General features: G+C 30.9%; 3 protein-coding genes across 5 annotated transcripts; 2 read left to right on the top strand and 1 right to left on the bottom strand.

Annotated features, from left to right (window-relative positions):
• The first annotated feature begins 42,933 nt into the window (after nt 1-42,933).
• LOC135124401 (cyclin-H) lies at nt 42,934-44,306 on the top strand. Its single transcript, XM_064049448.1, has 6 exons — nt 42,934-43,131; nt 43,189-43,385; nt 43,438-43,639; nt 43,690-43,921; nt 43,971-44,085; nt 44,137-44,306. The coding sequence occupies exons 1-6, from the start codon at nt 43,015-43,017 to the stop codon at nt 44,264-44,266; spliced, it is 993 nt and encodes a 330-aa protein (XP_063905518.1). The 5' UTR covers nt 42,934-43,014; the 3' UTR covers nt 44,267-44,306.
• Nucleotides 44,307-44,309: 3 nt separating this feature from the next.
• Nucleotides 44,310-69,570, bottom strand: LOC135124403 (homeobox protein HMX3-like). Of its 2 annotated transcripts, none has more exons than XM_064049450.1 (3): nt 69,242-69,570; nt 53,562-53,862; nt 44,310-44,617 (listed from the first exon to the last, which is right to left on the bottom strand). In XM_064049450.1, the coding sequence occupies exons 1-3, from the start codon at nt 69,504-69,506 to the stop codon at nt 44,407-44,409; spliced, it is 777 nt and encodes a 258-aa protein (XP_063905520.1). In that variant the 5' UTR covers nt 69,507-69,570; the 3' UTR covers nt 44,310-44,406. The 2 variants fall into 2 exon arrangements, with proteins under 2 accessions (XP_063905520.1, XP_063905521.1); XM_064049451.1 differs by having other exon boundaries at nt 53,568-53,862.
• Nucleotides 69,571-69,927: 357 nt separating this feature from the next.
• LOC135124073 (CD151 antigen-like) lies at nt 69,928-71,142 on the top strand. Of its 2 annotated transcripts, XM_064048933.1 has the most exons (6): nt 69,928-69,975; nt 70,130-70,280; nt 70,325-70,513; nt 70,557-70,730; nt 70,777-70,974; nt 71,027-71,142. In XM_064048933.1, the coding sequence occupies exons 2-6, from the start codon at nt 70,224-70,226 to the stop codon at nt 71,084-71,086; spliced, it is 678 nt and encodes a 225-aa protein (XP_063905003.1). In that variant the 5' UTR covers nt 69,928-69,975; nt 70,130-70,223; the 3' UTR covers nt 71,087-71,142. The 2 variants fall into 2 exon arrangements, with proteins under 2 accessions (XP_063905003.1, XP_063905002.1); XM_064048932.1 differs by lacking the exon at nt 69,928-69,975 and having other exon boundaries at nt 70,100-70,280.
• Nucleotides 71,143-72,089: the final 947 nt, after the last annotated feature.

Below are 72,089 nucleotides of genomic sequence, written 5' to 3'. Positions count from 1 at the left end.
TACGACAATTCCCTCTCTTTCTCACCCCTTTCGACGACCGAAGAGCAACAGACACAGAGCGAAGACACCGACGTGGCGACCGATTTCAGGAAAACACGATTTGGGCACTATGGCCGCCAGAATGCGAACGTTATTTATTGTTATTCGAGTGTAAATTTTTATGTTATTTGGGTCTTAATTATGGGCACGAAATATTAAATAACTATATACAGCCGGTTCGAAAAGAATGGCGTCTTGACTTTCTCGGATCTTCGAACATTTTCTTTTCGAGTGTACGTTTGTGATAAATATTCTCTGAAATGAAGAAATCTTTGCGCCATCGTAATTTACAAAAACGAGCATAATGACGTCATTAATTCTCAAATCGTGTTGCAGCGAACATAATTTATATCGCATCTGCAGTTCATGTTTTGTGTGTGAAATATTACCGAAATTCCTATTAATTACGGACGGGTAGAGTTTCTAATTATTTTTTTCCTCATCGAATTCGTGAAATTTATTGCTGTGGGTATAAAGTGAATCTAAGTCAAGTGTTAAAAATATAGACAATTATGAGCTGTTTAATTACATCTCTCACGATGCTATCCACCTATGATTAAAACTTACGGCAGTTGTAAAAGCCGGTAAGGTGTAAATTATTTATGTGGACGGGCACTAGCTTTTTCGAATTAATAATGAACGGGAAAACCTGCGGAATGGCGTTCATGGAGTTATTTAATGATGTAATGTAGTCTAGCTGGACAAAAAGTCGATGAAAGTTTGCAGAGTTATGTGATGGGAAAAAAGGGATAAGAAAAAGTTGCCCGGAAGTGTGTAAACAGTGAAGGAATGTTTATCCTCAATAGGAGTTTGATATTATGTCTAAATATCAGTGGTATTTCAAATTCCGCGCAAAAAAAATTATTATTAATATTTAAACTGGTGTTACCCAACACACTATGTTTAAACTAAATAAATTACAACAAATTGCTAATCAAAATTTTGTACATAAGCGTAGAGTTTGTTGATTTAGGACTAATTTCTCAAACTCGAATTACAAATGAAAAGTTTGATAGAATATAATCTCTGACGAAAATTAATCATGTCCTCTAATAGATGATAAGATAAGATACGATGATAAGAATGATAACATGTTTCAGCACCATTTTGTTTTATGATTATGATTAGTGCCAATTTTGGAAGTATTAACATGCTGTAATTTATTTTTAGATGAATTTTACACAGATTTTAGATATTTACAGTGGAATCAGTCTGGTTAGATCAAATCAGGTCAGTCAAGTCAGGTCAGGTTACGTCAGGTCGGCTCAGGTCAAGTCAGGTCAGGTCTACACATATAAAATCAATTTGAGCCAGGTTAGGCCAAGTTAGGAATGTTTTATAAAATAAACTTTATTTAAATAAAATTTTACCAACTTCAAAAATTTGGAACTTTATACGTAATATCAAAATTATTAAAACCATTTCTAAAATAAACTCTCAAATTAAATTTCACATTGCCAGATATAAAGTAATAATATTGTAATATTCCTAGATTTTTAACCGAACAGAAATGGGTATAGTTACAGGAAAAAAATATCATTTTCAGAGAGGACAAAAAAATGTTTATAATGTTCAAATCTTAGATATGTGTCCAACAATCTAGTTAAAATAAACACTAGATGATCTTTTGACAAACAGACACTGACATTTGAAAACTTAGTAAAAATTGCTCTTTTTAAACTAATAATAATTATTGTTACAATGATCTGTTATAAGGCAATTGGCAAATCCTTATTTCAAATATTTTTGGGAAATATTGAATCAATTCTCAAAAACGGCCAGTCCAGCAAAAACAGTTGGTACTATACCGGGTGTCTGGGAAAATAGTAAGTAAAATAATTCCTTGATGAGTGTTTTATTATTTATGAATTTGGAAGTTTTCAGTTGCACAGTTGTATTTTTAAATCGGGAGACTGTTGTGGACCCATGGTGCATTATTTTGGAAACCCATGAAGATGTTTTTTGGAAAGTGTTTAAAACAATTTTGGGGGACTTTGGTATTCTGTTTTTGGAAAATTCTGACCTGACTTGTTTTTGAGTCAATTTTGGGACCCCGTTTTCTTTTTGAAAAATTTAAAATAATCTTGAGGTTCCAAGTATTCCTGTTTAAAAAGAATTTGAAAGTGTTTTGTAGCCTCTAATGTGTTTTCTTATAATAATTTAATTAAATTTCTTAGAGGATACGTCATTTGCTAAAATTAGTCTTATCTTAGCAGAGGTACTAGCCCCACCCACCCGCCCTCTCTTTTCTTAGATAGTATTTCATTTGCCAAAATCAGTTTTATCTTAGCAGGTACTAGCTCGTCCGCCCGCCCTCTCTTTTCATAGAGGGTATCTCATTTGCTAAAATCAGTTTTATCCGCTCTAAGAAAAGAGAGGGTGGGAGAGCAGGGCTAGTATCTGATAAGATAAGATAGATTTTGGCTAATGAGATATCTTCAAAGGAAATAGAGGAGGGGGGAGGCGGGGCTAACACCTGCTAAGATAAGACTGATTTTGGCAAATGAGATGCCTCTAAGAAAATAGAGGGCGGGTGGGGGGGTTAGTACCTTCTAAAATAAGATCGATTTTGACAAATGACATACTTTGTAAGAAAAGACAGGGTGGGTGGGCGGGGCTACGATAACTGATTTTGGCAAATGACATATTTTTGAAGAAAAGAACGGGTGGGTGGGCGGGGCTAGTAGTTGCTAAGATAAAACTGATTTTAGCAGGTGCTAGCCCTGCCCACCGGTCCTCTATTTTCTTAGAGGGTATGTCATATGTCAAAATCAGTTTTATCTTAGCAGCTACTAGTCCCGTCCACCCACCATCTCTTTTCTCAGAGGGTATGTCATTTGCCAAAATCAGTCTTATCTTGGCAGCTACCAGCCCCGCCCACCCACCCTCTCTTTTCTTAGAGGGCATGTCATTTGCCAAAATTAGTTTTATCTTAGCAAGTACTGATGACTAAATTTTACAAAAAATGATCAAAATTTGGAAACATTACGAGCTTACTTATATGCACAAGCCAGGAATTTTGAACATCTTCTCTAGTGTTTAGTTTGTTATACTTTGATAGATTTTTGTTTTGTTGGTTTTGTTTTTGTTTGTAATTAAGAATTTGTTTATTATTTTTTTGGGACTCCCGAAACTCCCATACTTAACGTACCGAAGAGTTAATCCACAATTTTCCAAACACTCGGTATAGTTTATCATATTGTAACTGGCAAGTGAGTTATCTACGCATGTTTCTGCAAAAAACAAATTTTTTAGGAATAAATAAAACAAATAATGTGCGTAATGGAAGACAATTCTGTAAAGGTGAAAAAAAAAGTTCAGCACCAGGCGACATTCGAACTTGTGATTCGCCATCGTCGGTCCTATTAATTTTCGGCTACGGTGGATTGGTTTATAGATTTTCGTTGTCATAATCATGTACGGTCAAAAACCATATACCTAATCTAAAACAAGTTTATTTATATATCCTATATTTTTCTTCTTCTAAGTGAAATTTATATTATTTTTTTTTATTTATTTTTTTATTATTTTTTATATATTTACTTAGATAATTGAGTACTGCAATAATTTAGATCACGTCTACATACCTATTATAGTTTTTCTAATTATACGTGATACATACATACATCAAAAGTAGCGATCTATCATGCAACCTGAATTATTGGTTGCCTACCCGTCAGTAGCAAATCCCCTGAAAAGGCGTAAGGAGGTTAGGTTATGATTAACATTTTTGTGGCAGGCAGCAACAAGTAGTCATCAAGCCCAACTCAACAGGAAAATGTCCAAAAATAATTTTTGAAGGATGTTCGAAAAACGGTTAAAAAATTCATTCATACTGAAGAATTGAGAATTTTGAAAAAGTTGTTTCAAAATACAGAAAACATTCTGGGAAATACAAGAACCCGAAAATAACTTCTACAAGTGTAAGTCTACCGGAAAATGTCTTTAGGTAATTCTCGAAGGGTGCTCGAAATATTGTCACAAAAACTCATTGAACAATTAAGATTTTTGAAAAATTGTAACACATTTCGATGAGCTGATTCGAAAAAACATAAGGGAAGTTCCGGAACTACAGTTTCGAAAATGTTTTTTATAATCTTCAAATATTTAAAACAAGGTCAAAATTTATACGGAGCTAAAACTTTTGATTTTTGGAAACATGGCTAACAATTCTCGCCAGATTCAGAGAAATTCAATTCGACGGGCTGAGTTGGAAAAAACAGGGAGTTGATGGCCCCAGAACAAGATTTTCGAAAATTTCGGAAAATTCGGTTTGAAATTGAAATTAAATATCACGAAAATTGTCACTTTCATTTTATTGTTATGGAAAAATTAATTAAATTTTCAGAGAAATGAAGCCGAAAATAACTTCTGCAAGTCAAAATCTGCAAAATAATATCCTTAATAATTTTCTATGGGTGCTGAAAAAAACGCCAAAAAACTTCATTCATCTTGAAAATTTTTTGAAAAGTTGCTTCAAATTTCTCAAAAATTCAGGGAAATCATTTCGACAAACTGATTTGAAAATTAAAAGATGTTGATGGTCTCGAACCAAGATTGTCGAAAAATTTGTTTGGAAAATGATTTTTTTTAGTATCTTGAAAATTGTCATTTTTATTTTTATCGATTTTGGACAAATTGATAGAATTTTCAAAGAAATGAAACTGCAAATAACTTTTAGAAATCGAAATCAACAAGAAAATGTCTAAAGATAATTTTCGAAAGGTGCTCGAAAAACTGTCATTGAATAATTAAGATTTTTTAAAGATGCGTGAAACTCCTCAAAAAATTCTAACAAACACATTTCCATGAACTGATTCGAAAAACATAAAGTCTTGATGGTCTGGGAACAAGATTTTCTAAAACATTGGTTTGAAAATAATGGTTTTAATAATCTCCAAAAATTTGAAAGACGGTCAAAAATTTATAAGGAGATAAAAATTTAGATTTTTGAACATATGGCTAACAATTCTCGAAAAATTCAGAGAAATACAATTCGACGAGTTGATCCGGAAAACATAAGGTGTTGATGGCCCCAAAACAAGATTTTCGAAAATTTCGGTAAAATTAAAATTAAATATCGCAAAAATTGTCATTTTCATTTCATCAAATGGTGGCATTTTCAAAGGAATGAAGCCAAAAATGACACATTTCCATGAACTGATTCGAAAAACATAAAGTCTTGATGGTCTGGGAACAAGACTTTCTAAAACATTGGTTTGAAAATAATGTTTTTAATAATCTCCAAAAATTTGAAACACGGTCAAAAATTTATACGGAGCTAAAAATTCTAGAAAAATTTAGAGAAATACAATTCGACGAGTTGATCCGGAAAACATAAGGTGTTGATGGCCCCAAAACCAGATTTTCGAAAATTTCGGTACAATTAAAATTAAATATCGCGAAAATTGTCATTTTTATTTTATCAAATGGTGGAATTTTCAAAGAAATGAAGCCAAAAATGACTTCTACAAGTCTAAATCTGTCGACGGGTGCGGTCAAAAATGTGTAATGAAAATTTAAGAAGTTTGGAAAGTTGCTTAAAAATTCTCAAAAATTCGGAGAACTGCGTTTCGACGAGCTGATTTGTATTATTATCGTAAAATTTCTTGTACTACAAAGTCAGGTCTGGTTTTTTACGTAACATTGGTTGCATACTTCCAATCAATTAACGCGTTTTTTTTTGTTTTTTTTTTTTTTTTCATTGAAATAGGGTCTTTATGGTGTATGTTCAGAGTAAAAAAAATCTTCCGATATATTCAGACCATAATAGTATAATTAATTACACGAGTTTTATACGAAACATACGGCGCTTTCTCTACTTTGTATCGTTTTAAAGAAAAAAATGAACTTCTAAATCTAGCGAATTTTGCGGCAGTTGGCAACATTTTCGGAATGTAAGAATGACGGTTATAAAAAATATATTATTTGCAAAAATTTTTAGATTTTTTTGTCAGGTTGGCAACATATTCATAATTTTATTATGCCACAACTGACTACAAATTCAAATTTTGGGCACCAATTCACTAGCAACTACCTCATTCTTTTTGGTTTTCAGACGCGCTCTTGTCAAAATTGACAACTTTGAACTGGCATACGAAAATTGCTGTTGATAATTCAGAATTGCCAACCCAAAGAATTTGCTTCAATCATTAATAGTCACCCGGTATAAATATAATGAGCGTTTTACTCCTCCGAAAATCACGAAAAATATTTGAAAAAAAAATCGAGTTTGAACGTTGGCGGCTCACTTTTGTCAACCTTATTAGAAAAATAAATTACCTTATTAATTTTGGATAGAATTGTTAGAATTAGAGATATATTTTGTATCAGTTTGAAAAATAAGTACATATTAAATTTCTAAAACAGTGTCGCAACTCCTACTTTCGATTAATTCTTGTTATTAAAGACATTTAAAACCATATTTTATTTTGGAAATTTCAATATGTACCTGTGTCTTTCAAAAAATTAAAAAATTGCGCAAAATATCTAAAGAAAAAGCATTAAAAACATGGAATGTTATAATGTTCACCTTTATTATTATTACTAGAAAGATGATAGAGATATTACAAATAAGGTTATTGCATTTTTATGACTCTTTTTAATGTTAAAAAATTTACATAACTTGGCAACGCTGTATCAGGGTTTTAAAAATAAACTACAGTTATAAAACATAAGAAAAAAGCTATTATTAAATTAAACTGAGTCATATATTCCGTCCCAATTTTTTAATAATCACTTTCCAGAAGATTATCACGTCAGGGGGCAATTCTGAATCAAACCTGCTGTTAAAATTTAAAAGTGGTTAAAAAATAACCACCCAATCAGATTTACCTCGTTACCATGGAAATTTGCAATTTAACACCCTTTAAACTGAACAAGTTTAATTCAGAATTGCTCCTTATTTATTGCTAATCGATCCAGTCCAGAGACAAAATTTTAGATTAAATTGGTAGGTGCAGGTGTTGCGACAAAAACTTGAACTTACAGTTAATAAACGGTAATATTACTCCGATAAAATTAATTTATGACACCCTTTCTGGTTGTTAAATTTTTTACAATACCAAATTTAGTCAATGAACTTCATTCAAGCACAACAGAAATGACACGTGTCATTAGTTTCATAAAAAGGATTTGTTACGCACTAGTAAAATTGAAAGAGTTCAAATTCAATAAGGAAACAGTGATCTAGGTATCATATAGAGTCCTTAAAAAATAAAAGATTTTTACAATAAAATGACAATAGAAAATTTTTAATTTTTGAATACACAAATAATTTATTAAATAAATAAAAAACTTAATAATGTGGTTGTCAGTAGAAACAGGTTGTAAGTCGTTCCTGAAAAGTTTGTCTCCTGTGATTTTTAAGCAACAAATGCATAGTTTAAATATTACTTCACTGTTTGGTTTGTTTTCTTATCTATTGATAACACTGTTTGACCAATATAAATCAGCAAAGTTGAGCGATAACAGTTATCACACTTGTACGTGATTAAACAATATATGTGCCTGTTTATTCTTTTATCACTGTTACTAAATAAGGAGTATATATTTTTAATAAGTTATTGACAGCAAATAAATCATGTCGTTGTCGAACTGGTTTCAACAATTGAAAGTTGCTTTTAACTGTATAAAATTTTCTCTAATTTATTGGAGTGTCAAACTTTGAAAGTAAAATTGCAAAACTTAACTGACTTATTATTATTCACTGAAAACACAAATAATAGTGCAGTTTTTGATAAAAAAATTATAATTTTTTGACTCATTTTGTAGTAAAACAGAAACTCACTCCAGCTATACAAAAATAAATTTTGAAGGCTTCAATTATCCATAATTTTTGCCCGTTCTCAGACGTTCTGACATCCAGTGATTAGAAAAATGTCTCCTTGTTCTTGACATTAAATCTGTAATAGTCGCATTTCGTCAGACAACTTTCCAAAGCCTGCAAATGTCACGTGATGTTAAAATTACAATCCCAAAAATAAAATTTCGACATGTCAAAGAAACAAACATAAATCATCGCACCTCATTTAGTCTAGCGTAATTGATTTTACCCGTGGCCTTCTAAAATCAATTTATCTCTAGTTAAATATTTATAAATAGACTCGTTTTAACACCTTTCGTACTCACAAATAGAAGTAATTTAAAACTAAATCATATAATTAGCCGTAAATGACACAAAATAACATTAATTTATTCATGAGTAGGAAACAAACAGTTCGTTATTTTAGTTAATAACATTTTTATAAATTTTTAAGGAGACGTCGATCCCCGTTCGGAAATCGGTCTGGTTGTGAATGGCTGCGCCATCTCTCGGCGCTTCGTCGAATCACACTCCACTGTAATTTTCAGCTCAAATAAATAATAAACGGCAAATAATTGCGGTAATAAATTTTAAAACGATGGAAATATTCGCGGCACAAATATAATAAATATTGCACGAGAAAAACGAGCAGCTTTCCTCGTTTTCATTTTTATCACAAAATAATGCGCTTTTAAATAACTTATTATTTAAATTTTATTATATAATAGCAGCGTTCACATGCTAGTTTTTTATTACGAGTTTTTATAAAAATAAGCGGCGAGTTGTAGTTGGAGCTTTTGCCGTCGGAAAGCTTATCACACCTGAACGCCCACACGAAATTACGGACATCGGTTACGGTGATTTTGATCAGTTTTGCATAAACAATTAGATATCCGTTTCAGCTTTGGAAAAAACTCCCCGTTTTCCCCCTAAAAAAGGCGTAAATATTTAATTCGTCGTCGTAACGCGCCGTTCGAGGCAGAACCGTTGAGTAAACGCGGACATTTTTCAGTGGCATTATTATTTCATAAACTAAGTACAAATTGCTATACTTATCGTTGATAACAGGACCCAAGCATATTATTTTCCACATATTTGCAACCTTTTTCTTTTGTCATGTTGTTTTTTCGTCGTTTTTTCCGAACGTCCAGGTATTCGGTAAGTTCGGACAGACAATAAATTTTGTTAATATATTTCCACCACACCCACATTTTATTACAAACAGCCAACGATTTTATCGAGCAGAATCAATGTTTTTTCGACGACCACTCCCCTGGCCCGGCGTAGATTTCATATCACATTTATGAATAAGGTATGAGGAATTTTCTGAGTAAGATTTATTGAGCCTGCGTCAAAATCTAACTAATTTATAAAGGAAAAACAGGAACATTTTTTATTAATTCCACAGTGGTACCTCCCCCTCAAATATTTCCAACCCTTTTGTACTTGCCGAAAATGATTTTTTCGCGCTTTTTACGCCATGTGGATGCATAATCAAATCCTAACGTTGGAATATTTTTGCATTTATAAACTCACCCCGAGGCGGGACTGCCGTGCGGTTTTTGTTTTTCTTTGCGAATACAGACCGTGGAAGACATGCGGTGTCTAATTTAATTTTACCTAGTCTACAATAAATCATTTGATTCCATTTTGGATTATTAGTATCACGTTTCTGTTGAAATGGATTTCACATAAAGCTTAAGATCGGATTTCCACGGCGGGTCATGAATATGAGCTCTGACAGCGATAGTTTGAATGAGTTGTGGTCTAGTGTGTTTCAGAGAATAACAAATTCTAAGTTTCCTGAGATATAGATAGAAATCTACAACATATATGTTTCTCGTGCATAATTGTAAAAAGAATATTACATTTTATCACATTTGACTGTAACTTACTCATACAGAGTGTCGTCTTTCTTATAAGCTGTTGTGTATTTATGCGATTTTGTGAAATCGCATGTTAGTAATAATTGTAGAATAATTAAAACTCGATACGTGCACGTTTCTCATGAACTATGTATGTATTTTAAATCTATATAATAAAAAACAAATGAGAATGCAAATTTAATTAAGTATTGCGGCAAAGTGTGAAGTGCAGATTTTCTATAAAAAGTCAACAGTCAATTAAATTTACATCTAATTGGTTGCTAATTAATCAATGTTATCGTGAAGGAAATAAAACAAGTAACCAATTTTATATAAATTATATCTGCGTGTGTATTTGTTGATAAACTTGACCCCACCATGTTAAATGTTATTTCTTATTGATTTGGTTAAAAACTTTTAATAAGCCAACCTAACTATGTGTTTATTATAACTTTTGAATTTTATTAAAATACAACTGTTCTTTATTACGCTAAATAAATGTAAAATAATTTTTGGTTGACCTATGTATCTAAATAAACGAATTCGAAGACAAAGTTTTGAAAGATATTTTAAGTGATATCCAATTGGCGAAAATGTATTATCAGTAGATGCGTAACTTCAGTTGTTTATGTTCATGCATCGAAAGAATACCTGATTTAAATGATTTTGTCTCTTGAAATACTGAAGGCGACTACAATTAATTTTAACTAAACTAAAACAGAGCAAAACTATCCGAGTATAGTCCTTATAATTCTTATTTTTATTATTATTAAATATAGGCGGGCACAACGTTATTGTATTCTCAACATTCACGTTGGTAATTCAACATTTTTACTTCCCGAGCGTAAATTAAGGAAGTAAAATTTTTGTAAAAAAAATAAAAACATTTTACAAGATTATCGGAAACATGGTGAATCGTTAATCAAATTTATCATTTTATAATCCCCTAAAAACTCTTAACGTCATCACAAAATTTTTTCCAAGTAAATCCTATCTAAAATGTGGAAAACATGATGAGTATAGTCTTGTTATTTACCATTCCTTTCGTATTTTTTAAAATTGCTTGTACAGGGTAATTTAAATTGATAAATGTACATGTCCTTGTAAAATGTTGATCACAAAATTTTGTAAAGGAAAAATTAATTTACTTTAATATTAAGTACATACAACATATCTTCATTTTAACTACTTATAACGCAAAATCAAATTGTATAATTTGTCGAAAAAGCTGGTTATTTTTTATTGTACAGCAGGGGAGAGGGAAGTTCTGTCGAAATAAGCTTCGGTCAACTTTTATTTGGAAACCACGCACTTCTCCATGCAGGGGTACTCTTATAGTGCGATTTTTTGCGAAAATCTGGATGCCTGGGGTAAAATATCTAGGCGGATTCATAAACCACAACTGTAGGAGTGTATTAGTTTATACAATTTAATGGCGTTTATTAATAAAAATTGAAGGGACGTTATTAAATTGTTGATGGAGATGATTAGCCAAATTTTGGGTAGTATTTTACCATCCACACGATTTTACTAAAAAATACACAAAATTTGATAACAATCGATCTGGTAATTTCAGAGAATGTCTGTTTTTAATGATAAATAATTGAACCAGACGGTGGATAGAAGGCAATCCAATTTTGAGATTTTTCAAAGTTTTCATTTTATCCATTTTCGTTTTCTCATTTTTTGTTTTTCAATTTTACAATTTTGCAATTTTTCCATTTTTTTTTTATTCGAAAAATTGAAAAATTGAGAAACTGATAAATCGAAAGATGAAATATCCAAAAACTAAAGCTCGGAAAAAATAGAAAAATCAAAAAATGAAATTGCAAAATCGAAAAAATGCAAATCGAGAAGAACTGAAAAAACGAAAAATTGGAAAGAAGAAAAAATGAAAAGTAGAAGAATGAAAATTCGGATATCGAAAAATTGCAAATTTGAAAAATGAAATTCGTGAAATTAAAAGATCGATAAATAAAAAATTTGGATTAACGAAAATCAAAAAATCAAGGATTCAAAAAATCGAAAAATAAAAAAATTGAAAAATATGATAACCAAAGAATTGAAACCCTGAAAATTTCAAAAAGAGGAAAGGAAAAAAACTGGGTATTTGGTTAACGAAAATCGAAAAATAGAAAACCAAAAAATCGGAGATTTAAAAAATCGAGAAATAATCACACTGAAAATTTGGCTATGGAAAAATCGAAAACCCGAGAAATTCAAAATTCGAAAACTAAAAAAAGTCTTAAAACTGAGGAATGGAAAAAATGAAAAATCGAAAATTAACAAATTGAAAATAGATAAAACGAAAATTTGAGAAATCAAAAAATCGAAAAGTAAAAAATTGAAAATTCTATGATGAAATATTAAAAATAACTAAAATTCGAAAAATCGATATTTGAAAAATCGAGAAATCGGAAAATCGAAAATGGAAAAGTAGCAAAATTGAAAAGCCGAATATTCGAAAATGAAAAGTCGAAAATCGAAAAATCGAGAAATCAAAAATTAGAGAAATCAAAAATTCGAAAAATCGCAAAATGGAAACATTGCAAATCGAAAAATTAAAAATTTGAAAATCTGAAATATCGAAAAATCAAAAATTCGTTGAATCAAATACTCGAAAAATCAAAAATCTAAAAATCCTTTCTATACCCTCCGGTTGGAAAATTGGAAAGAAGAAAAAACGAATCGAATCGAAAAAGTGCAAAACCCAATATTGTAAAATCGAAAAATTATAGAATCATCAAAACTGTAAAGTTGAAAAACTACAACACTAAAAGATCGAAACATTGAAAAATTAAATATGTATCTAGAAATTAAAAATTCAAAGACCGGAAAATTAAAAATTGATAAATCAAATAAATGAAAAAGTTTTAAATTCCAATCAATAAAAAATGGAAAATTTTAAAAATTATAATTATTATTACATATTTAAAACGAAAACTAGAAAAACTAGACGTAAGAAATTAAAGAAACGAAAAATGGAAAACTTTAGAAACTGAAAAATCGAAAAAAATTAATCAATCGGAAAATCTGAAAGAAGTAAAAACGAAAAGTAAAAGAATGAAAATTCGGATATCGGAAAATTACAATAAAATTCGGGAAATTAAAAACTCGATAAATAAAAAAATTGGAAAATCGAAAACCGAAGAATGGAAAAACTGCAAAATCCAAAAAGCGAAAAGAAAAAAAACTGGCTATTCGCTTAACGAAAATCGAAAAATAGAACCCGAAAAATCGTGGATTCAAAAAATCGAAACATAAAAAGACTGAAAATTTGGCTATGGAAAAAATCGAAAACCCGAGAAATCAAAAATTCGAAAAGTAAAAAAGATCTCAAAAGCGAGGAATGGACAAATTGAAAAATCTAAAATGAAAAAATTTAATAATCGATAAATCGAAACTTGTAGAAATCGAAAAGAAAAAAAGAAAAATTCGAATATTGAATCATCGAAAAATTGAAAATCGATAAAACGAAAATTCGAGAAGTCAAAAAATTGAAAAGTAAAAAATCCAAAATTCTATGACCCAAATATTGAAAATAACGAAAATTCGAACAATCAAAAATCAAAAAATTGAATAACAGGAAAACTAAAAAAAATTGAAAGTAAAAAACTTAAAAATCAAAAAATCAAAAATTCGAAAAATAAAAAAAATGGAAAATCGACAAACTGAAGAGTGGAAAATCTGAAAAATCCAGTAAAAGTAAAAATTAGAATACTGAAACATCGAAAAATTGAAAATCGCTAAAACGAAAATTCGAGAAATCGGAAAATCGAAATTTGAAAAATAGAAAACCTGAAAATTTGGCTATCGAAAAATCGAAAACTCGAGAAATCAAAAAATTGGACAATCGAAAAACCAAAGAGTGAAAAAACTGAAAAATCCAGTAAAATTGAAAATTCGAATATCGAAAAATCAAAAATTGTAAAAATCGAAGAGAAAAAAATTAAAAATTCGAATATTGAAACATCGAAAAATTGAAATTTTCAAAAACGAAAATTCGAGAAATCGAAAAATCGAAAAATAAAAAATCGAAAATTCCACAAATCAAATATTGAAAGTAACGAAAAGTCAAATAACTGAAAATTAAAAAATTGAATAATTGGAAAATCAAAAAATCAAAAATTCGAAATTTGAAAATTCAAGAAATCGGAAAATCAAAAATCAAAAATTCGTTGAATCAAATATACGAAAAATCGAAAATCAATATTGTAAAATCGAAACATTAAATATTAAATATCTAGAAACTGAAAAATTGAAAATTGAAAAATTAAAAATTGAAAAATCGAATAAGTGAATAAGTTTTAAAATCCAATCATTAAAAAAATGGAAAAATTTTAAGAATTATAATTATTATTACATATTCAAGACGAAAACTAGAAAAATTGCAAGTAGGAAATTAAAGCAACGAAAAATTCAAAAATTGACAAACTGAAAAATCTAAAACAAAAAAAACGAAAAATTAAAAAAATCTCAAGGTAGAAAAATTGAAAAATCCTAAAACTGTAAAATTTCACACTGAAAAAAGAAAAGTTATAAAATGAAAACACTGAAAAACCGAAAAATTAAAAAAAATAAAGAAAATAAAATTCATGAAATTGCAAATTAAATTTAAAATAGAAAAACGGAAAAATCGAATTTTTTTTTTAATTTAATAACTGAAAAATGGAAAAATTCTAAAGTAGCCATTCGTCAGATGAATCCTATAACATAACTTTTTTAGCTTATGCTCGGGAAGAGAAAATCGTTTTTAATATTATGATAATTTGTTTCTTTGTCACGTTCAAGTATTTGAATTTTACAAAAAAAATGCAAATAAGTTTAGATTTTATTCCAAAAACCAATTTCATTTCATGGAAGACTCTAAGAATATATGTAAAATGCACTGTAGTTTTTTTTTTTTTAGTATTATGCTTATATACTTTTTAGAAGTGAAATCTTTACGATCAGTGATATACTGTTCACTGTACACATCATACAAAATTAATATACTTATTTGTCCCCTTGTTGTGTACTCAAAAAAAGAATGTTCACAAATAATATAAACACTATATACTTAATTACTCGTATGAGCCCGAAAAAAGAACTCGGAACTGGTTCATATTAATCAGTTTCATATTTGTGGTTAAATAACTGCGAAATACTTAAAAAAAATTTCATAGCTTGCTAGATGATATTTTTGAATCAACCACAGAATACAGAATATACAAATTTATATTCATTCATTACGAATTCTTATCTGCATTTTATTCTAAAAAATATAATTTTTTTAAAACGGCTACTTTCATGTATTCTTGACGTTTCATGGCCTTTAGAGTATGAAGTATGAGAAGAGTATGAGATCTCTCGTTTCCGTCTGTCTGTCGTTTGTCGATTTTATTGGACAGATAATCTCCGAAACTACTAGACTTTAGAAACGAGGAATTCCATACCTACTTTATAACCTGTGGACAACTTAAGTCAAATTGTTGATATTTCTTTTACTAGTATCGCACAATCAGTGTAATTTTGAACACTTAATAAGTATGTATACATATTTTTTTTTAAGTTTTTCCATTTTTCTTGAAATTTTTAACATCTCTGTTGCAATATTTTATGGATAAATTAATAAAGATAAGTACTGTAAATGAATCTTAGGATACAGTGTGTTTATTAAAATTTCTAAAGCATTATAATTTTCACATAGGTTTTTTCAAATTTAAAACTAGACTTATTGGTAATTACTAATTTGTGCCATTTCTCGTCTTAGGCTTTCACGAAATCCATAAAACTAAAACATACATTGTTAAAATTAACAACTGAAGCGGATAAACTCGAATAATTTTCTAATCGTCATTATTGATTTGTAATTTTTGTTGAAGAATGTACAATGAATTTGAATTATCTCCGTATTATGCTTAATGTATTCAGTATGATATAAACTCCACTCTTTTTCTACATTTTGTACACTATCATAGGTATTCCTTTCGACACGTTCCACACAATGAACATAAATATCTCGTCAGTTTTCTAATACCAGTAAGTTAAAAAATCAATTTATTCGACTAGAAGTGCATTGCGCCCGAGGAAGCCCAAACTTGTCCCCTTCAGATATAAATTTCATCCAGAAAATCGCGTTACACCCTGCACGCTCCTGCGGCAGGAAAAGGAACTAGAGGAGTCATGGTTTCCGGTGTAGCAAACCCCCAAGGATTAAGTAAGCCCGAACACGACATCCAGCCATCACCGGGTGTTGGACTCGCTCAAAAACGAAATTCGTCGGCGGAAAAGCAGGAACATTTCCAAGACGACGCGAACATCTGTCGGGGATGATGGACATGCGAGAGATGGTCGCCTCTAAAACAATGAAATTTCAGTCACATTTAGAAAAACCGAATGCCCATCGTTTCCGGCATAAAAAATATATAATAATATATGTACGTCTGTAGACGTCGGAACACAAGTAATAATTATACGTCTGTTGAGTTGGCTCGCCTGCCTTCGGGCCAGGGGCTACGAGCCGCCATACAGTTGCGCTCTATCATTTTAGGCCCAAATTTGTGTTTTGTACAAACGATCACGGCGCCGCTGAGGCCTTTTGATTTTTTACTCGTGGTGGTTTGTTTTCGGGGGTTCGGACGAGGGGGGTTGTACGGTTTTATGCGCAATTATTTTTGGGGGCAGGGTATAATCGGTAATCGGGATTTAGTAGGTTGAAATATGCTGGAAAAACTGGACGATGAGTGGTTTGAATCTACAAGAAATTGTAAATTCTTTCGAGACTTTTCTTATTCCGTTATACTTACTTCGAAAAAATAGAGTTAATTATGTTACTTAAGTCTTAAATTAACTGTTTAAAACTTTATACTTGATAAAGTTAAAAAATTCATATTTTTGACTGGGTAATTTGATTTTCTCAGTGGTAGGAAAAGTAAGTAAGGAGTATTTAAAATGTACCACTGCCTACTTACAAAATTCACTATTGACACTATTTACACAAGAAAATATTTCTAATATTTTTTAAGAAAAAGACTTTAGTGAAAATAAATACATTAATTTTGGTACGTACCGAGAGAACAACAAAAAACACGATCAAAAACAGCCACATATTTTTAAAAGTTTGTATTTGATTGTTGCATTTCCAACTCAAACTTTCAAATTGATGGAACTCTTGACAAGACGAAAATTCTGAAAGTTCTATCAAAGACAAATTTTCAAAAATTCATAGCTGTGTTTGATCATGTTTTTTATTAGTGAAGTGATTAATTTTGTCTAGATGATATTTTATTATTCAAAATAATTTTGGAGGTGTTATGTCCTCTATCCATTGTTTTCTTCATTTAATAATATCACAAAAAAAAACTAAAAATTGTTCAGATAATTTTCACATTTTTTGATCTAATCTAAGTCGATATTTTGTTTTAATTTGTACTGAACATCAAATTGACGTAAGGAATTTTTAACGTTTTTTTTTTGGAGTTGTGAGCTTCATATTTTTGGAGCCTCCTGTATATTTACTGTAACTAAGAATTTAATTATTAACTTGTTTTCATCGTATTGACGCACAAATGTATGAACATTCGGACATCTGGAACAATTTGCACTCTAATTTTTAACTTATTAATTTTATCAGTGAAAAATTTTCGTAGAATGAATATACAGGGTGGTGACTTGCTATTTGGGACTATTAAAACCTCGTAAGTGGCAATTTGTGACAATGAATATTGCGAAAAATTTGGGAAATGTGTTTAGTTGTTACAGAGGTGCCTTATGAAAAAAAAAAACAACTAATAAGTATTTTTTTTTTTAACTTTTAAATACCCCCTGTATATTTAAGCGGTCTATAACTAATAATTGAACCTCGACTTCGATTTTACTGTTCTTATAACGCTGCATTGTATTGTTTTAATTTTTCAAAACAAAAATATAAATTATACATATATTATACAGGGTGAGTCAATAAGCTCGCGCTTCGATGTGTCGTTAACAATTAATCAGCATGCAAGGTTCTATAGTTTTATCAGTTGTCTACTCAAAACTATTTTTAATAGTGTTTAATATATTTTTTAACGGAACACTTTGTATGATTTTAAATTTTCTAATTATTGTCTTAGACGTTGTGAGTATTTTTTATTTTTGAAATTCTAATGCGGTGCTATTCCAATTTGACATTTTTTAACAAATGCATGAAAATTAATGCAAAAATTGAATGCAAATTTTCACAAAAAATCGCAATAGGATTGTTTTCAATATCTGTGTTGTAATATATTATTTTTATTTATTTATTTATTGGTAGTAGAAAATTGAGTGTTGGTATGCAGAGCGCTCCAGAAATTTTCACTTTTTTGTAAAATATTAGGAGTATATTATATCTAAAGTTTATGATTTCTGAATCAAAATATATGTATTAAAAATTTAAATTTTTTCGTAATCATTTTAGGCAGAGTGTTATTTATTTATCTATACAATACTGTAACATAATCTTCAAGAAAACTGAAAAACCTGGCAACGTCGCATTAGAATTTCAAAAATAAAATATGGGATAAATCTCCGAAACTACTGGATCGATTGTTGTCAAATTTTGTCTGCATTTTAGAAATATCGTGTAGGTGATGATAAAACGCCTGTGGTTATGAATCCGTTTTGAATTTTTATTCTAAACATTTAGATTTTCGCAAAAATTCAAAATTTTGTAAAATAAATAAAGAAGGGACACTGACAAGCGGTGGAATTTTCACTTTTTTTTGTTAAATATTATATATCTAAATTTTATAGTTTCTGAGTTAAAATATTGTAGCAAAAAAGAGGAAAATGCATCAATAGAGTGTTGTGTTGGAAAAACTGAAAATGAATATTGAAAAATCACATTTTAAATTTTTGTAAACACTTTAGGCAGAGTGTTTATAAAATTACGACTAAATTTTATTGATTCGACAACGGGGTGTTATTTATTTATCTGTAAAATATTGTAGCATTGATTTCAAGAAAACTGAAATAACTTGGCAACGTCGGATTAAAATTTCAAAAATAAAATATGCAGATAAATCTCTGAAACTACTGGATCGATTGTTGTCAAATTTTGTCTGCACTTTAGAAATGTCGTGTAGGTGGTAAAACGCTTGTAGTTAAGAACCCGTTTTGATTTTTCACTCTAGACATCCAAATTTTCGCAAAAATTCAAAATTTTATAAATATAAATAAAGAAGGGACACTAACAAACGGCGACATTTTCACTTTTTTGTTAAATATTATATATCTAAATTTTATAGTTTCTGAGTTAAAATATTGTAGCAAAAAAGAGGAAAATGCATCAATAGAGTGTTGTGTTGGAAAAACTGAAAATGAATATTTGACAAATCACATTTAAAATTTTTGTAAACACTTTAGGCAGAGTGTTTATAAAATTACGACTAAATTTTATTGATTCGACAACGGAGTTTTATTTATTTATCTGTAAAATATTGTAACACAGATTTCAAGGAAACTACTGGATCGATTGTTGTCAAATTTTGCCTGCATTCTAAAAATATCATGTAATTAGTAAAATGCTTCTAGTTTATGTATCGTCCTAATTTTTGACCCTAAACATCCAGATTTTCGTAAAAATTCAAAATTTTAAAAATATAAAATATGACCCAAAAAATCTCGGATTCGATCTCCTCATGAGTACCTTTTTATACAGTGGCTAATATATTTTTTTTTCTAAACGACTGGATTGATTTGAGTGTATTTCAAGACCGGGAGAAATTTTGTTTGAATAAACTATTGCTAGCATGTGTTCACTGATAAAATTATTTTATTTACTTATTATAAAATAAGTGCGACTCTATCAGAAAAAAATAATTCTATGATTTTTATGTTATTTTCTAATCAGAAACATAATTCTTAAAATTAGTCACGTTTCTAGATATTTTTTAAGAAAAATAATAGGTATCGACTTAAAAATAAAAAGTGTGGAATGCAATATAGCATACTTATTTATAACAAAACCGTATACCTACTAATATTATTATAAATGTTATTTTTTAAGTAAAATATTTTCAAGAGAGTTTTTGCTTGTAGTTGAATTCGCTATCAGACATTAATATAAGTGACATACAGAAAAAATATTTATAGCAAAAAGCTTTCCCTTGTACCCTTCGTTTTGTTATCAATTTATCATTATCAGTTGCAATTATTGCTTAAACGACGGCTACAATAAAAATTTTGTGCGTTGTGTTTAACCAATAGTAATTTCAAGTAAATTCAAGTGATAGATACAAACGTAATATCGCTTCATTTGGATTTTTTTTTAACTGAATCGAAACAAAAATCTACCTAAATATTTTCCGAAAAATTAGTCATGTCAGACATTTTCCAATAAATTAAAGTATTAGTTATTTTTGTATTTTTTAAAGATTTCAGCAGTGCTAAAGAAAAACATAGGAAAACAAAAATTGCAAATATTAAAAAATATCAAAGTCATAGAAACATTTAAACAAAACGAAACTTGATCATCTTTTCCTTTTTTTTTCCTTGTAGACTTGAATTTTATTTTTCAGTTTTGGCTTATATATTTTTGTACAACCCACCCATGATTTCCCCGCTGTTTACAAGCTCCCAATTTGTAAACCTTCCACCATAACCCATCCACTTTCCGTCGCTTAACCAACACGAAACTTTCATTATTTTCCGTCAATACCGTGGAACGAACACCGATTAAACCGTCAGCATATTAACTACAAAATTACATTCATTCATTGTTAAACCCACAAAAAATTGTTTAATTAGAAGAAAGTGTTCTACCCGTAAAAACTTAATTTGGCTTATATTCAAATGTAAATCCAACTTCTAAATATTAATTTAGTTTGATACTTCTCTGGCAAGCGGCGAGTTCATGGTGCGAAATTTTTAATACACCATGTAATTATGGGTGTGATTTTTCGCCGTATTAGAATTTAGCAGAAAAAACTCTCCTAACAATGGAATTTTCAGGGTCCGTGAACTTGCTTTTTTCGTACACATTTTTAATTTATTTATTAAACGGAGCAGTGAAGAAGTTGAATGAGATTGGCTATCATTCGAGTTAAAGAAAGTTGTGATTTTTGCTGTAACTGTACTTTGGATATGAAATGTTTTATGGAGCAAGGAGTGGAATATTTATTATTTCCTCTAATTTTACAAGTACCGTTGTATTCAAATTTCCGCTGCTGATTATTTTTTAGTACTATAATGGAACTACCAATCGTCGGTTCGTAATTGCTTTTTTTGTTGTTTTGCATTTATGTCGGTTTTATTATTTTTATGTAACTTCTGTTTATTTTCAGATTCTTTTTTTTCCAAGCGGGTTTGCAAAGTAAATCATTAAATTGCGTGATAAGCTCCTATAAATAATATCTGTACGTGGTGCATCATCACCATATTAAAAATTGTTTGCTGCTTTTAACAGATCGCCATTGATTACACCCATAATTAAATACATACAATTACAAGTGGACTTTAAATCTACGTGAAAGCTCGTCAACTAGTTGTTAGATATTTATCTTCCTATTAACATTAACAATAAAGTGCACAAAACAAACACAATATCCACGTCATACGTCCTCCATCGCAAAAACAAAACCCGTTTAATTCCCATAGCAAACCAACTCACAAGTAAAAATAATTATTGTAAGGAGAGCATCCTGTCTGAAGTGCACAACCATCACATCCACGACTCCACTAATTACGTACTACCTGTATCACCGAGAAAAAGTCGTACCCGCTCATTATCCACAAGGCCTTAGATTTGTCCGTGAAATTTATGACAATATTTTTAATTGGTGTTTGAGAAAACGGTGAAAACAATAATTTCCGTTAAGCCCACCGCTCCCTTGTTATTAAACATCGTGCCTCTCACCCCCGAAATTAAAACCTCCGTTTCCCGAAATCTATCAAAGGGAATATTAATTAGGTCCGGTGATCTTTTGACAGGACGCAATTAGAACAGAAGGAAAAAAGCGCTCCCGGAAAGGTGGTAATTAAAAATTAGCCGGGCGGGAGATACAGGGTGAGGCAAAAACGGTGTGAGCCGGAGTATCACACGTCATTCCACGTTATAAAGTGAGTCACTTACTTAATAATGTAAATAAGAAATGAAAAATATTTCCAACGCTAACCCTAAATATAAAAGTTTTGATCACCACAGGGGTCGGTGTTGGAACCCCAGTTATTTTTGATATTCCTAAATGACTTAATAATAATTAAGTAACAAGAGATTTATAAGTCGTGTTGTTTGCTAAATAACTTAATCCTAAATCCAGAAGTGTCGGCGATCCTTCACGTCCTCACCCTGTATTTGGCAGCGACATCCCGGACCATCAGTAGCTTAGCAGATAGCCGGTAATTAAACACTGCGTTTAACATTTAAGCTAATCATTAGTTCACTGTGCACACCACCAGAGGGCCGCTCCGGTAACCGCTCCACCGCTGTTTCTTTGTTTTGTTTTTGGCGCCATCTTGCTGCGGGCGCATTCAGTAACCGACAATTATAGTCTCGGTGCTTAGATATATTACTACTTCTTAACTTTATGGTTTTAGAGGGCACGGTTGGCGGGTTTTCGCTCTCCGCACAAAGAATTATTAAAAGCGAATTAAGAGGTTCGCACTGACGTCGATTGACAGATGACTAATGTCTAGGTTAGGTTTTTTCCGGCACTGTTTTCACCCGTGAGCGGTCGCGAAAAGCGCGGTTTTTGCGAGGCGCGATTTCCTTGGTCCTAAGGCAAAATTTGGATTTTGTGTTGAGGACATTGTTGTCGCCACAGCCGCCACGATCGAACTAAAGTAGGCTGCTAAACATGCTCCCAGAGTAATTTGTGACGAAATAAGGGGAAAATTATAAAATTACATTGCTCGCTTAAACTACACTCTTTATTTGTGGCTGTGTGCTAACTCTCGGTTCTCTAGCGGCGCGAGGCGATCGATCGGGTGCACGGAAGATATGGATTGTACAAACGTGGTTCATTTTATTTATAGATGTCGTTATTGGTTCCAAAATAACTAAAGCAAAAATTTAAATATTGCAATTTTGAATAACTGTATTTTTAAATAACCTTTTGAAATAATTTATGAAAGCACATTTTTTTATATCTACAATTTATATTATTATTTCCATTTTATATTTCCAATTGTAGACTTTTAATTTTCTCTTTATCATCTATTTTTTTTATTGTATAAAGTATAAAATTACATATAGGTATGTATGTAATCGATTAATAAAAGATCACCGAATAACAAACCAAAATTTTTTAAAAATTTAATAGAATTGAAGATTTTGGAAAAATGATGGGTGCTATAGACGAAATGAGTCCTAAACTGACTTCTGGAGGTCTAATCTGTAAGAAAATCCCTTTAGTTAGATTTCGAAAAATGTCGAAAATTAGCTGAAATTTTCAACTGGAAAATTTTATTTTTGAAAAAGTTGCCAAAAATTTCCCAAAAAAGTGTGGGATTGAGATGTCGTCGTGCTGATTCCAAAAACATAGCATGTTTATGCTCCCGGTGCCAAATTTAAAAATATTCGGTTTGAAAATATATTTTTGTTTAAATCCAAAAAAATTGCAAAATTTCGCAAAACTCATTCTAGAAAAATTATAGGAACTGAAAGAAATGAGCCGAAACTAACTTCTTGAGGTCGAAATCTATAAGAAAATATCCTAAAATTTCGAAAATTGTAAAAATTCGCCAAAATTTTCATAATGAAAAATTTTGCTTTTGAAAATGTTGCCAAAAAATTCCAAAAAAACATCTGAGACATAGATTTCGTCGTGCCAATTCCAAAAGTGAAAAATTACACTATTTCAGTACGCAATTCTGGAAAATGGTAGCAGCTATCGAAGAAATGAGTCCGAAATTAACTTCTGGAGGTGGAAATGTCTTTGATAACATTTCGAAAATTGTTAAAAATTGTCCGAAATTTTCATAAGAGAGAATATTGAAAAATTCTGCATTTGGGAAATTTGCCAAAAAATGCCCAAAAAATTCTGGGTTGCAGATTTCGTCTTGGTAATTTCAAAAACACAGCGTGTTTGTGCTCCTCTTGCAAGATTTAAAAAATTCGGTTTGAAAATACTTATATATTTTTTTAAATCCAAAAAACTGCAAAATTTCACTAGATGATTCTAAAAAATGATAAGAGCTGAAAGAACTACGTAGGAAACTAACTTCTGGATGTCGAAATCTATAAGAAAATGTCTTTGGTAAAATGTCAAAAATTGTCAAAAATTCGCCTAAATGTTCATAAAAAAATTTAGCTTTTGAAAATGTTGCCAAAAAATTCCCAAAAAAAAAAACTTGAATATAGATTTCATCGTGTTAAGTAGGCGATTCTGGAAAATGGTAGCAGCTATCGAAGAAATGAGTCCGAAATTTACTTCTGGAGGTCGAAATTTTTAATAAAACGTCTGTCATAAAATTTCAAAAATTGACAAAAATAGGTCGAAATTTTCACAGGAGAGGATATTGAAAAAGTCTGCATTTGAAAAATTTGCCAAAAAGTTCCCAAAAAATTCTGGGATATAAATTTGGTAGTGCTGACTCCAAAAACATTACAGTGTAAGATTTAAAAATATTCGATGTGAAATTTTTTTTAATCCAAAAAATTGTAATACTTTAGTGGACGATTCCGGCAAAAAACTAACTTCTAGAGGTTAAGTCTATAAGAAAATATGTTTGGTAAAATTCGAAAAATGTCAAAAATTTATCAAAATTTTCATCGGAGGTAGCACTTGCCAAGATAAGACTGATTTTGGCAGATGACCTGCTCTTCTAAGAAAATCAAAGGTGGGTGGGCGGGGCTAGTACTTGCTAAGATAAGATTGATCTTGCCAAATGACATATCCTCTTATGAAAATAAAGAGCGGGTGGGCCAGCTAGTATTTGCCAAAATAAAATTGAGGTATCTACTGAAAAATTTTGCTTTTGGAAATGTTGGCAAAAAAATTTGAAAAAATTGTGAGATATAATTTTCGTGGTACTAATTCCAAAAACATAACATGCAAAATAAAAAAATATTCGATTTAATAACATATATTTTTTTTAATTCAAAAAATTGCAATACTTCAGTTGGCGATTCTGGAAAAGCGGTAGAACCTATTAAAGAAACGAGTCCGAAATTAACTTCTGAAGGTTGAAATCTATAAGAAAACGTCTTTCGTAAAATTTCACAAATCGTCAAAAATACTCCAAAATTTTCATGAGAGGATAACCAAAAATTCTGGCTTTCATAAAATTGCCAAAAAATTTCTAAAAAATTCTGGGGCGTAGATTTTGTCCTATTGACACCAAAAAAACATAGCATGTTTATGCTCCTAGTGCAAAATTTAAAAATATTCGGCTCGATTTTTTTTAATCCAAAAAATTGCATTATTCTAGTAGCCGATTGTGGAAAATGGTAGGAGCTAACGGAGAAATGAGGCCGAAACTAACTTCTGGAGGTCGAAACCCATAAGAAAATATGTTTGGTAAAATTTCGAAAATTGTCAAAAATTGGGCGAAATTTTCATAAAGAAAAATTTTGCTTTTGAAAATGTTGCCAAAAAAATTCCGGAAAATTCCGGGTGTTAATTCCAAAAATATAGTGTGTTTATGTTCTGGTGCAAGATTTAAAAATATTTGATTTGAAAATGTTTTGTTAAATCCAAAAAAATGCAATATTTCAGTGGGTGGTTCTGGATAAAAAATAGTAGAAGCTCTAGAAGAAATGAGCCCGAAACTAACTTCTGGAGGTCCAAATTTATAAGAAAACGTTATTAATTAAATTTCGGAAATTGTCGAAAACTGACTGAAATTTTTATCAAAAATTTTGCTTCCGAAAATGTTGCCAAAAAATCACAAAAAATTCTAGAATATAGATTTCGTTGTGTTGATTCCAAAAACTTAGTGCGTTTATGCCTCTAGTGCAAGATTAAAAATTTTCGGTTTAATTTATTCTTAATCCAAAAAATTGCAATATTTCGGTGGACGATTGTGGAAAAATGGTAGGAGCTGACGAAGAAATAAGGCCTAAACTAACTCCTGGAAGTCGAAATCTATAAGAAAATTTGTTTGGTAAAATATCGAAAATTGTCAAAAATTAACAACAATTCTCATTTCGTTTTTGGAAATGTTGCCAAAAAATTCCTAAAAATTTCTGGGATACAAATCACGTGGTGCTAATTCCAAAAACATAGCGTGTTTATGCTACTGGTGCGAGATATTAAAAATATTCAATTTGACAATATATTTTTTTAAATCCAAAAAATTGCAGTGTTTCTGTAAGTGATTTTGGAAAAATGGTAGGAGCTGTGGATGAAATGAGTCCGAAATTAATTTCTGCAGGTCTAAATCTATTAGAAAATATTTTTAGTTAAATTTCGAAAATTGTCGAGAATTTTCATATAAAAATTTTGTTCCTAAAAAAATCCCAAATTATTTACAACACCCGTAATTTTTTTCACACTTTTCGGATCATATTTTATGACAAGCATATTTTAGTTTTTGGGATATAATAAATAAGAAAATTAATTAATGGATTAAAAACATTTACAAGGTGGTTCTTTAAATATTTAACAAATAAAGAACTTATACTGGCAAAGTTCTTATTCTGTTTAATAATCGAGAAAAATATGTTTAAATATCAAAAAAAGAAAAAATCAACACAACGACCGTGGCATCACCTAGAAATCTTTCATTCGATGAATAACGATTTTGGCAGCTGGGTTCTTTTTCCTTATTTTAAATTTTAAGTCTATTATTAAATTAACTGCCTACAGTGATGACTAAATTTTGAAAAAGTGTACAGTTGAAAATATTTTTAAGGATATCAAATTTTAAAGGTTTCACGATCCGATTAGAAATCTAGAAAATATGTATTTCTAGGCTATACAAATCAAATCTAAAAAAGTAAAAATAAAAATTAGCTCCGTTATTAAAGTGTCCGGTTTTTTCTTGAAGAAAGAGTTGATAAAAGTTGTATACCGCTTACCTAATATCCATCAAATAATGTGAAATATCAATATTTTTTTTAATAAGGAATTTTCTAAAATATTTAAAAAAATCTAATAATTTCAAAGTCCCAATTATTCTAAGTACGATTATATTTTTCGTTTTTATTTTTTGTGGTAGCCTGTAGCCATAGGTATATGTTTTCTGAGATAAAATACCTTTGGTTAGCTCTTGGATTAAAATTTGATAAGAAAATAGTTATTTAAAGAAAAATACTTGCTTATTCTACATTATACATAAGCAAAAACTCCAGAAAAAATGTGTAGGCTATCTAAAAATCGACAAAAATTACACAAGTATATGAAAATGTAGAAAAGATATTTAAATAAAATGAGAGAAAAGTGAGATTAAGAAAAAAAAATTCTGAAGGTAGACGATCAACAAATTTTAGAAAAATTACAAAAAAATACATGATAATTACATGAATAAAACATAAATAAGTAAAGTGTACTCCAAATGAATACAACTGTAATTTTCAATTCACACTATTCAACTTATTCAAAAGAATGGAGTTAATAAGTTTCATATACTTATTATGAAATGGAAACAGGTTTAACTATATTAACTTTTGTAAAATAAAACCAAATGTACATTATTCTCAAGATTGAAATAATCAGTATATTATATGTATTTTATTTATTTTGTTTCAGTCTTTATAATCAAAAGTAAATTGTTCGATTCCCCTTAAGTATGAAATAGCTTATGTTTTTTAAACCTACTTATGTAAAAAATAAAATAAAAAAGTCAAAATTTCAAATTTGTGCTAAGCAGCATAAAATTATCGAAAGGGGTTATAATTTTTCATTTTTCTGTAAAAAAGTTGACAAAACTCGTCCAGAAATATTTACAATTTATTTATTTTTTAATCAGTTGAAACAAATATAGAAGTAAATGTGTGTGCAGGAAAACAACAAAAATGCACATGAATCTTGTGGGGTCAAATTTGTCCACAAAAAATCACGTTTAGCGTTAAAAAAATCAAACAATATGTGACTGATAAAAACTCCTCCATCTAAACATGAGGCGACGAAGAAACGCTCCTCAGCGTCCCTCCAACAGTTATCGGTGCCTTCCTTCCCTTAAAAATTAATCCAAAACACGAACTCAAACATACCTTTCAGGGAATTATGAATAATTAAACAAAGTGAAACCATTCTACCGCTTATTCCATTATTGATAAATCTCCCGCACGCTATTCGTGTATATGGGAGGACATACAGAGGTATTTGTCTGGTCAGAGGAAACGAAACACCATGACACATCTGATTTGTTAAAAGCGAACATTTACTTCCACAGTCCGGGCCTGGAACGAAGCCGCGAGATCGAAACCAAGAAAATTCGATCGGCCTGGATTCGCCTTGTTGGCACACAGCCACGGCAGAATTAACTTTTTTCATGCGGTCGGGATAATTTGAGTCAATTACGCCATTATAATAATCGTATATTGTATGTAGAAGGGGTACAGGAGAATATCACCTATTTTCCTCGAACTGATATTTTATAAAAGGAAAAGCTGCACTAAACACTGTTATACCGAGATGTACGCAACGTGCAATTGTGAGTATTGCTGAAATGACCGGTTCTTTTGTTTTGTCAACGATTCAACGAATTAAATGGACGATCAATCGCGACGGGGATAAATGCTGGTGCACATTGGTGTAATGAGACGGTGGGTAAAACACAAATTTTATGGTTTGCTCTGTAATCGGGTAGATGCACTCTGATGTAAACGCAGAAAAGGGTTTTTTCAGTTTTTGCTGAAAAGTGGACACGCAGCTGAAATATAAAGTGGCTGGAAACAACAGAAAAATATCTCCTGAAATTTAAGTTTGTTTAAATTTATCGCTTAACTTGAAAACCACATTCTTTACCTACTACTTAATAGCCAACTGTTACGTAACATCAATTTGATAGTTTGGTTATAATTCATATTTCGACAAGGCGGCAAACATCAGTATGACAGTAGTTGTAAGAACTTCTATATCTTGTATGAATATGGGAGCTTTTACCAATTAACAAGCTAGAAATTATCAACAAAAAAAAAGAAAACGTATCAAAAGAAGGAAAAATATTTAAGCAAAAATGTAGTAAGTTTTTTTGACGACAATAAAAACGGACAAAAACGCGTTTCTGAGTGTGCAATTGTTCCACGAGATTTGTTGAGAGTTTTTCCAAGAAATGTAGTGCCAAACAATTTTTCTGAAACTTATTTTTTTTTAATACTGAACTTTAGATCTTTATAATCTTTTCGGTCGTCAAAATTTATTACAAATGTTGACAGGTTTTGTTGCCTATGCGAAATTTTCAGGCATAAACTTGAATACTGAATACCTTATACAGCCGGGTTCTATTTTAAAATCCTGGTGTTTCTAAAATTAACCTGGTAGTCTTAAAATCGAATTAATTCGTTTGATCAATCAATATGTTTTCAGCGAAATTTGTACAATTAATTGCGGGCCTTTAAAAAAAAAATTCATTTGAAGATTTTTTTCTAAACCTTTGGGGACTGAAGATGTAAATCAAAATATGGTCAAGAAGATCTTTTCTTGTTTACGTTTTTAAAAAATACGAAATTTTGAAAGTTACATTTTAAATTTAATCTTATTTTCAATGATTACTTTGAAATCGGTATATTTGTACCGTCTTAAAAGATTTTTTTATAAATTTTAAAGTATGATTTTGGCATAAAGTTCGTTGAAAGATATAGTACGATTATAACATGTATTTTTTACCTTGGTGGCTGAATAAAGTTTATTATTATTTATTGAATTTTATGTGGGAAAATCCTATCCAAGCACCCTTCGAAAATTACTTAAGATATTTTCATGTACATTGAGACTTCTAGAAATAATTTTCGGATTCATTTTTTCGTCAACTCCAACAATTTCCCCACAATCGATAAATGAAAAATCTTGATCTTAAACCATTTAGACTTTATGGTCTTCGAATCAGCTAGTTGAGATCTATATCCCAGAATTTTTTCAGAATTTTTGGACAATTTTTGGAGAAATCCATTGTTTCTATCCCCGTTTAAATTTTTTGACAGTTTTTCGAGCACCCTTCAAAAATTACTTAAACACATTTTCTTGTAGATTTCGACTTGTAGAAATTATTTCTTCCAAAATTCCAAGAATTTTACAAGAACCGATAAATGAAAAATGAGAATTCTTGAGATAAAAAAAATCATTTTCAAACCGATTTTTTTAATCTTAAACCGATTACATTTTATGGTTTTCGAATCAGCTCATTGAGATCTACAACCGAGATTTTTTTCAGAACTTTCGAGGCACCTTTTCAAAAATCTCAATTTTTTTATACGCCCATCCAGATTGAATTTTTTGATAGTTTTTCGCGCATCCTTCGAACATAACACATTTTTTTGTAGATTTTGGCTTGTAGAAGTGATTTTCGGTTTCATTACTTTAAAAAATTCCAACAATTTTTCCAGAATCGATAAATGACAAGTTTTGAGAAAAAAAAAATCATTTTCAGGCCGAATTTTTTAAAACCTTGCTCGTTTACGTTTTACAGTTATTGAATCAGCTCGTTGAGACATAATTTTTTCAGAATTTTTTGGCAACTTTTCAAAAAGTCTCAGTTTTTTGTTACACCCACCCCGGGTTTGAAATTTTTGATAGTTCTTGGAGCACCCTCCAACAATAATTTAAACACATTTTGTTGTAGATGCACACTTGTTGAAGCTATTTTCAGATTCATTTCTTTGAAAATTCCAACGATTTTCTCAAAATCGTTAAATGAAAAATACTCCTAACAGTTTTTAAAATAAAAAAAATCTAACGGGATTTTTTTTAAATCTTACTCCAAAGCCACTTACGTTTTATGATTTCGAATTAACTTCTTGAGATCTAGATCCCAGAATTTTTCCAGCAGTTTTTATCAACTTTTCCAAAAACTAAATTTTTTGATACACCCTGTTTAAATTTCTTGGCAGTTTTTCGAGCACCCTTCGAAAATGACTTAAACATATTTTCTTGTAGATTTCGACTTGTAGAAGTTTTTCTGGGCTTCTTTTGTTCGAAAATACCAACAATTTTCCCAGAATCCATAAACGAAAAATTACAATTTTTTTAATCTTGTTCCAAACCTATTTATATTTTATGGTTTTCGAATCAGCTCGTTGAGATCAATATCCCACAATTTTTTCAGAATTTTTCCACACTTTTCAAAAGCCTTAATTTTGATACCCCACTCTGGTTTGAAATTTTTGACAATTCTTCGAACACCCTTCGAAAATTATTTAAACATATCTTGTTATAGATTTAGACTTTGAAGCTATTTTCGGATTCATTTCTTCGCAAATCCAACAATTTTCTCAAAATCCACAAATGAAAAATAATAGGAGTAATGGTTTTTGAAATAACAAAAAATTCTAGCAGATTTTATAAAAAATCTTGCTCCAAAGTCATTTATATTTTATGATTTTTGAATTACTTCGTTCAGATCTACATCTTACAATTTTTCCACAATTTTTAGTCAACTTTTCCAAAAACTTAATTTTCTAAACAGTTTTTCGAGAACTTTTCTAAAATAATTGAAACACATTTTCTTGTAGATTTCGATTTGTAGAAGTTATTTTAGGCTTCGTTTATTCAAAAATGCTGTTACGATCATCGCTGATTTAATATCGGCGTGGGTAAAACTCAATTGTCTACAAAATAATTCCGTCGTAACTTGAATTCGATTCGCTGACTGAATAATCTCGTTCCCGAAGGTCGCCTCTATTTAAACTCATACTTCCCTTTTAGATGTTTCGGAATCGAAGTCTTTCTGGTCTGAAAAATAACTATTTTTTTGAACTGAATCCGAAAAAGGTCCATTTTACGGACATAAATAAGTCCGTAAAATAGCAATTTTATGGGCTCATTCTATTTTACGGATTATTTAGCTTTTTTGGGGGGAACTGAGTCCGAAAAAGGCTCAATTTACGAACTTAAATTAATTTTTCGAAAATCTTGGTCTGTAGCCATTAACATTTTATATTCTTGGAATTAGCTCGTCAAGGTCTCACAATTTTTTGAGAATTTTTAGGCAACAATCAATTTGAATTTTTTGAGGAAAATTCTAAAATTATCAAAAGACATTTTCATGCAAATTTAGACTTTTAGAAGTTATTTTCAACGTCATTTCTTGGAAGATTCCAACAAATTTTACCAGAATGGATAAAATGAAAAATGACAACTTTTTAGATTTAAAAAGAAAATCATGTTCAATCTGAATTTCTCCATAATTTTGGTCCGGAATCATTAACGTTGAACTTCACATGTAATGTCTATATTAATTCATATACATACAACACCAAATCTGATTTTATAGACTTTATTGTATAGTAAATTTCACAAAATTCATTAGCAGAAAAATGAATTTCTAAACATTTTCCATTATTTAAAAAATTAACAGAATATAAAAAATCCTACCTCAGGTTGGCTTCGAAATTTTGTGAATTTTGCCAACTCGCTGTGATAACTGATGGTCTCCTGTCACAAAAAATGTAAGTCATCATAACCTAACCCTCTTATTAATTGTTTTTTATGTACTTGCTACATGCTACATCGGCAACCAATAATTTAGTTCGAATGATAGATTTGCTAGCTATCTCAATGAAATGGCAAATTATTATTAAAACTGCGGTGACAAATTTCCAAAATTAAAAAAAGAATAATCGAAATATAAATACCTATATTAAAGAATATAGAGGTTTTCTACTAAATTCAACAACATACTTAGAACGACACATTTAGCTTTAGCTACCGTTGCCACTTAATACGTTACACAATATCCTTTGTCTTTCGCATTTCTTATCGAAAATCCATCTAAAAATGCAACTGCCTCAGCTTATCTAGTTGACATTTTCGCCACTCCCATACCATGTAATTATGAAAATTTTTCGAAAGTAGTACGCATAAATGATCCCTCCAGGAGACCATCTTTCCCTATTTACATTGATCTGTAAATTGAAAAATACGTATTTCAGGTAAAAAGCCGCGAAGCACAATTAGAGATGCAAAAGAGCCGGTAATTACCCTAATTACGTGTAAAATAGTAAGAAAGGAGTGAAATTTAATTTATTCCCATAATAATAAATAAGTACAAAATTAGATGCAAATAAATTCGAGTATAAGTTATTTTTCCTAATTTAATTCTCAGTCGTTGCAGCACTAGTAAAATGGTAAACAGTCCCTCCGGCCAAGCCGTGTTTTCCACGTCGAGCCCCATTCCAACACATAACCCATAAAACAGGACCATTACTCCAGGCGTCTGAATATTCAGGTGAATAATGGGAATGTTGCGAGGAGCGGCGGCTGTTATTAATTCAGAGGAACGAGCTGGGTGATTGTTAATGCATATCTCTACACAGTAGCATGTATAATATAAGAAATATTCAGGAGACTTATAATTATATATTTGAAATTACAATGATTAAGATACGAAATAAAAACACGCAGTATGTATCGTGGTCGTATTGTATTATTCATGAATTCATTGACAGATGAATTATTGAGTGCCCATGGTGTGGGTATATTTTGATTGTATCGGACTGAGGACTGCCCCTAATAAATTGTAATAGATTTATTAGTCTCATTGTTCGATAAATAAAACGCGGAAAGATCGCCGAGATAACCATTTTCAGCTCAGGAGCTGGAAGATTCGCCAACTAGAAAATTCAAAAAGGGAAAACGCGTCAAACACGAACTCTAAGGTGCATTTTCCAATTTAGGTGCTGGTAAACCTCGCCTTTGTGGACCTTAGTTGTCAAACTTAGCTCCCGACACGAAAAACAATACATGATACATAACTATTAATTTATATACAAAATGATATCTATTCGATCTAAACATTTCTATCTGGCACTTTTATTTCATATTATAACTATAAAAAGTTTATTGCCTCCACACTATTTGCACCCAGTGAACCAACACACCGTCCTTGTCACACTAATTGCACCTAGTCCACAACTCTACACACTAATTACCATACCATAATTAGATGGTAGCTGTGTTTATGGCTATTTGCAAGCGTCGATTTTTACAAAAGCCTCAAACACCTTTCCATAAGCGTGAGATGTAATCTCTACGCCGCGGATTACCATAAAGCCGATGATTTATGCCCTGATAAAAGGCGACACATTTTTCTATTGTGCGTAGCTTTTTCAGGCGGATAGATAATCTGTTGGTGGCCCTGACGTCTCTGGGGCCGATTTTCGAGGATGATGTGAGTTAGCGAGTGGTACCAAGGCAGGGTACCGCCCATACCCGCGGCAGTGCGCGGGAGACGGCCCTAAACGGAGCAAATGCTTGAAAAATTTAGAAGTTCGTTAAAGGTGCAAGGAACATGCTTGAAATTTCGAAGAAGTAAAGAAAATAATTCTGTTTTTACGAACTTACTTTGGTTGCAGTTGATTTTCGGTTTTGAAATTGTCAACAGACAGATGAAATAGGATACCTACTTTTTATAATCTAGGAGCTATGGAACGTCCACAAGATATATTAGCAATTCGTTAAATGGAACCCTATTGTAATACTTTCCTGTCTGAGGCTCAGAAAGTAAAAATATTCCAGGGTGACGATTTCCTGGAATAAAAATATTTTTTAACATATTTTAAACCCCTATTTTGACTTTCGTAGTTTATTAAAACAATTCAAACTTGTGCAGAATTAGCATATTCATTTCTTCTTTTTTTTAATTGATATTGATATTTTATTGATATGAGTACTTTTATCAACATAGATTTACCTATTTAATTTGTTTCTAAGAAGACCCCGTCAACTTATTAATGGGTGTAAGAATCTTAATTCCGATACGCATAAAGTAATCAATGTTGTAGTGTTTTCAGGATGAAAATTAAAGGAACCAGTTCCCAGATAATCGATAAAATATATATCGCTGTTTTAATTTTTCGACACATACTCTGCACGTAATTCCACAAAAATAAACGAGTGTTAAAAGCACAACCGACACCGTAATTTCAGGCTGCAATTTTCATTAAAGATTTATGCAACAATTTATAACATTATTGCATTTACTACATTTTATTTCCAGGCTGCAACAGATCACTCTGATCGACGTCTAAATTCGCGTTTTTCGACGTTTTACAGCTTGTAGAACATGAAATGTCGGTCCCCCGTTTCCATTACTCTGTTTTTCTCAGTCTGTCATCTGTTTGACCGTCTGCTGTCGATTTTATCAGATCTCTGAAACCGGTAGACTGAATTTTAGAATCATTAAAAGAATAATAAAAATTTGTGTGTTCATCCCCAACAAAAATTTGATGACGTCACCTCAAAATGTTGTTAAGTAAAGTTCGCTCATGTTGTGTTCCTTGATTTGAGACTAAATACTAAATATGTGACATTTCTTCTTACGCATCTTACAAAAAAATTTTAAGATGGTTAAACACCAAGCTGAACTTATTTAATTTAATTTTTTGAAAAATATCTCCCACCTGGAATTTTAAATATTAAGCATTATATGTTTATTAAAAATATGCGCTGAGATCAGTGTTGTGTGCGTCTTGGTATTTTTTTTTAGAATTAGTACCAACATATGGTTAAAAAAATTGGTCCAAAAGGTTGTTTCGACAGAACTTTCCTCGCTCTTCCCACAATATCTCCCAAAAAATTGACCAAAAAATATATATTAACTAATGTTACCCGGATAATTTTGCCTTGTGGAAAATTTTCACTGTTTTAAACCAAATTCTCTCAAAATATGAGCTTGATGGTCCATAACTTTTGAACGGACAAAGAAAGCATATTTCGGTGTTTATCGCTGCCTAAATTTTAACATTTTGACCTGAATAGATCCGGAAAAATTCTTCCAAAAATAAACATGTTTCAATCTGCCTGAAATTAAGTTTTTAGACTAATTTTGCCCCGCTGGGTGCGTTTTTGGCATCGACTCTTGAAAATTTTCAATCTTTTAAACGAAATCTTTCTTTAATCAAAACTGAAAACACCAAATTGTGAATTTGACGGTCCATAACTTTTGAACAGATAAGCAGAGCATATTCCGGTTTTTATCATTCGATTCCTAATAGTTTTCTGAATATTGGAGTATATTTTCAACTAGATATCTGTGCCCGTTTAGAATTTACGTACACATTTTATCAGACGATGTCATTTTCGGAAGACTCAAACACTAAAAAATAAAAAAAAAACAAGAGCTCTTCTACAATTTTTTTGGTCCCAAATTTTTATTGAGGAGGTTCGAGTTAGAGAAAGGAGTATTTTCAGACAAATCGAAGTTCATTTAACAGAAATATGTAGCTTGAAAAGGTCTAAATTCGAAAATTTTGATCTCCGGAACAATTGTTCAAAAAATAAATATATTTCAATCTGCCTCAAATTAAATTTCTAGACTCATTTTCCCCTGCTGAGTGTGTTTCGCATCGATTGCTGACAATTTTCACTATTTTAAATAAAACCCTCCTTTAACCAAAACTCAAAAAACCAAATTGTAAGTTTGATGGTCCATAACTTTTGAACAGACAAAAACAGCATATTCCGAGTTTTACCATTCGATTCCTAATAGTTTTCTCGATATAGCGGTATATTTTCAGCTAGATACCTATACCCGTTTAGAAACTACGGACACTTTTATCGGACGGTATCATTTTCGGGATACTCGAATATTAAAAATTAAAAAAAAAATCAAAAGCTCTTTTACATTTTTTTTGCTCCCATATTCTTATTCAGGAGATTCGAATTAGGGAGAGGAGTAATTTTCGGACAAGTCGTGGTACGTTTAACCGAAATAGCTTGTAATGGCCTAAATTCGAAACTTTTGACCGGAATAATTCCGGAAAAATTACCCAAAAAATAAATATGTTCCCATCTGCCTGAAATTAAGTTTCTAGACTCATTTTGCCCAGCTGAGCGCGTTTGTGGCGTCGGTTGTTGAAAATTTTCACTATTTTAAATGAAATCCTCCTAGAACCAAAAGTCAAAAAAACAAATTTTGAGTTTGAGTTAATAATTTTTGAACGAACAAAGAGAACGTATTCCGGTTTTTATTGCTCGATTCGTCATAGTTTTCTGCGTACAGGAGCATATTTCCAGCTAAATATCTTTGTCCGTTAAGAATCTACTTAGATATTTATCTGACGGTATATTGTTTGGGAGACTCAAATATTAAAAAATTAAAAAAAAAAATTAAGAGCTCTTCTACAATTTTTTTGGTTCCAAGTTCTTATTCAGGAAGTTTGAATAAGACAACGGAATAATTTTCAGACAAATCGAAGTACATTTAACCGAGAAGATTGATGTGGCCTAAATTTGAAAATTTTGACCGGAATATCTCCGGAAAAATTTTTCAAAAAATAAACGTATTTCGATCTACCTGAAATTACGTTTCTAAACTAATTTTGTTCAGCTGAGTGCGCTTTTGGCCTCTACTGACAAAAATTTTTACTATTTTAAACGAAATCCTCCTTTAAGCAGAACTCAAAAAAACAAATTGAAAGTTTGACGGTCTATAATTTTTGAACGAGCATATTGTAGTTTTTACCGTTCGATTTCTTGATGTTTTCTAGTCATATTGGTTAATTTTCAGGCCGAAATGATTATCTATTTAGAATCTACGCATACATTTATCAAACGCTGTCATTTACGGAAAACTCGAATATTAAAATATTAAAGAGAAAACAAGAACTCTTTTACAATTTTTTTGGTCCCAGATTCTTAATCAGGAGGTTCGAGTTAAGGAAAAGAGCAATCTTCAGCCAAATAGAAGTTCGTTCGGAAATAGCTTGAAAAGGTCTAAATTCGAAAATTTTGATCGGAAAAATTGTTCAAAAAAATAAACATATTTCAATCTGCCTGAAATTAAGTTTCTAGACTCATTGTTTCCTGTTGACTGTGTTTTTGGCATCGAGTGCTGAAAATTTTCACTATTTTAAACGAAATCCTACTTTAAATAAAAATCAAAAAATCAAATTGTGAGTTTGACGGTTTATAACTTCTGAACGTAAAAAGAGAACATATTTCGGTTTTTATCATTCGATTCCTAATAGTTTTCTGGATATAGTCGTGTATTTTCAGATACACATCTATACCCGTTCGTTTAAAATCTACGGACACTTTTACCGGACGGTATCATTTTCGGGATACTCGAAGATTAAAAAATTTAAAAAAAATCAAGAGCTCTTCTACAATTTTTTTGGTTCCAGGTTCTTATTCAGGAAGCTCGAATAAAGAAAATGAGTAATTTTCAAACAAATCATAGTACGTTTAACCGAAATAGTTTGAAATGGCCTAATTCTAAAATTTTGACCGGAATTTTTCCGGAAAAATTGCCCAAAAAATAAACATGTTCCAATCTAGTTGAAATTAAGTTTCTAGACTAATGTTGCCCAGCTGAGTGCGCTTTTGGCATCGATTGTTGAAAATTTTCATTATTTTAAACGAAGTTCTCTTTTAGCCGAAACTCAAAAACCAAATTGTGAGTTCGACGGTCAATAACTTTTGAACAGACAAAGAGAGCATACTCCGGTTTTATCTTTAGATTTATACTAGTTTTCTGGATATAGGAGTATATTTTGAGATAGATATCTAGACCCGTTTAAAATCTACGTACACTTTTATCGGACGGTGTCATTTTCGGAAGACTCGAACATTAAAAAATTTTTAAAAGTTAAGAGCTCTTTTACAATTTTTTTTGGTCCCAGATTCCTATTCATGAAGTTCGCAGTACGGAAAGGAGTAATTTTCAAACAAATGGAGCTACAACGTTTACTCGACTTAGCTTGACATGTCCTAAATTTGAAAATTTTGACCGAAATATATCTGGAAAAATTGCCTAAAAAATAATCATGTTTCAGTCTGCATAAACGACAAAAATTGAATAAAGATTTACCATGCTTACGACAGCCTTAAAACAGACATAAACGACAGATCTACTTTTACATATTCTAGGGGTCATGAAACGTCTATAAAATATGAAAGTAGGCAGTCGTCGCATGGACTCTAAAGTGGCTGTGGCTGGACCAACAGAAAGGATTTAAGTCTGTATATAAAAATTTGAAATAGAAATTAGAAACAAACGAGGTGTGGAGGTGGAAAAAATGTGACGAAATAGAGAGAATGTCAAATTAGTACGAGAATGTTAGAAAGATAAAAACAAAGGTATAATTAAGCCAAAAACTCTAGAGATGCGTGGCTGGAGGTGGAAAGAAAAAGAGAAGAAAGAATAAGGATTGAGTATATTTCAATAGGAAAGGACAAATATTTAAAAAATATATATAATGATGTGAACTTAAATAAAGAAAGCACGAAAGAAAGAAAAATGGTGAAATCTTGGTGTGGAAATAAAACGAAAAATAATAAATATTTATTAAAAGAAATATGAAGAGAAGAGAAAAAACATAAAGTATTAACAAAAAAATTAACGGCGTCACAAAATTTTATTACATCAAATTCACATCAAATATACAAAACTATAGGTACACACTGCTCTATTTATGATTCAGTAAATCTTCCCTTTATTTTAATTTAGTTTTGTCTAAAAAATAAGCTTCAGTTTGATACAAAAATCATACAAGAAACTTTTATAACGTATTTTAGAAACTGTGTAACTATAATTTATTTTTGCTTTCAGGTCAAATATCTCAAAAATTAGTCGCTAAAACTAATGAAATTTACACGATCTTGACAGAATTTTTAAAATTTAAGATCCATAACAGTGAACTTTTTCGAATTTTTAGCTTGACATGACTCTGCAATGGCATTTTTTAAACAACCAGTTTCTTTTAAATTGTGTTATAATACGCATATAATTTTCTATCTTTTGTCAAATAAAAAAAAAGATTCCAAAAATTTGTGACGAGAAAATTAATTTAGTTTGGAACTAGGCAAAGCCAGTTTGAAAGTGGTCTCTTATCTCAAAATTTAGTCGACGTATAAAAAAAGCTTGAATGTTCCTTTAATTAAAACTTTTATTTTACAACGCCAAAATTAATTTAAATTTAAAGCAAAAAGTTGATGAATTGCATAACTAAAGAAATTGGTCTGGTTTTTTCTGATAAAGGTTAGTTTGCGCCTTTATATGCACGTGGTATGTATTAGATTATTTTTCTAATGTATGTGCATTAATTTAGATTTTATTGCTAAATATGTTGGTGGTAGAGTGGGCCTGCAACCCCTAAAGTAGAAAAGTCTGAAAAAGATTGAACAAATACTTGCATACATTTATCCATCCTTGAATTTTCATGCTTCGTGGACACTAACTTAAAATCTGATACCTATTTTCCACCTTCAAACTCAGAGTACCATCAACAACAATCCATTCGTCGCAAGTCACAAAAATACCCATTGTACCCCGGTGGCCCCCGACGTCTCTATGCTCGATTTTCGAGCATGATGTGAGTTAGCGAGTGGTACCAAGCCGTGGTACCGCCCATACCCGCGGCAATGTGGTAGAGACGGCCATGTTATCGAGGCCGTAGGGTACCCAACCGGTCTTACATTTACTTTTGCATCATAAACAGCAACTGCTGTTCACTTGCCGACGCTGTGTGGAAAAAAAAGACACCACATTCGAATGGTATCATTAAGAGCGTGGAATTGCGGATTTTTTGCTTTTCGTGGTCGGTTTTGCGTGGAGGATTTCTTTGATTTGGAATCGACAACGGAATCCGGCCGGATTTCTGACGGGGTGATGCACATGTTGCGTCGGCGAGGGTGAACAGGGTGACGTGGCATGTGGTGGTTTGAGAATAATAATATGTCAACCTTGATACGAGCTCGGTACACAGTTATTATGGTTTATTGTTCGCCGACGAAAGAAATGCGCTTACGTGGAATCGGAGATCGAGGGACAGATTTGCGGTGGAGAGGTCGGTTTGGGAGGATTTTTAGTGCGGATTTTTGCGTGGAAATGAACACGCAAGGGTTTGTTCAGCGGTCGCAATATTTTAGTTAAAATGTTGCTAATTTTGTAGTTGTTTCAAATGAAAATTAGTTATTTTTCACGTTTTAAGTGAAGGTTAGGAGGAGGATTGTAACAGGCTCGTTTTACGAACGTTTAACTTCAGGTAATTTCATGTTTCCGTACGTTTTTGTCGGTCGGTCTGTTGACGATTAAAAAATTAAATTTTAAATTTACGTAACGTCTTTAGCCGAGGGCTAGATGCCACCCAAGAAACATTTAGCGGCAATGTTTTTTACAAACGGAACAAATTTGAAATGTTTTGTGATTATATTGTTTGTTCTTTTATCCTTTTCAAAAATTGATGACGTGATATCAAAATATTATTGTCAACTTTTTGCTTTGATTGAATTTTGACTACAAAATATTTTTAGAAATTATAAAAGATAAAAAAAGTGTCAAAAAGTTGTGACGTCACCTTAAAAAATTACCACGTAGCAAAATATAGCTGAAAATAGGTATTAGTTATGCTTAGTTAACCAGAGACATTTTTGATTAAAAAAAATATGTCTTGTAGATGGTATAATAGTTTCGGGAATTAATTCTTCAAACATTTCCAACAGTGAAACGACAGACGGTCAACAAAGACAGACATACGAAAACAGGGAAGCTTTTTCGAGCTCCGCGGACTGTGAAACCTTGAGAAAATACAAAATGAGAATTCCACAAATTACCTTATTTATTCCCTTAGCTCTCACCATCTCAGGAAATAAAATCCCTAGACAAAAAAGCTCGGTTTACCTGACGATCTAACCAACGCCTCACAAAGTGTGCGGTTTGGAAACACCACCTCAACCCACATTTCAACGTTCACTTTATTTATTTACTTTCATCGAAATGACTTTTCGCTTTCTTAGTACAGTTATATTGGAGATCTGGATCAAACTGCTTCATTTTATCAGAATTTTTTCAACAATTCTTATCTATTTTGTATTCATTTCGACGTTTCGTTGTGATTTATTGTAACTATTGTTATTTATTAATCAATGGAAGACATAGTACGTGCTTCAGTTTACTATATCGTTGCTTTTCAAGTGAACTTTTACATTTATTCAGCCACAAAAGATAAAAAGAGAACTTGAATCAAACTTGTTTCAAACTTGGCTTTTACATAATTTATTCTTCCAAACACCGAGCCTCTATGGTACAAATTTATTTAAATTATGATTATAATTATTAACAAAGTAAGACGTCTACGTATTTCTAGCTATTTCTATAAATATTGATTTTAAATTAACTTAGTGATGATATGGAAAAGCTACAAAATGAAAAAAGCTTCTCATTCACTTTAAACAATAATTTAAAAATTATTACAATTTTTTATTTAGTTTTTTCGTGTCTGTAATAGAGACGTAGAACTATTTATCTAATCAAATTACGAAATTATAATTAGGTTTAAATTTATCTAGCCACAAGTTATAGTGATTGAAATTTAATTATAATTTTTAAACATTTATCTATTTATTGACCGTACAATTTTATTGACGTGCTAATACTTAGTTGTTGACGTTACAAGTGTCTGATTACAAAGAGGCGTTAACCTAGTGGTGTAATACACAATTATTAATCAGTTTAAATAAAAAGACAAAAAAGTTTGTCTTAAAAAACTAGTGCGGTAATTTGACGCATTATATCACATTGATTTGTAAAGTTACACTGCGCGGTAATATAACTCAACTGAGTTATTCATAAAATTAACTTTATTATTTTCGTATTCACAACTATGTTGTGTTATCTTTTTAATTGCTTGTCTAACGAAACCACTGACGTAGAATTATTAACTTATATGTAAAGTAGGCTAGTAAGAATGTAGGATACCTACTTGTTAATATGTATAAATTTTCAATAAAAGTCTGTTTTTGAAGGCAAACACTGACCACAAAAATGCATTCATTATAGACGATATAAACATTACGAACTTCATTATATTGTGATAATATCTAAGGCAGACTTAAGTAAATAGTAATTAAAATAACATAAAAATATCCATAATGTAGTGCATATTTTTTGCAATTCAAATTTGCCACTCGTGAATAATTAATTCAATTAATTACTTAATTTTAAGTTAATCCACACAGCAAAGCAGGTGCTGCCATCTCCTAGACGGGTGCTAAATCACAGTAAAAGTATTTTCAACCACATATAATAGTTAAATTTAATCCATTTAAACGACAATTTCAGCAACAATTTAATAATAAATTGTAGTTTAAATTAAAACAGTATTTATATAGATCACCATGACAGATTTCATTAAATTTGTCCCTCCATTCCGAACAAAGGGGACGCCACTGCAGCAATCCTAATGGATCCTAGTTTGACAGTTGTCAAAATTTTAAAACGTTTTTAACCTTGCAGGTGCATATTTTCTCAATAAGTGCAATGTTTTCCACAAGTACTCAGTGTAAACACTGGATGTTCAACAGTGAGGAAGAACTAAACAAATTGCGCGAAAATGCTAACCTCAAACATATACAGACATACGGCAGACACATCAATGTAACTAAAATTCCAACACTGATTACTTTCTTAGCTTACTTATTATTATATCCATAGGAGGCCCAACGCTACGACTATTTCCTGACAGCAGAAGAAGAAAAAATCATGGTAAAACGATACGAAATCAGGCTACGAGACTTCTGCAAAAGGTTTCAGCCACCAATGACCAGATGTGTGATTGGGACAGCATTTCACTATTTTAAACGGTTTTATATTCATAATTCAGTAATGAACCATCACCCTAAAGAAATAATGTAAGTTTAGCGTGTCACATTACTATTTTATTTAGAAAAAACTTAATTGTAGGGTTACGTGTATATATTTAGCTTGTAAGGTTGAAGAATTTAATGTCTCGATTCAACAGTTTGTTGCTAACCTTAAGGGAGATAGGGAGAAGGCGACTGATATTATTTTAAACAATGAATTGCTGTTGATGGAACAGTTGAGTTTTCATTTGGCAATTCATAACCCATTTAGGCCTGTAGAGGGGCTTCTGATTGATATTAAGGTATTAGTTGTGTAGTAAGTTGTGGAGTGATGATGAATCAGTGATTTTAGACTAGGTGTTCTCTGAATGATCCAGAACGACTGAGACCTGGAACTGAACATTTCCTAGAAAGAGCATTCCTGACAGATGTTGTTTTATTGTATTCTCCAAGTCAGGTGGCTTTGGCTGCCGTTCTTCATGCAGCTTCCAAGTTACAAGAAAATCTAGATTCTTATGTTACTGACACATTATTTGGTGTTGATGGTAGAGGGAAACTGGAAGAATTAATTGAAGCTGTTCGAGGTAAAAACTGATTTTTAAGTATTTTTTTAAATAAAATTGTTTATTTTAGCTATTAGATCCATTGTTAAAATGGTAGATGCCACACCTGACAGAAATCAACAAAAACTGCTTGATAAAAAGTTGGAGAGGTGCAGAAACCCTGAAAACAATCCAGACAGTGAAATGTAAACTGATTTATAAAAGTTTGTTATTGTTGGTAATTTTTTTTCTTGCAGTTACAAAAAGAGAATGCAGGCGCTGCTGGATGAAGATGATGACTTATATCAGAGGATTTCATCAAGAACAGATTCTCTTGATAACTCTGCTTTAAACATGTCTGTGTGTGCGTCTCCTGAGGTGGCATAACTGCTTAAAGTATTAATAAATTTAAGGCATTTGAACCATTTTTTGTTGTTATTTATTATTAAAAATTAACCTAAGTACAAAACAACTTTATAAAGCTTATAAGAAATTCTTTGGTAACTGAAAACAGGTTAGTGTAAATTTTAGGCGCTCTCGAAATGTCTTCCAAAATTCTGTAGTTGCATTATTGGAGAGCTGTCAGGTTGGTGGTGTTGTTCAGGGAAGTTGATGTAATTTGAGACGCATTGTCTGGATATGTGGGACATCATGGACGTGCTGGGTGCTGATGGCATGACGTTGGGTAACACAGATGGGACGCTGGATAAGCCGGGCTGTCCAGGGTAATTAAAAAACCTGAAAAAAAAATTGTTAAAAATATGTGGGTTTTACACTTGTACATTTATTTTGTATTTTTTCTTTTTTGAAACCGCATTATTATTATTATTATTATTGTTTTATTTACTTCATCTGCAGCAATGTCATAAATTGTAAACGTTTTACTCCGGCTCATCAAACTTGAAGGAGAAACTGTAGACAGATTAATGACGTATTTGGGTGGTATATTTTTAGGAATTAATATTTTGTGGATTATAAGTAGCATAAATATAATCCTGAATGTTTGCATTGTTCATTATTTGTAAACCAAACTACAGTTTTAAATAAAATTTGAATCTAAAAGTTTCGAACAAATCAAGATGTGCACCACGCACATGATACTCCATTTAAAAAGTAAAACAAAAATTGGGTAGGAACTTAAAAAAAGTTTGTTTAATTTTGTACCTAATTTTCACTCATTTACCCTCTTCGCGGATTACTGTGTGGTAAATATTAGGAGAAAAATAATAGAACGAAAAGCTGCCGAAAAATATGAAGCTAGAGAGATTTTTTTAAGAAAGTAAATTTGTTGGAAAGAAAAAAATGTAAAAAATAAATACAATCTCTCAAGCGCCAACGTAGATATGCAATCAGTTATACACGTAGCTGTAGCGTACGTGAGAACACTCTATGAACGGATTTTCTAAGTTTTCATTCCAACATTTTTCGTTCTACCGCATATGATTTTTCTTTCTTATTAAGTTATTTTCTGAAAATGTTGGTCCTACCACATTTTTTCCCAAATAGTTTCGTTTCTGAAAATTTCTGTTAAAAATTATAACAAAACTATTTCTTAAACAGTCTATTTTATAAGGCACCATGTCAAAAATTTGTAACTTTTTTTTTATTATGATTAAGATAATAAAAAATCGACAAAAGTATATTAAAATTGACACGATGAAGAGATAATAAAGATTTTTCTTATACTTATTTGAAAGTTTTCCATTTTAGTCATTTCATAAGAGAGCTGTAGACTATTGGTTTTCTTACATCTTGAGAGCGGGTAAAGAAATTCTGTAAACGCTGTTATTTTTAGCTTGAAGGTATATATTTTTGACAGACTAATAAATTGCGATCACTTAAGTATTTATTTCATTCTCAGTCGATAAAAAAGTCATAAATATAAAAAAAGTCGTGATATAGGGATCGACAAAATTCATTTGAGTATACAAATTTTAAAATTTGAAAGAAATCGTATGTGAAGTTCATGTATTATCTTAAAATTTATTGTGTAAATTTTTCTTTTTTGGAAAACTAAAAATAGGCGTAGATTATTAAACCGTTAGTGGGATTCACTTAATAAAAGTTCGAGTTGATTATCAATTTTTTGGGAGAAGATGAATGTATATATTTGATTAGCCATTACAAGGATCTTTACAATGGGATTTACAATTTGCTGTTGACGTTGAAATTCCCGTTGCCGTTGATCGTAGCTTTGATGTTCAAATTTTACCGTATTTAAAGGGGTTGTAGAAGAAAAGTAGAGAATTTAAGTTGATTACTACAAAAATTTATAATTTTAGACATATTTTAAGTTTCTTGTTGTCCAAATAACTCTACACATATTAAGAAAAAAAGGGCAAAATGCAGCCCGGCCCACCCGCCCTATTTCAATTGTGATGATTTTTTTATACGTTATCAGATCGAGGAGCGGGGCATAATTATAAGATCCATATTTGTCTACAAGAGTTTACCATTTTAAACATGTTTTAAGTTTCTTGTTCTGAAAAGACGACTACGTATATTAAGAAAAAATTGGTCTAAAGAGTTTAGACAGTACTTCCTTCGCTGTCGGAAACTTGACGACTGCATGCCTATTGTGGTTTTTTTTCTCATTACATTTTTGTAGTGGGAATTTAAAAAAAAATTGTGATGACGTCATCAACATTTTTGCAAGGACACGTATATCAGTTGGGATAGATGTAGTGTATTACTAATTATAAAATTATTGTATTCCCAAATTTTCGGAAAAATGAATTGGGTCGTTTTGAATATTGATTTCTTATAATCAATAAAATAACGAAACAATTTACTCACGTATACGGCGTCGGTGTGTAATATCTAGAGAGCGGATTTCTGTCGGGCTAGGCAAGGCCAAACTCGGTACGGCTCGTACGGGATGCGAATTCATTGCGGTTGCGGACTGCACTTCGTTTATTTGAGATTAGAATAACGCTGTTTCGTTGCGCTCTGCTGTTAATTCCCGTTCTCATTTACTTAGCCGTTTGATTAATAAATCGTTAATTATATTTATGGAATTAGTACCGATTAAACGTGACGTAGCCCGACAAAAATCCGCTGTCTAGTAATATGAAAGGCAACTGAAAATCGTTTATGTATAAACATTCTTAATTTAAGATGACAAGCGTAACAGCATACGTGAGAGTCAAACAGAGAAACTGTAAACAAAACGTCCATCGGTTTTATTGCTTCGACTTCCGCTTATTATATAAAACATTGGGTTTTATTTTAATTCTTGACGGTGAAATTCACAACTGGTTGATTATAAACATGTCTATTTCACATTCGCGGAACCAAGTGAGCGCATAAAACAAATGCAGGTCTGTAATGTTAAAGTCGATGTAAATAAGCGTGCTACCCTTATGTTTCAACCGAGTTTTTCCTTTAACAAATTTTGTGTCTACCAAATTGGGTTGGTTGGGGTGTAATACTAATAATAAGTGTTGCCTTTAATTTAATCAATAAAATAAATTGACTTCATCAATTTTTTTGAACCACCTCTTAAGAAAATCTAAAAAATATGAATGGAATGATAAATCACAAGTACAAACTCATCATATTTTTTGCATTTTAGATAGGATTTATTCAGCAAAATTTAAGGGTGACGTCATCAATTTTTTTAGGAGGGATGAACAAATACATTTTGAACAAAAGTTTACCATGCTTATAATAACTTTAAAATATTCCCAAGATTTCAAAGCATTCGGTTTTGTAATTCCTGATTAAATCGATAAAATAAATTCACGCCTTCATTAATTTTTTTGAGTCACCCTGCATATGCAAATCCAAAAATATGAATGGAATGATAAATCACAAGTACAGACTCATCATATTTTTACAGTTTAGATAGGATTTATTCGGCAAACTTTCGAGCTGACGTCATCGATTTTTTGGAGGGGATAAGCAAATATATTTTGACTAAACATTTATTATGCTCTTTATGACCTTAAAACATCTGCAAGATTTCAAAGCATTCGGTTTTGTAGTTCCTGATTAAATCAATAAAATAAATTTACGCATTCATTAATTTTTTTGAGTCACCCTGTATATGCAAATCGAAAAAATTTGAATGGGATGATAAATCACAAGAAGAGACTCACCATATTTTGTACATTTTAGATAGGATTTATTCAGCAAAATTTTGTGGTGACGTCATAAATTTTTTAGGGGGGACGACCAAATACATTTTGATCAAAAATTTACCATGCTTATGATAATTTTAAAATATCTTCAAGATTTCGAAGCATTCGGTTTTGTAGTTCCTGAGTAAATCAGTAAAATAAATTTACGCTTTCATTTATTTTTTTGAATCACCCTGTATATGCAAATCCAAAAAATATGAATGGAGTGATAGATCAAAAGGACAGACTGATCATATTTTGTACATTTTAGATATGATTTATTCGGCAAATTTTCGAGCTGACGTCATCAAGTTTTTGGAGGGGATAAGCAAATATATTTTGACTAAACATTTATTATGCTCTTTATAACCTTAAAACATCTGCAAGATGTCAGAGCATTCCGTTTTGTAGTTCCTGATTAAATCAATAAAATATATTTACGCATTCATTAATTTTTTTGGGTCACTCTGTATATGCAAATCCAAAAAATATGAATGGAGTGATAAATGACAAGTACAGACTCATCATACTTTGTACATTTTAGATATGATTTATTCGGCAAACTTTCGAGCTGACGTCATCAAGTTTTTGGAGGGGATAAGCAAATATATTTTGACTAAACATTTATTATGCTCTTTATGACCTTAAAGCATCTGCAAGATTTCAGAGCATTCCGTTTTGTAGTTCCTGATTAAATCAATAAAATATATTTACGCATTCATTAATTTTTTTGGGTCACTCTGTATATGCAAATCCAAAAAATATGAATGGAGTGATAAATGACAAGTACAGACTCATCATACTTTGTACATTTTAGATATGATTTATTCGGCAAACTTTCGAGCTGACGTCATCAAGTTTTTGGAGGGGATAAGCAAATATATTTTGACTAAACATTTATTATGCTCTTTATGACCTTAAAACATCTGCAAGATTTCAGAGCATTCGGTTTTGTAGTTCCTGATTAAATCAATGAAATATATTTACGCATACATTAATTTTTTTGAGTCACCCTGTATATGCAAATCCAAAAAATATGAATGGAGTGATAAATTACAAGTACAGACTCATCATATTTTTACAGTTTAGATAGGATTTATTCGGCAAACTTTCGAGCTGACGTCATCAATTTTTTGGAGGGGATAAGCAAATATATTTTGACTAAACATTTATTATGCTCTTTATAACCTTAAAACATTTGCAAGATTTCAAAGCATTCGGTTTTGTAGTTTCTGAGTAAATCAGTAAAATAAATTTACGCATTCATTAATTTTTTTGAGTCACCTTGTATATGCAAATCCAAAAAATATGAATGGAGTGATAGATCACAAGTACAGACTCATCATATTTTGTACATTTTAGATATGATTTATTCCACAAACTTTTGAGCTGACGTCATCAAGTTTTTGGAGGGGATAAGCAAATATTTTTTGACTAAAGATTTATGATGCTCTTTATAGCCTTAAAACATCTGCAACATTTCAAAGCATTCTGGTTAGCAGATTAAAAATTAAATTTCAAAATGTTGTTTTATAATTTTGATTTTTTTTTCCAAAAATCTGGACGTTTCGGGTGAAAAGTCGATTCAGAGTTGTAAACTACATGTGTAGGACTATGTTATTTTATACAATTGAAAACCCATTTACTATGTACAATTTTGAAGTGACGTCATCGCATTAGTGGTGGGGATGATTAGACAAATTTTGGTTAGCGTTTTACCATCTACATGATATTCTTAATATAAGTACAAAATTTCACAACAATCGGTCGAGTACTTTCGGAGAATATCTGTCTAATAAAAATTCGGGACGGCAGACGGACAGACGGACAGACGGACAGACGGACAGACGGACAGACGGACAGACGGACAGACGGACGGACAGACGGACAGACGGACAGACAGACGGAAATGGGAGACCTATTTCTTCGTCTTCTAGGGGTCATGAAAGATTGAGAAAACGTAAAAGTAGAGAGTCGGCCGACGGACTCGATTACAATACTTCCTTTGCTTACGCTCGGGAAGTAAAAGGCAAAATATCTGCCCCGCCCACACACCCTATCTCAATTGTGATTATTTTTTTTAATCGTTGAGAGCCGAAGGAGCGGAATTTAATTGCAAAATCCTTATTATGTCTTTACAAGAAATTACTATGTAAAACATGTTTTTGCATATCGTGTTATTCAAAAAATACTATGTTATGTATATTAAGAAAAAATTAAAGCCAAAGATTAAGCCCCATATATACCTGCCCTGATCTAAATAGTTACTAATTAATGTAGTTTTCATTCGTCGACAGACCCAGGGGCGGTGCCTAATTGCAAAATTCATATTTCCTTACAAAAATTTACCATTTTAAACATGTTTTAAGTTTCCAGGAATAAAAAAAATCATAACAATGGAGATGGGGTGGGTGGGCGGCTTCTATATTTTGTTTTTTTTTCTTAATATACATAGTATTCTTTGAACAACATGATACAAAAAAACATGTTTTTAATTTCTCGTAAAAAAATAAATATTTTGCAGTTAAGCTCCGTCCCCTTGGTTCACGGCGAATAAAAAAATCATCACAATTGAGACAGGGTGGGTGGGCGGGCTTACATTTTGCCTTTTGTTTTAATATGTGGAGACTTGTTTTCACAACATGAAACTTAAAACATGTTTAAAATTGAAAATTTATATAAGGAAATATCGATTTTGCTCCATAATTGCAAAATCCATACTTCCTTGTAAAAATGTACCATTTTAACAATGTTCGAAGGTTCTTGTTGTGAAAAGATGACTTAAATATGTGTATTAAGAAAAAAAGCCAAAATATAAGCCCCGCCCACCCGCCCTATCTCAATTCTGATGATTTTTTTCATTCATAATTCGTATTAATTGTAAAATCCTTATTTTTCTACGAGAAATTACCGTGTGAAATATGTTTTTAAGTGATCGTTTTATACAAAGAAAACTAAATGCATTAGCCTCGCCCACCCACCCTATCTCAATTGTGATGATTTTTTTATTCGTCATGAGCCAAGCTTCAATGCAAAATCCGTATTTCTCTACAAGAAATAAAAAACATGTTTTTGAGATCGTGTTGTTCAAAAAATACTAGGTATGTATATTAAGAAAAAAACAAGCCAAAAATTAAGCCCCACCCATCTCGATCCCAAGTTCAGTTGTGTTTAATTTTTCATTCGTTGGCAGCTCGAGGGGCGGAGTTTATAAATCGACCTTACCAAGTTTTTTAAAGTACATCTAAAATTTCGAGATAACCAGCCTACCATAATTTCGGAGTTTATCTGTTAAAATATTTGTAACAATAGACGCAAAATGAAAAGAGATAGGTAGATAAAATCTGGAAATCTGTATTTTCGTATTCTCCTACAAGGCACAATATTTTACATTTCACATTAAAAGTGTTCACAGATTTTCAACAGTAATAGTGGTTATATCCTCAGTGTAAACGAAAACTGTACGCTTTTCGCAAAAATAATGTGTTCCTAAAACATTTTTCTACAGAGTGTTCTGAGTGAAATGAACTTTCAATAATTAATTAATACATACAACATATAAAAGAGAATGTTTATCGAAAGTAAATTGTACTCCCAGTTTGTTACTTTAGAAGCAGTCTATGTATACCTATATTATTCCAAAATCAAAAATCCACGAACACTACAAGTTTTTCGAAAATACAACTGACAACGTTGCCATTGCAGTTTTATAGTGATTTCTTCTAGTGTCAAATTTAAGGTTATGTTTCATTGCCAGTTTTTTACCATTTTTAAACTTCAAACGTCAAGAAACTCTCAAACTTGGTAGTGCCAATATAAGAATAATTAAACTATCTAAACCGAGGTTTTGTTTTAAAACTTAATTCAGGTTGTGGATTTTCCATTTTAAGATAAATTTGACATAGGACAAAAGAGTATTTAGAAACTCTAGATACAGTTGGGGCAGAAAATCTTGGACGTCAATGTCATTTCACTGTCAGAAATTGTACAACAGCTTTAAGTGGTGTAACCTTATGTTTTAGTTTTGACAGTTTTGACATTGCGGGCATGCTGACACTAGATGCGACTTGAAAAATGTTTTAAACTCCAACAAAAACAACATACTTAAATAAATTTGGAGTAACTTCCTTTTTTTATACCTCGTGATCGAAAAGATACTAGTCAAAGTTGATCGTGAACGAAAAACGCTTGTAGTACTTTAATATTATTATTTTTTGAATGTCAATGGCGATTTTCAATTTCTGCAAGTTTTGTGGTCGACTTTTGATAAATTATTATTAAAATTAGAAATAGAGACAAAGAATTGTACGATTCTTTAAGGACTATACAGTAAAATTATGTTTAACTGTACAGAGTGTTCTGTTTTTAAGGCGTAACACACAACTTAATTTTTTTTAAGGAAACACCCTATATATTTTTACATATTTTGACTGACTTCTTCTCTCTTTATATAAGCACAGATTATTTTTGAAATTGCGATGCGACGTTGCCACCTTGCCCAATTTTCTTGAAATTTTTTAGCAATGGAAGGGTTTACAAAATAATCGTAGTAAGGTTATTTTTAAAATCTGTGATACAATATTTTGTAGAGAGGTAAATAAATATACGCGCTTTCTTGTGCTATAAAAGTAATTTATTTTCATATATAGAGTGTTTCTAAAAAAATTTAAATGATTACAGTTTTCAAACATCGACATTTCAGTTTTTTCAAATAACTGTGCTGTTTCTTTTTTGTCAAGTGTTTTTAATATTCTAATAAGTTGACAGTTAATGCGATTTTTTACTTTTTCAAGAGACACATCGCCATATTAGAAGAACGAGAACAAAAAATAGATTAAGATACAGTAATAAACTACAGGGTGTTTTATTTTTTGAAAAACCTGATACATCGATATTTCAAAATTGTAAAGTTTTAATTTTTTTATAAACATTCTATTTATTAAAATTTGATATAATTGATATCACAACAAAGCACATAGGTACCTTTATATATGCTTCTACAAAAAATTGTAAGGCAGATTTTAAAAATAATCCTATGGGATTTTTTTGTGAACTTAACGTCGCCATTTTTTCCAGTTTACTTCCATTTCTAAAATAGGATTCTAGAAGGAAAGTTTTAATTTCATAGATAGGATTACTGAAAACGTCTTGTGTTTTTTTACATTTAATAAATAATTATTTTAAACTAAGACAAGCGGTTTTTCGTGTATGGTCAACTTAACTGCTTTTTTTCGAAATAACATTTTCCTCATTTTTAGATGCCCTCGATAAAATAAAAACAGAGAGAAAAGCTACATCAATAAATCTGGCGTAAACTGCCTTTTCCTTTTTTTATACTCGTGATTTCGTGACTTATTTCGAGAAGAAAAGATTCATTTTCTCCTCTTCCCTTCTCAAAAATACACAACTAATTCATTTTATAGCCAATTATTCTTCTAAAGATGTTAGAAACTTAATAATCTATATTTAAAATCTCTTGCTATCAGTTCTTTTGCCTTATTCTGAAATCTTTAATACATGAATCACACAAACTGATAACAGCACAAAAAAAAAGAAATTACCACAACCTATCGCCCAAGAAAATGGGCCTGGGCGTCAAAATCCCCATCGAACTATAATACTGCTGAGCCAGCAACTCCACATCGTTCGTATATTTCCTCTTCCACTTCGTCCTCCTATTCTGAAACCAAATCTTGATCTGCGTCTCCGTCAACTTCAAGGTTTTGGACAATTGGCACCTCTTCGCCACCGACAAATACTTGTTCCTCTCGAATTCCGCCTCCAGAGACTTGATCTGCGCCGCCGTGAACGCCGTCCTCGGCCTCTTCTTCCTCTCTTCGTCCGATCGCGCGTCGGCGGCATCTGAAGACACACAACGTCGTAAAATAAGTGACAAAAGCTCGTCTTCGAGCGGCACCGCATAACCCAACACCCAACAGTTGTTTTTAATTTGCCGTGGCGAAATTTATGTCCCGAACGTCGGGTGGGAAGTGCAGACATGTTAAGAAGACGCTAATTTGCGCCAGAGACAGAATTAGATTTTAAACAGCTAACGATCTAGAGAGCGTTGAAAAATGACACAAAAAAACAAGCGCACCGCTATCTCGCGGCAATATATTATCGACAAACGTGAGTGTTTGCCTTAAATACCGGGTGATTTAAGGACGGTTTCGTGTGCGCCGATTAGAGCCGCATAAGTGACATTAATTTCTGTTATAAACGACATTTAAGAATTCTTTGGTACTAAATTAAATTTACCAGGACTTTGGGATGTTTTAAATAAATTTATGACAGTTGTTGGAGTATTTACAGCGGGTTAATTAGCTTGGGAGTGTTACATTTTGAGGAAGTCACAGTGTATGATTGTTACAAATTTTGCTCGGGTTGGGTGTTTGACAAAAATAAAGTGTACGATAGTTTCACGGTCCAACTTAATGGGAGAATTAAGTCACTTCTTTTTTAAAGTCACAACTAGCCCACGAATTTTTTAGCTCGCTGAATTTTGATCAAGCGCTAAAGGGGAGCAAATATTGATTACTTTCGGCAAAATATTGTCAGAAATTCATGTTATGGCAAACTTTTGTGAATTTTGGGGAAAAAGTTAGAGTGTACTACGTAAAACCCAAGAAGAATCGCAACCGTGAAAATAAATTGAAGTAAGATAATGGTGTTAATTTTCATTTAGGTAACCGAACCTTAAGGACATAAAGTAAATTAACTAATATATTTGTTGATTACTGTTCCAAAGCCGCTAATTTGAAAAAAATCTAAAAATTAGTATTTTCTACCTTAATTAGCAAATCGTCAACATCCGGTTAGCTTGCATTATATTGCCTAATTTGAGATCTTCTTTAATTCTTTTTTTATTTCATTTTTTGTTAATTTCTATTTTTTATTTAAATTTTTCCGTTACTCCACATTTTACTAGAGATCTTTCCTAATATCTTGCTGTTTTATTTCTTTGCTCTTCTTTTTTTATCTTTTCATTTAATGTTTGCTTTTAAATTTTAATGCATCTCTTCCATTAAAACTTCTCACACTCAATTCCTACTGATTATACCAAAATTGTCATGAAACTTTGTCCGTTATCTTCTTCTTTGAACTGAAAACTAATCATGTATTAGCAGTCAAAATTTTTCTTTCGTTCCTCGTTCAGAATTTGCAAATTGTGTTTAGAAATATGAATTCCTATATTTTTGTACTTATTTTAGTTACTTCACTTCTGACCTGACCAGAATTGAGTTGAGACCATTGACACTTTTAATTTCTAGAATCATCTCGTCCATCTTTAAGTCCCAGAATTTTTTGAGAATCTTTTCAAGAAGCAACTTTTGAAAAATACCAATTCTTCAAATAAATTTATTGGCCGTTTCTCGAGTACCTACTTTCAGAAAATTACTAGAACAAATTTTATTGTAGATTTCGAATTGTATAAGCTTTTGTCGGATTCATTTCTTCAAAAATTTCATCAAATATTCTAGAATCGATAAAAATAAAAATTACAGTTTTCCAGATATTTACAAAATTTCATCTTCAAATTGGCCATTAATACGTTTTGTTTTTCGACTCAGCTCGTCGAGATTTATGTCTCAGAATTTATTGAGAATTTTTAGGCACTTTTCAAAAATATCAACTTTTCAAATGACCATTTTCGAGTACATTTAAAATAGTAATGAAACACCATTTTCTTCTAGATGTCGACTTGTTGAAGTTTTTTTCGGATTCATTTCCGAAAATCTTGGGCTGGGACAATTAGTACGTTTTGTTTTTCGAACTAGCTCGCCGAGATTTATATATCAAAATTTTTTGAGGATTTTTAAGCAAATTTTCAAAAATATTAAATTTTCATATTAATTTTTGGGCGTTTCTTGGGCAGTTTTATAAAACTACTGGAACATATTTTCTTTCAGATTTCGAACCGTAGTTTTTATAGGATTTGATTCTTCAAAAATTCCAACAATTTTTTATAAGCGGAATTTTTTGGTCTCTTTTCCAGGAATTTTAGAAAATTATTAAAACACATTTTTTCGACATTTCGACTAGTAAAAGTTTTTCTAGAATCTATAACATAAAAAATTACAGTTTTCGAACTATTTACTCTACAAAATTTCATTGTCAAACTGAATTTTCGACTCAGTTCCTCGAGATTTATGTCCCAGAATTTTTGAGGAACTTTTCCAAAATATTAATTTTTCAAAGGAAATTTCTGGCGGTTTTTCGAGCATTTTAGAAAACTACTGGAAGAGATTTTTTTGTAGATTTCGAATTGTAGAAAATTTTTCGGATTCATTTCTATAAAAATTACAACAATTTTTCTAAAATCCATAAAATGATGGATGAAAGTTTTCGACATAGTGACAAAATTTCATTTGCAAACCGCATTTTTCAAAAATTTTGGTCCAGGACTATGTGGAAAGAGATTATGATACTCGGTATGAAACCCCGGAAGCTCAGATCACCAGGACTAAGCTCGTCATAGTTTAGTTCCCAGAATTGTTTGAAGATTTTTGGGCGACGTTTCAAAAATATCAATTTTTCAAATACATTTTTTGGCCGTTTCGAGCACTTTTAGAAAGTTGCTGAAACATATTTTCTTTTAGATTTAGAGTTGAAGAAGTTTTTTCGGATTCGTTTCGAAAATTCCAGCAATTTTTCTAGAATCGATAAAAAGAAAACCAACACTTTTGGAGATATTTTTAAAAAATTTCATTTTTAAACCGAATTTTTCAAAAGTGTTGGTCCGGAACCAATGAGAATTTTTGTTTTTCGAATCAATTCATCGAGGTTTGTGCCCCAGAATTTTTTGAAGATACATATTTAGGCAACTTGTCAAAAATATCAATTTTTCAAATTGAATTTTGGCTGTTTTTAGAAAATTACTTGAACACATTTTCTTTTAGTTTAGACTCTTAAAAGTTTCTTTTCGGATTCATTTCTTAGAAAATTCCAACAATTTTTCTAGAATCGATAAAATAAAAATGACAGTTTTCGAGATATTTACAAAATTTCATCTTCAAAGTAAATTTTCCGAAAATCTTGGTCCGTTTTGTTTTTGGAATCAATTCGTGGAGATTTATGTCTCAGAATTTTTTGAAGATTTTAAAGCAACTTTTCAAATATATCAATTTTTCATCAAATGAATTTTTTGGCTGTTTCTCGAGCAGTTTTAGAAAATTATTGAAACACATTTTTTTCTTTTAGATTTCGATTTGTAGAATTTTTTTTCGGATTCATTGCTTCGAAAATTAAAAATTACAGCTTTTGAGATATGTATTTACAAAATTTGACCTTTAAATAGAGTTTTCCGAAAATATTGGTCCGGGATCAACAATACGTTTTGTATTGCGAATCTGCTAGCCGAGATTTGTCTCAAAATTTTTTGAGGATTTTTTTGGAAATTTGTCAAAAATATAAATTTTTCAAATGAATTTTTGTCCGTTTCTGGAGCACTTTTCGAAAATGAATGAAACACATTTTCTTCTAATTTTCGACTTGTAGAATTTTTTTTCGGATTAATTTCTTCGAAAATTCTAATAATTTTTCTAAAATCGGTAAAATAATCATCCGAGAGCTTTGGCACTTTTTGATCTTCGAAACAGCTCGTTGAGATTTTTCTCCAATAATTTTTTCAGCATTTATAAGCAACTTTTCAAAAATATCAATTTTTCAAATGACTTTTTGTCTGTTTTTCGAGCAATTTCAGAAAATTACTGTAACATATTTTCTTGTACATTTCGACTTGTAGAAGATTTTTTCGCATTCATTTCTTCAAAAATTCCAACAATTTCTCTAGAATCGATAAAATTCTAAATGACACTTTTCGAGATATTTAGAAAATTTCACCTTTAAACCAAATTTTTCGAAAATCTTGGTCCGGCACAATTAATACGTTTTGTTTTTCGAATCAGCTCGTCGAGATTTATGTCCCAGAATTTTATGAGGATTTTTAAGCAACTCTTCAAAAATATTAATTTTTCAAATACATTTTTTGACCGTTTTTAGGACACCTTTAGAAAATTACTGAAATACATTTTTTCGGATTCTTTTCTTCGAATATTTTCAACAGTTTTTCCAGAATGAATAAAATACTAAATGACGGTTTTGAAGTATTTACAAAATTTCATCGTCAAACTTAATTTTCCGAAAATTTTTGTCTAGGACCATTAATACGTTTTATTTTTCGGATCTGCTCAACGAGATTTATGTTCTAGAATTTTTTGCGGATTTTTTTTGCCAACTTTTTAAAATATCAGTTTTTCAAATGAATTTTCTGGCCGTTTCTTAAGCACTTTTAGAAAATTACGGAAACAGATTTGTCTCCAGGGGTGGGATTCTGTTTCTACAGATACGATACGAAGCGAAAACGAAGCGATAAATGACAAGGACGAAAATATAAATTTCAGATGCGAAAGAAAAAGACGACAAGATTTTATCGGTACCGATATTTTATCGTTATAGAAACAAAATCTCACCCCAGATTTCGATTTGTAGAATTTTAAGCAACTTTTCAGAGATATCAATTTTTCAAACGAATTATTTGACCGGTTTTCAAGCAGTTTTAGAAAATTATTGAAACACATTTTCTTCTAGATTTCGCCTTGTAGAAGTTTTTCGGATGCATTTATTCTAAAATTCCAACAATTTTTCTAGAATTGATAACAAAATAAGCAACAATTTTCGAGATATATACCTATACAATTATACATATGTATTTACAAAATTTCATCTTCAAACCAAATTTTTCAAAAATATTTGTCTGTGACCATTGACAATTTTTGTTTTTCGAATCAGTTCGTTGAGGTTTGTGTCTCAGAATTTTTTGAGGATGCATATTTGAACACATTTTCTTCTAGTTTCGATACTTAGAAGTTATTTTCGGATTCAGTTCTTAGAAAATTCTAACAATTTTTCTAGAATTGATAAAATTAAAAACGACAGTTTTCGAAATATTGACAAAATTTCATCCTTAAACTGAATTTCAGAACAATTAATAGGTACGTGTTGTTTTTCGAATCCCAGAACTATATCCCAGAACTTTTCAAAAATATGAATTTTTTTAAATCAATTGTTTAGCCGTTTTTCGAGAACTTTTAGAAAACTACTGCAACACATTTTCTTCCAGATGTGGAATTGTAAAAGTTTTTTCGGATTCATTTTTTCAAAAATTTCAAGAATTTTTCTAGAATCGATAAAATTATAAATAACAGTTTTCGAGTTGATTACAAAATTTCATCTTCAAAACGCATTTTCCGACAATCTCCTTCCATGACCATTAGTACGTTCGGTTTTTCGAATCAGTTCGTAAAATGTATGCTCAAGAATTTTTTGAGGAATTTTAAGCAACTTTTCAGGAAATATTAATTTTTCAAATGAATTTTTGGCCGTTTTTAGAGCACTTTTAGAAAACTACCGGAACACACTTTTTACTAGATCTTGAATCGTAGAAGTCTTTCTCGGATCCATTTCTTCAAAAATTACAATAATTTTTCTAAAATCGATAAAAATATAAGTTACAGTTTTCGAGATATTTACAAAATTTCAATCCCAAACCAAATTTTCTCAAAATTTTGGTCCGACACAATTAATACGTGTTGCTTTTCGATTTAGCTCATCGAGACCTACATCACAGAATTTTTAGACATTTTTAAGCAAGCAACTTCTTCAAAGATATCAAATTTTCTAATGAATTTTTTAGCCTTTTCTCGAGCACCTTTAGAAAATGACTGGAACACATTTTCTTCAAAAATTCCAACAATTTTTCTACACTTCACACAAAATTTCATCTTTAAACCGTATTTTCCGAAAATCTTGGTCTAGGACCATTAACACGTGTTTCTTGAATTAGCTCGTTAAGATTTGTTCCTAAATTTTTTGGGAATTTTTAGGCAACGTTTCAAAAATACATATTAATTTGTAAATTAATTTTTTGGTCGTTTTTCGAGCACTTTTGGAAAATTATTGAAAAACATTTTCTGTTAGATTTCGACTTGTAGAAGTTTTTTCGGATACCTTTCTTCGAAAATTCCAACAATTTTTCTAGAATGAATAAAATCATAAATGTGGGTTTTCGAAATATTTACAAAATTTCAATGTCACACTTAATAAAATATTAATTTAATTTTTCAAATAATTTTTGGTCGTTTTTTCATTACGCTTAAAAAAATACTAAAACACAGTGCCTTCTAGTTTTCGGATTCGTTTTTCTAGAAGCGATAAAATGAAAAATAACATTTACAAAATTACATCCTCAAACTGAATTTACTGAAAATCTTGGTCCGGGACCATTGACACTTTTTATTTTTCGAATCAACTTGTCGAGGTCAACATTATTTAAAAAAAGATCTATAAAAGTTAAGTTTAAAAATGAATTAAATCTCTTAAATCAATTTTAATTATTTCAGTTCGTGTATAGATCCAGATCTGACCTTATCTGAGTTCACCTGACCTGATTTGACCCAATATTCCCGAACTGACCACACATGGTTTGACTTAACTTGACTAGAATTGAACTGGCCATACTTTACGTGACTAAAACTGATCAGATCACGTCTGATCTAACTAGAATTGACTTGGCTTAGCCTGACATGACCTAACTCGGCCTCGCCAGTCCTGATCAGACCTGGCCAGGTCTGACCTGATCAGAATTGAGTTGGTTTGGTCAGATCTAACTAGAATCGACCTGGACTGGTCTAAATTGACTTGACTTGGCTTCGCCCTTTCTGAGCTGACTTGAATCAGCCTATCCTGGCCAGATCTGAGCTGAATAGAATTGACTTGGCCAGACCTGACTTTGATTAGAATTGACCTGATTTAATCTGATCTGACCTAACCTGATCTGACTTGACTGACCTGTTGCCATATTAATAATAATAGTTACATATTTTGAACTTTCTGACTTATAAATATAAGTATACTTATCAAGTTCTTTAAAAACGCAACATAATTAATATAAAATGAACTAAATTGTTTATTAAAAAAAAAGAAGAATGTAGGAAAGTGTTTACACATTTTATTGTCAACAATAGTCGATATCGAACATGTTTATGGTCCTGAAACAAATTAGCTTCTTTCAAAGTACTTCCACAATAAAATCAATCTGAACTGTCACTAAGAATAACATCATTTCGACAACACAACAGATATTCAAGAATTTGCAATCACCTTCAAATACGAATAACACAAAATATAAATTTTAAAACCTACTTTGTTTTGGTTCCTCATAATTTTAGCACTTTAGGTCAAAGTGGTGTTTTGTGCTCATTCTGACAATGCACCACATTGTAGCCTGATTTATTTGTGTACATGTGTCTCGAGTGGAATATGTCGAAATAGCTAAAATACATCATAAATCCAATCACAATACAAATTTCTTGTAATTTTTGCCAATAAGCCCGGTTATAATTCCACGTCACCGTAACCCATTTGGTCCCTATAAAAAGCTCCAGCTCATAATAATAAGTTATCTCCTGAAAGATTTCCTGCCGACTAATTGCCGGTACATGACACTGCTGTCTAAACAGAGATTAATATCTTAACTCCCGAAATAATTGTCCAACCGATGCCGCCTCTCAACCTGAAACCTTACTTTCTTACTACTTTATAAATAACCCCAGATAATATCGACTTGCTAATAAATCGCAACTTTGATTTATTTGTCTCGTGTTTGGCCCATTTTATCTCTGGACGTCTTAACAGATTAATAATTAACTAAGCTGTGTTTTTTGATTTAATATTGAGTATGTGTGTGTGTGGAAAAATATTGACTAGGAAACTTAACTAGAACAGTAATCCAGAAAGAAAACAAGACCGGACTTTTTTATTTTTTGAAGCACAGGTGGATTTTTCAAAAATTTTAATATTTTTATTTTTTGGTGGCGAAAACGACGTTGCCATGTTGCGAAATAAAAAAAAAATAAACAAATAAATAAAAGTATAGTAATGAAGAAGAATATAACATATCAACTGTTAATTTTTCATAAAGATTTATATCATAATTTTTTTGGCTGGTTACCAAATTTAAGAGGATGGATAAATAAATTTTAGTTAATGTTCTGTAATTCCTAGGTCACTGTTACCGTTGTAAGAAAATTTCAGTGCTAACCCAGAATCAGAAATTCACATACAATGAAAACTGAAGAAATTACACTAAAAACAAAAGCAAAAAATTAGAACAGCAGCTACAAATCCCCGATTTTTTAATCACCTAGATGTTATCGACTCGCTACAAAATCGCAGCCTTGATTTACCTCCCATTTGCCCCATTTCTCGAATTTATCTCCAGATCCTTCAGCAGATAATCGCGACGTTACATCGAAATTTAAATATCAAAGTCCGCCGCTGCCAACACTGAAGAAAGAAACGTTATTATTGCAAATAGACTTGAAATAGCTGCGGAAATAAGCTTCTGGGCGAGGGGGGCCGAGAGGTGCTTAGTAATTAGACAGCGTTTAGTGTCACTTTGTCTCTTAAAACACTCCCTGTCAATTAGGCGTTGATGTATGGCCGCACATACACATGTATGTCATTCAGTAGAAGGCTACTGGTAAAGGATGTGTGTGAGAAGGCATGCCAAGAGGCGAATTCGGATATCCCTGGCATTTTCGAATTTGTCTGCGAGTTAGGTGTATTTTTAATTTGGGGACGTTCAGACGGAGGCCTTTGTGGTATGCTTGGAAGTGGAGGATTTATCTCGGAAAATGGTTGCACGAGATTAAACGGCAAAGTGTGTAGTGACAGAAGTAATTAGGCGCAAAGAGAGATGAGTTGACGCAGTTTTTATGCTTCAAACGGATCTTGTTGTTCTAAACAAGAATGGTAGTTATTTATTTGCAGTGGTTAGAGTTCGATAGACTTCTACATAATTGTTGTTATAATTTTTCTAAGGAAGTAGAAAGATTTTATACTCATTTATATTCGAAAAAAAAGTAGAATTTCTTCCGAAATTGCACTTTTAGTAAACTAAGAATAACAATATTTTTAGTGATCTCTAACTTAAAAAAAGTACCTAAAACCTATAATTGAAACAGAAAACAATAAATGCATTAATTTACCTTATCTCAATATCCATGAATATTATAAGTTCAGCTACATAAGAGTAAATTTTTGTATCCAAAATCAATTACTCTTCTTATCTACCTGAACATGTTTTTATCCTTTTTAAAAAAGTTAACTACTATATATATATACTATAATAATAAGTCGCGGAAATGATTAATAAGTTTTAAACTGTGTAGACAAAAATTATAACCTCCGGTTATATTTTCTAAAATGGAACTTTTTTTATCAAATTTATCTCAAGTTAATTATACTTACTTAGTTAAGAGGTGATCAATCCCTAAAACTCAAATTCATCAAAAATCCTATTGATTTTGAACTCAATGAACTAAGAGTAGGTATATAATGTGAAAAGTGGCGTTATATAAAGTTTGAAAAAAAAATTTGTTAGCGTAAGTTTTACTACGACGATTAGTTTCCGCGATCGTCGCATAAACTTTTCGTTCCGTTAGAGCATATTGTCAAATAACGTTTATACATGATCATGTTTGAAATAACTCTCGCAAATTTATTTTTTATCTTTTTTTTATTGCCACCTTCCTTAAATTCCAATGTTTTTTCTTACAAAGGAACGATTTTTTTAATTACTATTATTATTTAAACAAATGTATTTTGACATTATCAAGGAAACAAATAATCAAAATTGTTAAATTTGGTTAAAACAGGATTTACTTTCAAAAATTAATTTGCTTAATTCAGTGTAACATGGAAAGATGTGAATAAACATTACAATGTGGAAAATCGTGTACAAATTAAAAAAATTGGTTAGTCTCCATATACCTACTACATGAGTGAAAAATTAAATCTAAGGTTATTTAAGCAGAACTTCCGTTATATCTGAAGTAAATTCGAACAAATCCAGCATCTTCAAAAAATAATAAAATTTAAATTTTCGAATTTTATTTATTTTTCATTATTAATCCTATAAATTAAAATAAATTATGTATGCACTGTTAAAGTGCAGATAAAAAAAACATGTTATGCGTATGTTTTAAGTGAGTTTTAAGTTTTATCGGATTCATTTCTTTGAAAATTCAAATAATGTTTTTATTAAAAAATGACAATTTTCGAGATATTTACAAAATTTCATCTTCAAACCGGATTTTTTTAAAATATTGGTACCGGACAATTAATACGTTTGGTTTTTCGGATCAGCATGACGAGATTTATATCCTAGAATTTTTTAGAATTATTTAGTAACTTTTCAAAAGTGTCCATTTTTCAAATGGATTTTTTGGCCGATTTTCGCGTTCTTTTAGAAAATTACTGAAACATATTTTCTTCTAGATTTCGACTTGTAGAAGTTTTTCGGATTCATTTCTTGCAAGATTCCAACAATTTTTCTATTATGGATAAAATCATAAATGTCAGTTTTCGAGATATTTACAAAATTTCATCGTCAAATTAATTTTTTTGAAAATCTTGGTCCGGGACTATTAATTAATACGATTTGCTTTTCCAATCAACTCATCGAGATTTGTGTCCCTCAATTTTTTGAAGAGTTTTAATCAACTTTTCAAAAATATCAATTATTCATATACCTACAATATGAACAAAAAACAAAATCTAAGGTTAGGTAGGCAGGACATGAAATTTTCAAAAATCTTGGTCCGTGACCATTTACAATTTTTGTTTTTCTTATCAGCTCATCGAGGTTTGTCTCAGAATTTTTTGAGGATGCAAATTTAGGCAACTTTTGGCCGATTTTCGAGCACTTTTAGAAAATTACTTCAACACATTTTCTTCTAGTTTCGATACTTAAAAGTTCCATCAATTTTTCTAGAATCGATAAAATTAAAAATGACAGTTTTCGAGAATCAAAATTTCATCTTCAAAGCGAATTTTCCAAAAATATTGGTCCGGGATCATTAATACGTTTTCTTTTAGGAATTAGTTTGATGAGATTTATGTTCCAGAACTTTTTGAAGATTTTTGGACTTTTCAAAAATATCAAACTTTTCTAATAAATGTTTGGCGGTTTTTCAAGCATTTTTAGAAAATTACTGAAACACATCTTCTACATTTCGACTTGTTTTTTTCGGATTCTTTTCTTCAAAAATTCCAAAAATTTTTCTGTAATGGATAAAATCATAAATGACAGTTTTCGACATATATATTTACAAAATTTCATCGTCAAATTGAATTTTCTGAAAATCTTGGTCAGCTCGTCCAGATTTATGTTCCAGAATTTTTTCAGGAATTTTAATCAACTCTCAAAAAATATCATTTATTTATATACGTATTATATGAACGAAAACTAAAATCTAAGGTTATTTAGGCAGAGCTTCCGTTACCCCTGATCTAAAGTCGAACAAATCCGACTTCTTCAAAAAACTATAAAATTATTTCAATTGACGAATTTTATTACTATAACTCCTATAAGTTAAAATAATGTGTGAACTGCCGATTGTCAAACTGCAGGTACAGAAACATGTTACGCGTATGTTTTAAGTGAGTTTTCCATAACAAGAATACTTAGGTATATCAATTCGAATACGTGCTGTGTAATACTAATAATAAAAGTACTGTATTCTCAAATTTTCTGGAAAATAGAATGAATTATTCTTGGTTTAATTAACAAAAAGCCCCGGCATATATCCCCGGACTTTTTATTTATGTAGCTGACTGTTACACGTCACAGAAATACTCCGAAAATCACTGTTAGAAATTTATGTTAGAAATTTTGCAATCTTCTATATTTTGATGGTTAAGTACATAAAAAATATAATAATTATAATCGAAATCAAAATAGATTCATAAACCACAAGTACAGGAGTATAGTATTTCATAAAATTTAGATAACCTCAATCAAATGACCGTTTTACCATCTACACCATACTCATAAACTAAATATAAAATTTGGCGAAAATCGGTCCAATAGTTTCAAAGATTATTTGTCTAATAAAAATCGACATAGACGACAGACGACAGACAGACGGAAACGGGAAACCACTTTTTCGGTACTCTTGGGGTCATGAAAGTAACCCCCGATGGACCCTATTACACTACTTCCTTTACTTACTCTCGGGAAATAAAAACGTCCTATAGTCAGCCATGGAATTTTTTTTTTTTTAAGCTACCTGTCAGTTTGAAATTTATATTGTCGGTGTAATAAAGAAAAATGCTTGGAACATAACATACAATTTTTAAAATAAAGTTATTACGAAATGGGGTCAAGCAAGGAACAGTAAATGGTATTTCTCTTTAATGCGAGGTATAGAAGAATTTCGCGAATAATTTTCCATAACGTCCAAAACAACCAGCTGTGACAGTGCAGATCTTGCCAACACATTTTTTTTTTTAATAATTCCATAGCTGACTAAAAGACTTTTTTTTCATCATTTAGTATAAATTTTACTTGTCTACCCGGTGTCTCAATTTAAGTGGTTCCCTATAATATTTCAATTCTTGGAAAATATAGAAGTTGGAAATTAGGAACAGTTAATTTAAACAAATGATTCTGTAAAACCTTTTTATTAGAATAGACTATGTTTTTAAGTGCATTTTTTCGACGATTTTTTAATAAAATTAAAAAGGGGTGGAAGTTTCAAATTAGAATTTAAATTAACACAGGAAACGCTTCACAATTAATAAAGTTTTAGCGTTTTTTCTTTAGTATAGTTTAGTTCACTTTTGCTTTTTTCGAAAATGACTTCAACTTCTTTTTACTTCTCGAGCTTAAGCGCTAACTAAGTATTGTAATCGAGTCCATCGGACCACTGCTAATTTAAAGTTTTTTCGATGTTTCATGATCCCTAGAATAAAAAAAAACTGGTGTCCCGTTTCTGTCTGTCTGCTTGCTGCTGTCTTTTCAGATTTTTATTAAGCAGGTAATCTTCGAAATTTCTCTACCAACTATTGTCAAATTTTATATAAGAATTAGAAATATTGTGCACATCCCCAGCGATAATAGGATGGCAAATTTTTAACCTAGACATCCAGATTTTGTAAACGTACAAAAAAAATTTATTCGTTTATAACCTCGCTAAATAATAATGATGCCATCTTAAAATTATGCCAAATAATTTTTTTTTTATTTTATAAAATAGCATGCTATATGTGTGATTTATGAATCCGTGTTTAGTTTTTACTCTAGGTATCATGATTTTTTGGAAAAAAAATCAAAATTGTATAACATTGTTTTACAATTTAACTTTAAAAATGCTAAGCTGAATACTGTGAAATCTTATGAATAATTTAAAGTTGTTGGAAGCATGGTAAAACGGTAAATAAAATTTGTCCGTTTATTATATCCCCTTGACATCCAACTTTTTGGAAAAAACTGAGTGTGCTTAAGTAATTTTAAGAAGGCAAAACCAATCAAATTTCATTTTCTTTTAACAGCTTTGAACTTGCTAATAGTCAAATTCTTTCAAAGTATAAATATATAAACATAAACAGTCGAAGTTAAGCATATACTGAGAAATTATGAATATGTACGTTGATAAAGTGTGGTAGTTCAAGGGTGGTTAAATAATATAGTGGTATATTATTTAACATGAGTTTCCTTCTTACTTTCTAATAAGCATTTCAATTTTTTGGAAAACTAACATTTTAAATTAGGTATCACATACTATGAGATGAGTGGACGGCAAAATTACGTTGATACCGATATTTCTGAAATGCAGTACAATTTTCAAGTGTTTTAAACAATATTTTCTTCTCTTTGAATAAATCAGTGTCAAATCATTGATTAAAAAATATAACATTTGGGAACCATATTTTATTGTAATTGAAACAAAACACTGAAGTCATTTGCACAAAATTCAGCTACTATGTAAAAAAAGTTGATGTAATTTCGGGAAAAATTAAAAGAATGTAATGCTAAACAAAAATTCATTTATGAACTCCTTTGTGTAGGTATACATTTCAAACATCAATCCTTAAATTATAAATATAAGTACCTATTATGTGTTTATTATGAGCAATTTTTACGAAAATTCGTTCTGTAGGCTGTAAATTTTGACGAAGCAACAATTTGTTGAAAAGAGAAACAACGTTCTTAATTTAGAAAGGACAAAAATAAATAAGTTTTAACATTTTATTTACTCATAAAGGTTTACTTTTTCTTTGTTGGAGAGGTACTCATTTTGAAATAATTTTCGGTACTTAAAAATATTGAATTTTAATATTGCCATTTGCAACTTTTTTTTTTAATTGCGGGTGTACAATTCACTTAAATAAAAAATTATATTACAGTTTGCCAAAATAGCTTAACAGATGGAAATAACATTTGTGCACAAATATGTTTTATTAATTATGTAATATTTTTTTATTGTCTTATTAAGACAAATTTTCCTGTTATAACCTGTTTTAAGAATACTTTCGGAGTTTTGCAAACTGATAGTAACGGATTTTTAGTAGTTTATTCATCCACATACTTATTTACAATTTCTCTTAAACACACAAGTTGTTATTATTCATTAACGTGACATCATAAATGCTAATTGTTATAATATTTGCCAATTAGCAGTGGTGAAATCAAGGGACTTAATGACTGCCATAAAGAGATACGCTACAATAAATGATTTATATTTACCTTTCAAATATTGTTCTGGCTTATTTGCACACCTAATTTCGCCACTTCTTTCTAATTATACCTTTATGAATATCACCTTATGATGCGACGGAAAATGAAGATCACTGTTAATCCGTCCTGAATTCTATTTATACTTAACTTAAATGAGGAAGATGTAAAACACGTTCATTTACCCAAACTACATAATTAGAAAAAAAATTTGAGAAAATATTTACAGCCCAACAGTGGTTATAAAACCGCATTCGTATCTTTATGGTCATAAAATTCCTGCCGAACATTTTTATTAGCTTGTTTTTTGGTGAAATTCAAAAATAAAATTTCTTCACAAAAATATCTCAATATTTCTTTGTCAAACATCTTGTATCCAAACAATAAGATAAAATTAGTTAATAGCTGCGGTACAGTGTAATTTCCAACATAATATAAATCGTAAAATTTACCTCGACTTGACTTGTTTATTACTGTATCTGATATCAAAAGATTCTCCGAGTCTTTGATGTTTTTAGCGCTTGTAAATTTTCAATTATGCGGTGATTTTTTATAAAACTAAACCGACTTATTGGACGTGCGTGAATACGCTAATGAGGCTTATTTATCGTCACGAAAACGACAATTTATAGTTGTATAATAGCCCAAAAAAACCCTCACCATCTTGATAATTCCTCTGGTAGAAATCGCCGGAAGTCGACACCACTTCTTCGACCTCGCGCTTAATGTCACTTTTGCCACTCGATTGCACTTTTTCTGCATCACACTTGTCCAAATATGGCCGCGGCGATGCCACAAAATCACTTCTTGCGGGTTTATCAGACGACAGCAACGAATCGATGGAGAAATTGATCGATTTTTCCGAAACACTGCTTTTCTTGTCGCAATCGGCGTCGATTTTCGATTCACTCACTTTCTCTGTCATGGTTTCAGATTTGCATGTGCCCAAACATAATAATGATTATAGTTTCAGAATGCTAAAAGTTAATTTGTCTGAAACACTGAAAGTGAGCTTTAAAGTTACTTAAGTTCGTCATGGTTTTACACCAATGGTGAGTGAAGAGGCGGGGTTTGGATGGGGTAGGGATAATTAAGATATATTTAGTTGACAACATGTGTTTTCAATGGACATTAGTTTTTCAGAATGCGAGGATAATTATTTTTATGGATTGCCCAATTATCGCTAGTATATAGTAAGGATAAAGTTTAATCTGCTTTTTAAGCGCGGATTTAGGTGACCTCGTTTTAAAGTATGCAGCCATGAGGTTTTAACATATTGAAGTACTTATGAGTTTTTAAATTAAATTGAGGATCTTAATATAAAAGTCTGTAGCGTCTTTGTTCCGGATTCAACAGTGTGTGCATGAGTATTTACTTTGTACGTATTTACCTAGGTATGTTTTACTTTAAATCACTGTTTTCACTTTTGGGAAAAAAATATATCCTTACATAAATACATAGTATAAAATCAAGCGGTATTATATTATTATATGACTCGTTTAAAGTTGTCATTTTAATGTCATTAACTCAGTGACAAGAAAATTACAGACAAACAATTTCGAAATTACGGGACTGCGCTTGATTAAAAATAATTAAAAAACTGTAGTTGTTACTGTGATAACAAACAGAAGACAAAGAAATAATGAGGGTGAAGAAAGGAGCAAGATATGCAATACTTGTTATAAACGTTATAATAGCTGTAAGTAATGTTGTTATTACCACAATTTGCTAAAAGTTTATTAGCTGTTAGGTTTATTGCTGTTCAGTTTCGGTATTATCTGGATAGACTTTGAAGTAAAATACGAAGCTGCTACCCAAAAGCCCTATATTTATATCGGGGCAATTCTGATAGCTATCGGTTTGCTGTTAAGTGTTACGACGGCTCTTGCATGCTACGCAGTTCTGACTAGAAACCAGTGGATTCTGAACATGGTAAAAGATAATAAATCAAAGACGTTTTCATAATCATGTATAGATTCTTTTTATGTCTCTTCTTCTCTTCGTAATATACGTGGATTACGGCACTGTCGCTTTTTTGTTAAAAAGTCCCACGTCCCATTACATGCAGGACTTCAGACACGAGCTACAGGAAATGTTTATTGATCCTAAAGAAAACTGGGAGACATTTTATGACTATCTTCATCAGAAGGCACAAATTTTATCTAGTGCGTGCACGTTAAAACATTATTTTTTAGTTTCATTGTTGTGGTTATAATGGATCTGACGATTTTCAAAGAATCCACAATCGGACACATCCGAAAAGTTGTTGCAGAGGAAATACTACGTGTGAAAAACCGACATATACTAAAGGCTGCGTGGACCCTGTTGAAGAATATACCAGACAAAATTTTAAATTGTCGGGTTCTATATCCTTCACTATTTCCGTTTTAAACGTGAGCTACCATTTAGGTGATAAAGATGAATTTTAATTAGGTTTTTTTACAGATTTTGTCTTTTGCTATCAACTACGCAGTGAAGCCAAAAAAAGTGTCATTGCCTGAATAACACAAAGGATTAATTAAAGTATTACAGGGATTGTTTATATTTTTTTTATACATTTTCTATTGTTGTGAAATTTTAAAGTATGAGATTTACTCTCGTTTGCGTTTTAATCTTAATTATAAACTTAAAAAAACTTTTTCCCGCACAAAGATCAACATAAAAAAGAATTTCAAAATACGTAGTATACTGATAATTTTCGACACTACGAGACTGAATTATTTGAAATTTTAGGTGTACATTACATGAAGAAAATCTATCCAAAATTTAGGATTAACTCACCAAAAATTTAACGACGTTATCTTAGAACAATTTCTTTATTGTTTGACTCAAAAAATAGCTCATATAATTTTTTTTAATTCTTGAAATAGACGGAGTGTTTACTAAACATGCGGTTATTTTAAGATTTTTTTATCCTTTTTAGCAACTTCTGTAGATTAATTTTTATTGTTTAATCGCCCTGTATCTTTGAAATAAAGTGTCTCTCCGAAAATCATGTTTAGTAAACGCCCAATAGTATAGTTCTTTCTGAATTTTGTATTGTCTCCCTGTGTCGATTTTTATTAGACAGATAATAATCTCTGAAACTTCTGTTCCGATTGTTCTCAAATCTTATATTTTATCTAATCACCCCCACCATCAATTTAATGACGTCTCCTCATCATTTTGCATAGTAAAGGTTATGTAAATTTTATAAAATAAAATGATCCTGTACTCGTGGTTTATGAATCCGCCTTGAATTTTGTCACAATTAGTTTACATTTTTTTGCTTAATATTTTCGACTTGTTTCATGTAACCGATATCTCGCTGAAATGCTTGGTAGGTTACTTCCGGATTATCGGACTTTTGATCTGCCGTCTGTGGTTATCATAAAATAAATAACATTTTGCAAAACCAAATTTCATCATTTTTCGAAAAAATTGGATGTGTCTGGATGTACATATTTAAGGGGCAATGGAAAGTTCTGTCCAAATCATTTTAGACCGATCTTATAGCAGTCAAAATATA

This window comes from Zophobas morio, unplaced genomic scaffold, assembly GCF_036711695.1.
Source record: "Zophobas morio isolate AGI-343-1 ecotype UQ-CSIRO unplaced genomic scaffold, CSIRO_AGI_Zmor_V1 ptg000007l, whole genome shotgun sequence".
NCBI classification, from domain to species: domain Eukaryota; kingdom Metazoa; phylum Arthropoda; class Insecta; order Coleoptera; family Tenebrionidae; genus Zophobas; species Zophobas morio.
The sequence above is the reverse complement of the archived record's forward strand: the minus strand, read 5'-3'. Positions and strand labels throughout refer to the sequence as shown.

Excerpts from the sequence above, each read along its gene's own strand:
- LOC135124401 (XM_064049448.1), top strand. The coding sequence starts at position 43,015 with ATGTTTTCCACAAGTACTCAGTGTAAACACTGGATGTTCAACAGTGAG. Across the intron at positions 43,386-43,437 it reads CATCACCCTAAAGAAATAAT|GGTTACGTGTATATATTTAG; the intron begins GTAAGTTTAGCG and ends ACTTAATTGTAG. Across the intron at positions 44,086-44,136 it reads AACAATCCAGACAGTGAAAT|TTACAAAAAGAGAATGCAGG; the intron begins GTAAACTGATTT and ends TTTTTCTTGCAG.
- LOC135124403 (XM_064049450.1), bottom strand. The coding sequence starts at position 69,506 with ATGACAGAGAAAGTGAGTGAATCGAAAATCGACGCCGATTGCGACAAG. Across the intron at positions 53,863-69,241 it reads CCAGAGGAATTATCAAGATG|ATGCCGCCGACGCGCGATCG; the intron begins GTGAGGGTTTTT and ends GTGTGTCTTCAG. Across the intron at positions 44,618-53,561 it reads TTCTTGGGCGATAGGTTGTG|GTTTTTTAATTACCCTGGAC; the intron begins GTAATTTCTTTT and ends TTTTTTTTTCAG.
- LOC135124073 (XM_064048933.1), top strand. The coding sequence starts at position 70,224 with ATGAGGGTGAAGAAAGGAGCAAGATATGCAATACTTGTTATAAACGTT. Across the intron at positions 70,281-70,324 it reads TTATAAACGTTATAATAGCT|CTGTTAGGTTTATTGCTGTT; the intron begins GTAAGTAATGTT and ends AAAGTTTATTAG. Across the intron at positions 70,975-71,026 it reads TCACTATTTCCGTTTTAAAC|ATTTTGTCTTTTGCTATCAA; the intron begins GTGAGCTACCAT and ends GTTTTTTTACAG.